General features: G+C 46.1%; 3 protein-coding genes across 4 annotated transcripts; 1 reads left to right on the top strand and 2 right to left on the bottom strand.

The window, feature by feature from the left end:
• Nucleotides 1-418: 418 nt before the first annotated feature.
• Nucleotides 419-1,053, bottom strand: LOC123115679 (uncharacterized). Its single transcript, XM_044536788.1, has one exon. The coding sequence runs from the start codon at nt 951-953 to the stop codon at nt 705-707; it is 249 nt and encodes an 82-aa protein (XP_044392723.1). The 5' UTR covers nt 954-1,053; the 3' UTR covers nt 419-704.
• Nucleotides 1,054-27,994: 26,941 nt separating this feature from the next.
• Nucleotides 27,995-36,795, top strand: LOC123114638 (vacuolar-sorting receptor 1-like). The gene is made up of 9 exons (XM_044536104.1): nt 27,995-28,139; nt 32,916-33,611; nt 33,705-33,793; nt 33,882-33,951; nt 34,047-34,114; nt 35,151-35,232; nt 35,830-35,948; nt 36,643-36,682; nt 36,764-36,795. Exons 1-9 carry the CDS (start codon nt 27,995-27,997, stop codon nt 36,793-36,795), a joined length of 1,341 nt encoding a protein of 446 aa, XP_044392039.1.
• Nucleotides 30,005-39,533, bottom strand: LOC123110422 (C-factor). 2 transcript variants are annotated; one of them, XR_006453379.1, is made up of 7 exons: nt 39,241-39,533; nt 38,954-39,106; nt 38,768-38,861; nt 38,581-38,663; nt 38,324-38,477; nt 37,718-38,047; nt 30,005-30,334 (listed from the first exon to the last, which is right to left on the bottom strand). XR_006453379.1 is itself a non-coding variant. In XM_044530925.1 (6 exons), exons 1-6 carry the CDS (start codon nt 39,388-39,390, stop codon nt 37,815-37,817), a joined length of 867 nt encoding a protein of 288 aa, XP_044386860.1. In that variant the 5' UTR covers nt 39,391-39,533; the 3' UTR covers nt 37,588-37,814. The 2 variants fall into 2 exon arrangements, 1 of the variants encoding a protein (XP_044386860.1); XM_044530925.1 differs by lacking the exon at nt 30,005-30,334 and having other exon boundaries at nt 37,588-38,047.
• Nucleotides 39,534-72,089: the final 32,556 nt, after the last annotated feature.

Here is a 72,089-nt window from a genome sequence, read left to right as displayed (position 1 = left end):
GCCGCCTCCGCCCGTGGCGGCAGGGGCCACGTGTCGGCTGGCGCGCCTGCCGCCACAGCACAGCTGGTCCTTTCTGTCAATTATTTTTAGAGATGGTCTTTTTCGTCAATTCGACTCGGCAGATGGTTCTTTTGGACAAAAATTCTGGTTGGCTTACTGCCACAGGTTAGATTTGGTACTAGTTGTATACGCCTAGGGTATTTCTTTAATCTTTTTTGTGCATAGGGTCTTTTATGCAAGAAACGAATAAGGTGCTCAGCCCCAAATCCTCCATTACTTACCAGCTTTTTTTTTAACACAAGGAAGGCGCCATCAAGCGCCACTATTTCATTCAACTCATAGACAACATGAATTACATAGTCCTGAACCTGAAAATTGAAAAGGGGCTGCAGAAAAGGGCAAGGTACATTGTTCAACACACATATACTCAACATACTCAACACACATATACATTTACCAGCTGTTAAGCACACGGTGAGAACAACTGCTCTGTTAAATCTCCGTGATCAAACGAGTACAATAATTCACTACTGGTTGAGCGACCGAGGAAGGGGATCAACGGGTGGAGATTTACACATTCACAGTTATATATCTGGACACAGTACACAGTAATTACTAGTAGCACAGGGATAATTGAGAAAACAATTACTTAAGCTAGCGATCGTTTCCACGATCGAGATCACCAGTGGGTATGGTAATCAACATCAAAGTGAGGGGGCGCAGACGACGCAGGCGAGCAGCAGCATGGCGGACGACGCGGCGTCCTCCTCCTCGCTGAAGCAGCTGCGCTTGAACCGGCACGCGCCCCTGCCCTTGTTGCTGTGCAGCCCCAGCAGCAGCTCCTGCTGGTAATGCCGCCTTCCCCCGCCCCCTGACCTCGCCGCCGTCGGGTGGTCGTGCTGCTGCCGGCCCTGGCCCCGCCGCGCGCCCTGGCCGGCCGACCGTTGAACCATCCTGTATGTCCTCCTGGTCTATGTGTTCTGCTCTGTGAGTTTCGCTGGAGGAGAGGAGAGCAGAGTATTCAAACGGCGAGTGGGCGAGGAGACATGGACGTGTGGTGCGGCGTTATTTATAGAGGACAGTGGGTGTTGCTTGCCCCTGTGGTCTGGCGATATTGCAAGAATGCCATATTGGCATCACATCAGAGCGAGAGCGAGCTTTATTTCGAATGCATTTGGAGGCTACCGCCGGGCCGGAGGATTTGAAACCACAAGGGGGGCAGCCGGCAGGCAGAGTGAGCTGAACGGCGCGCATGAACGTGGTGGGGTACACAGCAACCACTGTTCATTCAACGGATCCGGCTACCTGCTATGGGCCGCCGCTAGGACTTGTCATGACGTTCATGCACATCACAAGTGATTAATCAAAGAGATTATATGTACGCGGGTGTATTTTGTTTACCACAATATTACTTTTCTGGCTTGCACTAGCGGAGCTTAGAGATTCTTTGTGAAGGTTTTTCATTTTGGGTAGTTTAGATTAAGAGAAAAAGTCTTCATCCCCTCAAGAAATTGCTCCCTCTGGTGAAAAAAAGTGACATGGCTTTAGTTCAAATTTGATCTAAAGCCACAGCACTTTTTTTGGATGAGAGGGAGTAGTATTTCGTCATTTGTCACTCAATTAATCCTTCTCTACCTCCACTATTTATTTGGTTTCTTTTTCTTAGGGGGAGATTGCACATGCACTAGGATTTTTTCAATCCAGTAAAATCAACCAACACCATTTGACCCAAGATCTGACGCCCGAGAGTCTTTCTTCCCCGCGAATCGCCCATACTCCCTCTAAACCCCAAACGATCCAATCACCGGCGACCTCCCCGAACACCGGAACTCGTCAAACCTTTGACCCCCCTCCAACTAGGATGTCATTGTCGCGTCGTCCCCTGATCCACACCGTTTCTGTTTGAAGCCTTGCCGCAGCGCCCCCGTCTCCACCTCGGAGTCGCGCATCCTCTTCTCTCCAAATTCGATTGACGTGGCGAAAAAATTAGGCTCCTACTCAATAGCAAACACGTTTTTCATAATATTGCGTGTTCTTGCTTGGCTTCTTAAAATTTTAAATCATGTGTTCATCTCTTTCAATATATATAAAAGAATCCGTTCAGGCAGAGTAGAGACAGTAAGAGCATAGTATATGCTGGCGTTGGCGTAGATTTTCTACTAACCATAGCATAGAGATCGAAGCAGCAAACTATAACCAGGTGACTACCTGCCGGCCCCAGAATTCACATTCACAAATTCTTGGCAAATTCAGCACAAGATCATAGTATCAATAGCTGACAAAAACCAAATTATGGGAGGCACATGATTGGCACGTTACATGCATGGGGAGGACCACCCATGTGGCTCATCTGATTAGGACAACCAATTTTTTGTGCTAGCATGATACTAGATGCCTTTGCTTTCATCATGAGCCAATTTCATCGATATCATCGGGGCAAGTAATTAATTATTGACCCTAAAAAAGTAATTAATTATTGCACTGAGTTTACCTAGGAAGATCATTGCGCTTAAGTTTATTGGAAGTCAGAGTAGCACAATCAAGCTATTAAACCGCTATGTAGTTAGACGATATGCTCATCTCATCACAATCAGTTTTCATAGGGATAGGTTGCTCCTCCAAGAGCTGAATATTCCGGAGAGGTAAGGATCAAAAAGTTCAGACATTTGTACTGAGAATGAAAATCTTGTCATTCCCAGCTCGGCGATGTTAGTCGGCAAAAAAGATTTTTAAAAGCGGCAACCAAGCTATAATTTTGATAATCAGAAATTATATAACCTTCAATATGTTCAGTAAACGGTTACAATTCAAAATGCAAAGTGCCAATGAAAACCTTTTTTTGCCTTGTACAGACCCATGACTATTTTTCCGTGAAATTCATTTTCGCAAGCTAAACTAATTAAGTGCATGTCGGATGCATTAATAATTTGTGTGTCCGATCGTTGCAAAGTGGATAAAATGTGTATGTCACAAGGGGCCACGTTGTAGTGAACTGCCACATGGCTTGTTGCCCAAAGCAAAGACCCTTCAACAGACGCGAATGATGTGGGGAGAATCATAATTATGCAAGTCCATTTAGAAAACAAAAATCATGGAATGTCTTCCCTAAGGCCGGGCATCGCCGGCCGCAGGTTTGCAGACGGTATACCACACGTTGTGGGTACGTAGTAGAAGCTGTCATTTGTTGACAAGTCAGTTACAAAGTTCAGTTTCTTTTTTCTCGAATATGCATGAGTGTGCATATCATATATTAAAGAAGATACGGCAAAGAATGCCTCCATTATAGTTTACAGGGTTATCAGTACAAGCTAATCCTCACCACTCACTGACCTCTCTACAAGCGTGGATCGAACAATGTGAGTAAGAAGGACCTGCGCACCATCTTTGCACTCACGTGGTGGGAGTTGTGAAAACATAGAAATGCAATAGACTTTGAGGATGCGCAACCGTCGGTCTTCCAGTTGCTAAAAAATATTTGTAATGAGGGTTTGGTTTGGTCCTCTGCTGGGTTAGTAAAAGGGAAAGTTCAGTTTCTCGGGATGACAACGAGATACTACTCCCTCCTATCCAAAATAACACAAGAGAAAACATTTCAAATGAAGTTGATTGTAGACTTAGAAACCGATGGGACACACGCATGCAACCTCAGGCCTTGTTCGGAGTACTTCTTGAAGTTACGGTTGAAAATCGTGGAGCATCTGTTTCCTGGCTCCACAGCTCTCAGGATTTCGCGAGCTGGTGGAATCGAACAGGGTCATAATCTGCCTTGTCAACCGCAAAAAAAAAAAAAAAAAAAAAAAATCTGCCTTGTCAATAGCCATCATTTTTTTTCATGCAAGTGTGTCAGTACGATCGTTTCGGAGCAAGTCCGTGCACTTGAATGCTGTACGCGGGTTGCCGGTCACATCAGTTCTCGTTAGTTGCATGCACGCATAGGTGCATATGTACGTACGTTACATCCATCCTCCATCCACCATTGAACCTAAGCTAGCCAACAAGAGACAGCGGTCCCGCCCAGCCGTTCGGATGAAAGGGACCTATTCATAAGTTCCAGTCTTCCAGACAAATAAGGGTACAGCATCACGAGCATGTACATGCAATGCAATGGCGCTCATTTGATCATGAGATCGTATAGCCCCATTCCTGAAGAAGATGGGGTGTTTTTGGAAGCCAGGCCGGCAGAGGCACGATGCAGAGTAATGGGAAGAACGACGCTGACCCTACATCCATGTATGCGTGGACTCTTTTGTGTTCGGCCCATGCATTGCACAAACGATAGAAGCTCCCGACAGCCGAATTGGATTTCTACAAGTTTACACAAGAGTTATCTATATCTATATCTATATCTATATCTATACTACTTTATACTACATAGTGTACCAGTAGTGCAACATATAAGCCGTTGGATGTCTACAATCGGAGGGCTCTCATTGATTGTCTCAAACTCAATGAAACGTGGCACCATACATGCCATTGGATCTTTCAATCCTGCGGCCAATAGTTCAAGGATTCGCAGGGGGACTCCCCATGCCCAGACATCGTACCCACAGTCTAGAATCCACCGTGCGTTGCCGTCCTACCATACCCACAATCCAGAACCCACCATGTCCTACCATTGGACCCACACTCTAGAACTTTCTTACGATTGTAGCTGGTGGACTCAGAGTACATGCATGGGGCTGTGTTAAGAAATGGTATAACATGGTTGTTGCCCGGACAGTGAGGGAGAGAGAATTTTAAAATTAGTAAAAGTGTTTCGGCAAGCCTGCATGTCTATCTAGGCTACCACACAGTATGTATCAGGCCTTTCCTTTTTCTTGCCCATGACAATAGCGAGTGCAACCCCGCCAAAAAAGAGACAATAGCGAGTGCAATCAGAATAGACACAAATATATGAACAGCGTATGGAGAATTACTACTCTGTATTGTGTTGAACTGAATATTTTAAGTCGATCTACATAAATATATGAACAACGTTTTAACTTTTTTTGAAGCGCAATGTGTAACTTTTTGTGTGGGAACACTCCTTTTTATTTGTTGAACTGGATGTTTGAAGTCAGATCTAGATGCCCTTGTGGCGGAGTATTCAAAAAAGTAATAAGGAAAATTATGAGAATGTTCTGACATGGCAGAAGGAAACTATAAAAATTAGAACGTGGAAATTTATTATTACTTCAAACTTCTTATTTCCCTTTCATTTATTGATAAACTATTTTGAATTTAAAATTTGAGATATTGTAGGATTTCAAAGTACATCTGGAACATCTTTTTCAAAATGATTTTTTGCATAATATGGGGTGTTTCTAGAGATCGTATGACCCCATTCTGGAGAAGATGGGGTGTTTCTAGAAGGCTGGCTGGCAGAGGCACGATGCAGAGTAACGGGAAGAACGACGTTGACCCTACATCCATGTATGCGGGGACTCTTTTGTGTTCGGCCCATGCATTGCACAAACGATAGAAGCTCCCAACAGCCGAATTGGATTTCTACAAGTTTACACGAGAGTTGTATCAAAAGTTTATGAGAGTTAGATAGAAGCTCCCCTACACTGGACTCAACTACCGCTTCAGGTGGAAACGGATTGCTCCGAAATCATCAACCTGCTTAACTCTAGTCCTAGAGATCGCTCTAGTAACATATATCAGGTGACTGAGATCGCTGAGATGGCGAAGGAACGACGTGTACATATCCGGAAAGTTGTAGATCACAAAATAATGTTGCTCATGCTATGGCAGCTCTAGGTCGTAGTCACCAACGCACTGCTTGTTGGTTAGCAAACTCCTCAAAGGAGATTAGTATTATTATTTCAAACGATTGTAAGGCCCTGGTTGATTAAATGATATGCTTTCCCCCGCAAAAAAAAAGATAGAAGCTCCCCTCACCCGAAAAAAAAAGATAGAAGCTCCCCTCGCCTAAAGGGTTTCGTGTAGCTACGGTTCGGGCCGGCTCATATTGGGTTTACTGTACCCACATAGAGCTTGAGCACAGGGGTCGCCAACTTTATCACTCACAATAAAAATGTCTTGTATAACCATAAAAATTAGTTAGTTTATCACTCTAACCCAATACTACACGTAGGATTAGAGTAACTACTACTTCCTTCGTCCCATAATATAAGAGCGCTTTTTACACTACGGTTTTGACACTACGCTAGTGTAAGAAACACTCTTATATTGGGACAGAGGGAGTACTAAATAAAAAAAGTTTGCCAATTTTGGAGGGGGTGCCCAGGCACCTAGGGCATCCCCACTGGATCCGCCACTGTATAGTGGGTTTTTTAGTGTGGTTTTTTATTCCTTTTCTGCGTAGTTTTTTTTTTGCGCTGCTTTTTCTCTGATTTTTTCCTTCCTTTTTTTTCTTTTTTTTCTTTTGTTTCTTCCTTGGGTTTTCTTTCTCTCTTCATTGTACTTTTGTTTTCTTATGTGTTTTCTTGGGTTTCCTTTTTTTCCTTTTCGGTTTTCTTTGTTTCTTCTGTTTTTCTTTGTTTTCACCCTTTTGTTCATTTCTCTCATGTTTTTTTACTACTTTTTGATGTCTATTATTTTTCACACACACTGTGCATTTTTTATATATACCTTTAACATTTTGAAAAATACATGATTAATATTTTGTAATGCATGTATTTTTTTATGTCTACTTTTTTATAAACATTGTACATTTTTTGTATACATCAGAAACATTTTATATATACATGTTTAACAAATAAGGGTACATTATCACGAGTATGTACATGCACTAGCGCTCTTTTGATCATGAGACCATATGACCCCATTCCTAGAGAAGATTTGGTGTTTTAGGAAGCCACACTAGCAAAGGTACGATGCGGTGTAATGGGAAGAACGACGCTAACCCTTGACCCATGCATGGAGTCATTTGTGTTCGACCCATACACTACACGAACAATATACATGCATTATTCATGCAAAAAAAATACATGCATTGGTGTGAAAAGGAGTAGGCGTTTTTACATAATTTTTTCCTTTTTGTTTTTTTTTTTGCACTACTTTGTATCTGATTTTTAGTTTTCTTCCTTTTCTTTTGTTTTTTCCTCGGCTTTTATTTTTTTATTCATTATACTTTTTTTCTTAGGTTTTTTCTTGGGTTTTATTTTTTTCATTTTTATCTTGTTTCCTTTTCCTTTTTTGTTTTCTTTGTTTCTTCTGGTTTTGTTTATGTTTTTCTTTTTATTCACCCTTTTGTTCCTTTGCCTCATGGTTTTTACTAGTTTTTTCTTTCTTTTTCTTTGTTTCTTTTTGGGGTTTTGATGTTTTTCTATTTCTTTCTTTCTTCAGTTTTCTTTGTTTCTTTTTTTTCTTAGTTTCATCGGTACCTTTTTTGTATGCATCATGAATATTTTTTATACACACGCATAACATTTTTCAAATATATGATTTTTTATTGTTTTGATGTCTATTCTTTTCCATACACATTGTATATGTTTTGTATACAACAGGAACATTTTTATATACATCTTTAAAATTTTGATATACTTGATTAATATTTTGTAATACATGCTTTTTATGTGATTTTTTGATAAAATTGTCTATTTTTTTATACATTAGGAACATTTTAATACATGTTTAAAAAAACTAGAACAATGCCCGTGCGTTGCAATGTGATATAAATATCTAGTACATTAACTTGTGATTTACCTGTCAATAATAATGCAATTGTGTAAATAAATGTTCATCAAATTCTGATCATGAATGACCTTATATTTTGATTAGAAGTTTGGTAAGTAAATTAAACTGAAATTGGTTCAAAAGGTAAGTAATTAAGATGCTTGATTATCATATACATGGAAGGTTGGACGAAGGGGTGGTGAAAAGAAAGGTGAAATGAGAACCTTACGTTCTTTTTAAGTAGTAGAGATAGAGATAGAGATAAGGGTACATTATCACGAGCATGTGCATGCACTAGCGCTCTTTTGATCATGAGATCGTATGACTCCATTCCTAGAGAAGATGGGGTGTTTTGGAAGCCAGGCTGCCAGATGCATGACGTAGAGTAACGGGAAGAACGAGACCCATGAATCATGCATGGATTTTTTTGTGTTTGGTGCACCCATTACACGAACGACATACATGCATTGCGTTTTAGCCTCTAGTAAAGAGGATTAGGCGTTTTTACATCGTTCTTTACTAGAGGCTAAAGCGTGCTTTGCCATACCGTTCTTCATTCGTGAGAATAACTCTTTTTATCTAAGCAGGTTATTGCAGTCGGTTATTTTGTTTTGGTTCTATCTATGTTGTCTTGGGTTTCAATTATGTTATGGTAATGTTTTTTTATTCGTATATCATGTCTGGCTGTGTTTGAGACGATAATTGTTATGAGAGGAGTGGAGTTGTTAGATGCATACACATTTCAGTCTGGGCGTCAGCTGGTGCTTCATGTTAGCCCATCACAAGCTCTTATTCCACGTTGAGACCGTGGAACTGTTGCTATAACACTCACAACACTCGGCCCATGCAGCTCTCGCTCCGTTCAGCTCTTTGCTCTGCTCACCTGTTTAACTTTTTTCTCAGTTGCTATGCTACTAGCTTAGGAAAAAATGGCTACCATATTTTTTATTTGAAAAATATCACTAAATTAAAATAAGTTCATAATTTTAAAAATTTAGAGCTTTTAAAATTATTGTGAATTAGAAAACATGATTTCTTTAAATGCTCTTGGATCTAAAAAATATTCATGGATTTCAAAAAATGTTTGTGAATTTAAAAATGGTTCACACATTTAAAAATGTTCACAGACTTTGAAAAAGTTTGTCAACTTAAAATATTCATGAATTTTTAAAAAAAATCCGTGCATTCAAAAAATGTCCATGAATTCTAAAAAATATTTATTGTTTTAAAAAGGTTTATGAATTCTATTAAATATTCATAAATTAAAAATTGAAAAGGAAAAAAGAGAAGAAAAAAATAAAAATAAAAACTACTAAAACCACTAAAAAAGAAACGGACACCAAACAATACCTTCTCAAAATCCAAAAATCGGCCAACCCAGCGACACACACCCTTATAGTCTGGGCCGATAACGCTCCCACAGTCAACGATAGTCCAGGAGGCTTCAAATCTAGGGAGTTTAGTATCTTGGTAGATTCGTTTGGTCAACCTCCCCCGCTCCCATTCTCTTCTTGATAAGGTAAACAATTACCCGCAAATGGCATCCCAACCTCACCTGAAACATTTATGTCCAATTCATGTGCAGTTTTCTCTTCTCTATTCCATGATCTCACTCATCCCACCTCATATGAGCTGACGCCACTGCCTCCTCCCTTCTTGCCACTTCATCTGTAGCACCGCTTCGTATCTTCATTCGTGACCATGTCATCTCCCTTCCCTTTTTGGGTTGAGATAGGAAACTTTTATTCGAAATGATGTCTTTATCTTCTTTACTACTATATTACTATTAACCGAAATCTTAAATGGCGAACGTTCTTTTTTTGTATTAGAGTCGAACGAGCACGGCCGCCAACCTTGGATATGGACTAAACTGTGTGACGATGTTTTGAACCCAACTCATGTATCGCATTAATGGGCGAGCCCCATGAAGAAAGATGTCATTTCCCAAAAGACAACCTGCATGTCGTGTTTCGGTAGAACCGCCACCTTGCTTATCACGCACCCTAATGCAACCGCCTTCTGATTGAACAACCCTTGCATATCATGCGTCCCGATCCAGCCGACGAGAGAAAAATATAGTGTTTGGGGTGAGAATCGAACCCAAGACATCGCCAATACACCAAACCGTAGTTGTTGTCAAATAAATGGAAAATAATATATTTGGACCTTCCTATATTTAAGCATTCTCACTAATTTTTCCTTATTTTTGATTTTTTTTTTTGCTTTTACTAGTTTGTTTTCTTCCTTTTTCTGCTTTTCCCATGTTCAAAGTAGTTTTCTCAAGGAATGTTACGGAATCAATCACGCAAACCATCTATTTAGTATCTTTTATGTAAACAACACCATGGCAACTTTGATTTGGCAGAAATAAAAGTTGTTAAAAACATATCCGGTAACTTTTGTGTGAATAAATGGTAAACTACGCAGACTTGATAACTTATGTAGGGAGGAAATTTTTATTGAAAATATACTGAGGTAACTTATGCGTGAGTAACATGTTAATTTATGCACCGCAAACCTAATGACTTGCGGATGAACACCATGTTAACTTTGACCCAGGAAAAAAGTTGTTAAAAACGTACCTCCAATAACTTCTGTGTGAATAGAATATTATCCAGCACAGATGTGATAACTTACGTACGACCACCATGGTAAATTTTGACGAGAAAAAAAGTTATTGAAACTTACCCTCAATAACTTGCATGAATAGCATGGTAAATTATGCACCACAAATAACTTAATACCCCAGGCCTCGTAACTTGGACCCTCAGAAAAGATGTTGAAACATGTGTAAAAACATGGCAACCTATGTACAGTAGGGCCGGTAACTTACATATCCGGGCATGGTAAGTTTGGACGTAAAAAAAGATTGGTGAAACATACCAACATGAGATCTAGTTTTAAAAATCTCGTCATGGCCGCTTTAATGATGAAAATGGATTTTGAATCACCCCCACGGTTTGAGTTAGAAAACGTTTTGAACTTTTGAAATAGGCAGAATGTAGGATGACATCAACCTTTTGACCTCTAGCGCATATATGTGTATGCATGCTGGGAGAAGGTTGGGGGACAGACTTTTATGTCCTGGTAATTTCAATGTAAACAACATGATAATTTGCGTATCGCAAGTGTGATAATTTATGTAGCTTAGGCGTTGTAACTTTGGACCCAAAAAAAGTCGTCAGAACATACCAACATGGGATTTAGTTTTGAAGAACTCATCACGACAAATTTAATAGCGAAAAGGATTTTGAATTGGAAATGATGGTTTGAGATACAAAATATTTTAAAAAATTTAAGTGTGGGAGAGTCTAGTATGACATCAACTTTTGTCATCTAGGGCATGCATGCATGTGCATGCATGGAGGAGGAGAGGAGGTGTTCCTATCTATCCCTCAAAACACAATGTCGTGGAATTGTCACGGCAGATGTCCTTAGTGTCAGGACTTAGTCACGAGGCCAATGCATCTATGTGGTAGCTTGAGAGGGGTTGATCGGGACGAGAGACGCAACACGCAAGACAAGGATTTAGACAGCTTCGGGCCCCGGGAAGCATCATCCGGTAATAACCCTACATGCTGTTTGTGGCTAGGTCTCATTATGATCATGAGAGAGTCGCCGGTAGCCGGCTCTTTCTGTCTAGCCCTAGAGATTGTTCTTGTTCCCCCCTTTGGGGTGCCCTGTCCCTCCTTATATATGTTGAAGGGGCGGTTTACATGACTAGTCCTAGTTGGATTATGATTACTTTATTACAAGTGGAGTCCTAGTCTTGCTTCCTTTGTAGGAGAATATTCCTTATGTCTTCCTCTTAAACTGGCCCACCATTAACATGAACCGGCCTTCTGGGCCTTGGGCCTTGTCATCCGTCTGACCCGCTCGCCGGGTCACCAGTGAGTCATAATGACTAGGCGGGTTGCTTGTAAACCGCCAGGTCAGGGCGGGTCGCCAGTGAATCGCCAAGTGTAAGCGGGGTCTCAAGTAAACCGCCAAGTCCGGCCGGGTTATACTTTCGGCCGGTTTACGTCGCGGGGTATATCCCCGACATTAGCCCCCAGTTTAATTTGGATTTATCCATGTTAAACTGATCCTGTAAAACAAACACAAGAACAAATTTGACAGATTATGCTCCGGGTTAAGAATTCTTGTAAACCGGCACCTGATCATCCTTAACTCCATGTCATTTCCTTCTTCTAGAAAATCCAGGTCAATAAACCAGCTTCATACTCAATTTGCTGACATTGGTTTCTCACAGAGAAATATTGTGAAGAATAATCCACTTGAGTCGGCTTCCAAAGCGTCGGCTTAAAAATATTGGTCTTCAAATATTCATCTGATATTCAGCCGGGTTGAAAATGTAAAACTTGCCGGTTTATCATTACCAAAATTGCCGAGTTATATAACAGACGATGCCGGGTCATAATTGTTGTTGACACCGGGTCATGTAATTGATCTTCCTGATTTGCTCAAAACTAATAATTTGAAGATGTTCCTCCTTATATATGCATAATACCTGTAGCCTCCAAGTCTTAAGAGGAGAACATAGTGGTAGCTTAAGACTTGCTCCAATATAAGTGTTGCAACCTTTGAAGAAATCCGGTTTGTTCGTCAAAACTTCAACCAGTGTAGCCCCCAAGGGCCGGGTCATTATGCAATAATGAGCAGGGACTTTGTAGATATAACCATGTAAGCTTGAACAGCAACGTGTAGCCCCCAAGGGCTGGCTTAGCAAGATAATACTGAGCTGGAACTTTGTATATAATTTATTGATAATAACATCATATAATATAATCTCCACCATGGGGCTTGAACCCACGTCCACAAGGTTAAGAGCTTTGTGCTTTATCAACTGAGCAGTAGACCCTTGAATATAATGGATTAAGACTTGTGTACCTTGAATTATTGACATGAGCAATCGGTAGCCCCCAAGGGCCAGATCATTACAATGTGACGCGTCGGGCCTCCAATAAGTTGAGCAAAAAATGACTTTGCATTAGCCCCCAAGTGCCATGGTGCATGCTGGCAGTGACATGGGACTTGTGAAGGAAATATGCCCTAGAGGCAATAATAAAGTTATTATTTATTTCCTTATATCATGATAAATGTTTATTATTCATGCTAGAATTGTATTAACCGGAAACATAATACATGTGTGAATATATAGACAAACAGAGTGTCACTAGTATGCCTCTACTTGACTAGCTTGTTAATCAAAGATGGTTATGTTTCCTAACCATGGACAAAGAGTTGTTATTTGATTAACGGGATCACATCATTAGTTGAATGATCTGATTGACATGACCCATTCCGTTAGCTTAGCACCCGATCGTTTAGTATGTTGCTATTGCTTTCTTCATGACTTATACATGTTCCTATGACTATGAGATTATGCAACTCCCGTTTATCGGAGGAACACTTTGTGTGCTACCAAACGTCACAACGTAACTGGGTGATTATAAAGGTGCTCTACAGGTGTCTCCAAAGGTACTTGTTGGGTTGGCGTATTTCGAGAATAGGATTTGTCACTCCGAATGTCGGAGAGGTATCTCTGGGCCCTCTCGGTAATACACATCACTTAAGCCTTGCAAGCATTTCAACTAATGAGTTAGTTGCGAGATGATGTATTACGGAACGAGTAAAGAGACTTGCCGGTAACGAGATTGAACTAGGTATTGGATACCGACGATCGAATCTCGGACAAGTAACATACCGATGACAAAGGGAACAACATATGTTGTTGTGCGGTTTGACCGATAAAGATCTTCGTAGAATATGTAGGAACCAATATGGGCATCCAGGTCCCACTATTGGTTATTGACCGGAGACGTGTCTCGGTCATGTCTACATTGTTCTCGAACCGTAGGGTCCGCACGCTTAAGGTTTCGATGACAGTTATATTATTAGTTTATTGAAGGAAATATGCCCTAGAGGCAATAATAAAGTTATTATTTATTTCCTCATATCATGATAAATGTTTATTATTCATGCTAGAATTGTATTAACCGGAAACATGATACATGTGTGAATACATAGACAAACATATAGTCACTAGTATGCCTCTACTTGACTAGCTCATTAATCAAAGATGGTTATGTTTCCTAACCATAGACATATGTTGTCATTTGATTAATGGGATCACATCATTAGGAGAATGATGTGATTGACATGACCCATCCCGTTAGCTTAGCACTTGATCGTTTAGTATTCTGCTATTGCTTCCTTCATGACTTATACATGTTCCTGTAACTATGAGAATTGTGTAACTCCCGTTTACCGGAGGAACACTTTGGGTACTACCAAACGTCACAACGTAACTGGGTGATTATAAAGGAGTACTACAGGTGTCTCCGAAGGTACATGTTGAGTTAGCATAATTCGAGATTAGGTTTTGTCACTCCAATTGTCGGAGAGGTATCTCTGGGCCCTCTCGGTAATGCTCATCACCTAAGCCTTGCAAGCATGTAACTAATGAGTTAGTTATGAGATGAAGTATTACAGAACGAGTAAAGAGACTTGTCGGTAACGAGATTGAACTAGGTATTGGATACCGACGATCGAATCTCGGACAAGTAACATACCGATGACAAAGGGAACAACGTATGCTGTTATGCGGTTTGACCGATAAAGATCTTCATAGAATATGTAGGAACCAATATGGGCATCCAGGTCCCGCTATTGGTTATTGACCAGAGACGTGTCTCGGTCATGTCTACATTGTTCTCGAACCGTAGGGTCCGCACGCTTAAGGTTTCGATGACAGTTATATTATGAGTTTATGTATTTTGATGTACCGAAGGTTGTTCGGAGTCCCGGATGTGATCACGGACATGACGAGGAGTCTCGAAATGGTCGAGACATAAAGATTTATATATTGGACGAATATATTTGGACACCGGAAAGGTTCCGAAAGAGTTTGGGAATATACCGGAGCTCCGGGAGGTTACCGGAACCCCCTGGGAAGTATATGGGCCTTATTGGGCCCATGTAGGAGGAAGGGAGAAGGAGCAAGGGAGGGGGGCGCGCCCCCCCAAGCCCAATCCGAATTGGGGAAGGCCCCCCCCCTTTCCTTTCTCCTTCCCCCTCTTCCTTTCTTACTACTAGTACTCCTTCCTACTACTAGTACTCCTTCCTTCCCCCTCCAAATAAGATTAGGAAAAGGAGGGGAAACCTACTTGGAGTAGGTTTCCTCCTCCCTATGGCGCGCCCCCCCTTGGGCCGGCCACCTCCTCCCTCCCTCCTTTATATACGGGGGTAGGGGGGCACCCCAGAGCACACAAGTTGATCATTGATCGTTCCTTAGCCGTGTGCAGTGCCCCCTTCCACGATATTACACCTCGGTCATATTGTAGCGGTGCTTAGGCGAAGCCCTGCGACAGGAGAACATCAAGATCGTCACCATGCCGTCATGCTGACGGAACTCCCCCTCGGCGCCTCTACTGGATTGGAGATCGAGGGTGCGTCATCGAGCTGTACGTGTGTCAAGAACTCGGAGGTGCCGGAGTAACGGTGCCTGGATCGGTTGAACCGGGAAGACGTACGACTACTTCCACTACGTTGTGTCAACGCTTCCACTTCGGTCTACGAGGGTACGTAGACAACACTCTCCCCTCGTTGCTATATCATCACCATGATCTTGCGTGTGCGTAGGAAAATTTTGAAATTACTACGTTCCCCAACATTTATGAGTTTTGATGTACCGAAGGTTGTTCGAAGTCCCGGATGTGATCATGGACATGACGAGGAGTCTCGAAATGGTCGAGACGTAAAGATCGATATATTGGACGACTATATTCGGAGTTCGGAAAGGTTCCGAGTGATTCGGGTATTTATAGGAGTACCGGAGAGTTACGGGAATTCGCCGGGGAGAAGTATTGGGCCTTATTGGGCCCTGCGGGAAAGAGAGAGGGGCTGCCTAGGGTAGGCCGCGCGCCCCCCCATGGCCTAGTCCGAATTGGACTAGGGGGAGGGGCCGCACCCCCTCCTTCCTTCCCTTCTCTCTTCCCTTTCCTTCTCTCCTACTCCTACTACATGGAAGGGTTCCTAGTTGGACTAGGAAAGGGGGAATCCTACTCCCGGTGGGAGTAGGACTCCCCTAGGGCGCGCCATAGAGAGGGCCGGCCCTCCCCCTCCTCCACTCCTTTATATACGGGGGCAGGGGGCACCCCATAGACACACAAGTTGATCATCGTGATCGTTCCTTAGCCGTGTGTGGTGCCCCCCTCCACGATATTACACCTCGGTCATATTGTAGCGGTGCTTAGGCGAAGCCCTGCGACAGTTGAACATCAAGATCGTCACCACGCCGTCGTGCTGACGGAACTCCTCCCTGAAGCTCTGCTGGATCGGAGCCCGGGGTGCGTCATCGAGCTATGCGTGTGTCAAGAACTCGGAGGTGCCGGAGTAACGGTGCTTGGATCGGTTGGACCGGGAAGACGTACGACTATTTCCTCTATGTTGCGTCAACGCTTCCGCTTCGGTCTACGAGGGTACGTAGACAACACTCTTCCCTCTCGTTGCTATGCATCACCATGATCTTGCATGTGCGTAGGAAATTTTTGAAATTACTACGTTCCCCATCAACTTGCATATTTGATGTAATTTCAACTTGAATAATGTAGCCCCCAAGCGTCAGGTCGTAAGCCTGCAGCGACTCGGGACTATTCCCTCCATTGTAAAAATAGATCATGTCCATTAATAAAATAATAACCATTGCACTGAAGCGACTTTGAAGACCTCCATCATAATATTGGCTATTGATAACCATAATAAGAATCCAGCCATGTTGGCTATTAAAGATTTGACTAATATAATCCGGTATGAAAACCTCAATCATTCAATATCATCATGAAAATCCAGCCAGTTTTGGCTATTAAAGATTTGAATACCTCATCGGTTGACAAGTAAATCCAGAGTTTAAATATATGGCGGCTCTTGACCGATGACGACTTAATGTGCATTCATTGTAAGCCAGAATTTTCGTAACCCGACGGCTTGTAGCCTTTGAGAAAATCAAGAATTGATAACCCTTTTGAGACACCAATTTCAATGTTTGATGATGGGCTTGAACTTAATCATTTATGTAAGTCATAGCTCCGTAAATCCTGCAGAGAGTTTAAAGAACATATACCCTGGCGATTTAATATCAAAAGCCGGGGCGGGTAACCACCCGAATGTAGTCTTTATCCTGCACACAAGTAGATCACAAGATCCCTATGATCCTTTGAATGGTACCGCCTATTTATGTGACCCGGACAGTGAAGTTGATAACTCAACTCTGTAAGAGTCGGCACATATGATATTTGTTATGTGCTGACAACTTCATTGATCAAGGTTAAGCCGGTGGAATCGAAGCCACTCCCTAGATGCTTTCAAATATGATCAAAAAAGTGACAAAGTCAAATAAACTGTGATTGCCAAAAATACTGTACAAGAAACAGACAAAATTTTGAGGCTTATGATTCGAATACGATAAGTAAACCGTTCCAAAGGGGTTAAGCTAAGATTCGAATACGATCATATAGCCCCCAGTGGCTTTGGCGATGCCGATCAAGAGGGTATCGACAGCTATGTTCTCTTTGGTTCGAATACGACCTATGTTTGAACAGGAAGCCCCCAAATGACCTTAAGAGTTGTTTAGCGACGCTGATTCGAATACGATCCACGTCGATTCCCAAAGGGGTTGAGCTATGATTCGGATACGATCAAGAAGCCCCCAAGTGGGTTCGGCAGTTTGCCAATCAAAAGGGTATCGACAACTATGTTCTCTTTGGTTCGAATACGACCTATGTTTGAACAGGAAGCCCCCAAGTGACCATAATAAGATAAGCCGTAAGGCAGGATACCTATGTTTGAACCGCGCATCATGGCAGCAAGTTCTTTTTGGCACCCTTTAATCTTTCTGAGAACTCGAACTTGCGAGAGATTAATTCTTTTTGAACCGGAAGTTTAAACCGGATTTGAAAGCTTCAAAACTTTGTGAGAGATAAATTTACCTTGAGCCGGATTTGAGAGCTTCAAAGCCTTGTGGTAAATAAATTTCCCTTGAACCGGTTTTTAAACCAGATATTAAGAGTGTCAGTGCTTTGTGGGAGAGAGATGTCTCTTGAACCGGATTTAAACCGGAGTCCTTCTTTTTAAGCCGGAAATTTTCTGACGGCCTTTAAACTTTTCACCAATATAGCGGTAGCCTCTGGAACCGGGTTACCTTCCCTCCAATGACGTGGAGTTCTTGAATCCATTGAAATCGGCTAATTTTGCCGAGCCATACCATTGTAGCCCCCGAGTCTCAAGATGACTCGAAGAGTTGGCTTGAGATTCTCCATATTTGATCATAGCAGAAGGTGTATATCGTTGGCGTTGATAACGCGATGTGAATCCACAGAAGGTTGAGGTGACTGCTGCGGGTTATAAATGATCCCGTATGAACCGTGTCAGCAACTCGGCCAATGGTCCCTTCCAACTGGTTGTTTGAAGTTAACCAAACCGTAGTGGCGGCGACTTGTGCGCCTGCCCATTGAGCCATCTAGTGCATACAGCGGTTGATAATACATGATAATTTTCCTCCGATTTGTTGGAAGAAAAACCGGGCTTCCCAAGTAGTGACTTGCTCATACTCAATAAACAACTCATGCAGACAGGTGCGACCCGATGTGTTGATGTAGACCAGGCCACGAGAGACGGACGGTAAAGACGACCGCAACATCTGAGGCGGCCCAGACAGATAAATCGGCCATGGCGTTTGTAAGCCGGTGCGGACGGGCAAGTTGTCCTCCTTGTTGTAAGCCGGCGTGGTCGCGAGAGACGGCAATGGCGTTGTAAGCCGGTGCGGGAGTCCGTTGAGTAACGACGGCCACCTATGCCCAAAGATGTTGGCATGCCTCCATCTCCGCGGTATAATATGTCATAAATAATTTCCCTGCATAAACAATATTGCATACCAAGGCAAAGACAAACTTGTTATTTGGCAAAAACAACACATGCGAATAAAACAAACTCGGATGGATATCACCTGATTTGTTTGGACGACGGAAGATCCGTTTATCGCGACAGAGGTAGCCCAGACAGACCAGTGACTCAATACATTTCCGGCGGCTCAGGCAGACCGGCGACTTAGTATAACCCCGGCGGCTGAAAGCAGCAAGGGCGGCTCAACGCGGCTCCGGCGGGTTGATGTAGATTAAGCTGCACGGGTGGCGACTTACGCACACCTGTTTTCATCAGTAAGCGGGCGCAGACGCCGGCACGTGATGGTGCTGACGTACACTTCAGAGGCACAACGCGGCACCACCTTTGCTGCACATAAAAATATATAGACCAAAGTAATTGTTCTTTGATAAAAAATAAATATATGCCAAAAAATATACTTAGAAGGATGTCATCGGATATTTTTTTTTTTTATGAAAGGTTCGTGTCTGTGAATAACCTCTGGTAACTTCAACGGTGTTCTAGCCACTCTCTTCGTTAGAGGCAAGGCGGCATTGACGCGACCGTAACGAAGGTGGAGGCCTTAAAGCGCTGGAACCGGGCGGTTTATCCTTCGAGTCATGTTGACTTTGTCTTTGCTTAAACCCCACAGATAATTGAAGCAATATGTGCGACGCCCTTGTGATTGAAGTGGCACCTAGGCTGCGCGTGCACGCATTGTTCCCTGGTGACGTGGAACCCTCGGTCTCCCAACCGATAGATCTTGTTGTCAGGATATTTGCTGAATTATCTCCAAACACTAGCACCCAGAGAGGCTGGTTTTTGTCTTCACTGAAGCCAAATAAATAATTAATCTTGTACCCGTGCTTTTGCATGTAGTACTAGTAAATATACGTCGCTGTCCAGGAACTTGTTGCATATACAGTGGCCTTGTTTTTCTTAACAAACAAGTACGCGGCGGCTGACAGAGCGAGGCCTGCTTGGCGCGGCCAGCAGTGACGATCTTGTAGAAGAAGCGAGGCGTCTTGAGGTGGAGACGGCGCCGCGAGACCCGGGCGACGGCGACTTGAGGCGTGAGCGACGGAACAGAGACCACAACCGCAGCCAGGGGAGCAGTAGCGGTAATAGAAGCCGTGGCGACGGCAGGTTAAAGGCAGACGTCGGCGGGCTGGAGACGTAGGCGGCTGACTTGGAGCAAGACCGGCGAGGCCAGCGAGGCGCACTTCCATCAAGCTAAGTACATCGGACTCCTCCACAGAGGTCAGCCCAGATTTCGCCGAGAGTTGGCGAGATGACTGACGGTACATGAACCAGTCAGCTTAAGCTACAGCAGCAGTCAACCCCGCACGGTGTAACCGCGGAGTTGCAGGAGTCGCCAGCTTTAGCACTGAATAAGTTGTTGATGACGCAGTTCCTCAGCACGCTTATGGGCAAGTATGGGTCAGCAAACCACGGCGGCGGCAGAATTGAGGGTGCTCGGGGCGTTCAGTGACCCGGAGCAGAGGAGGAGTTGTGGCCACGCGGCGGAGGCGGAGACGGCTCAGCGGCACGGTCGGAGTGGCGAGGTAGGTCTGCGAGGGTGACTTGGCGATGGTGACTCGAGCAGAGACCGGAGTGGCTGGTGCAGGTAGCAGGTGAACAACCCACTCAGCCACGGACGACCAACGCGGCCTCGCCCTTGCAGACTTTCTTGAAAGAGACTATGCATGCTCGATGTAGTCGGGCTGAGTAGAACTGCATGGAGTTCCTTGCTGCTTTCAATATTCAGCTTTCTTCTTTTTGAGATGACTGCGATGGTCTCTGTGGCTTCTTCCTTGCTTTGCAGGATAAACAATCATAAAATTGCAGGAGACCACATGCGACTTGAATCACGATTGAATCCGGTGACTTGGAGATCGGCAACCTGGATGCAGGCTTGACGTGCAGCAGCGTGAGGCCTGCCCTAGCGAGGTCGTCTTGCAATGAGGCGAGTTCGAGGCGGATCATAAGCTGGCGACTCGCAGATGAGCAGGCGTGGCGGATCGACCCAGGCGGGTTTGGCACGACGGTGAACTGGCCGGGTGACTCGCGGCGAGGGCCTATAGTGCGTGCGGAGGCGTATCACGGATGAGGTGAACGATGAGGTCATGAAGGTGACGACTCTTGGCATCAGCTTGAGGTGCCCGCGTGAGTCGAGGCGGAACCGCGGTCGTTGCGGCCAAGCAGTGCGGGAGGAGCGACGGCTCGACGCGACGCCTCCAAGCAAGGCAGAGGTGGTCGCTGGCTCTGGCTGCAGCTTAGGGATGGCTCTGCTGGAGAACGACGACTCGGAACGGAGGCGCGACGGCCTCCAAGTCAGATGGTGTATCGGTGAGGTGGGAAACGGAGACCGGGGCTGCAGAGCGCGCCGGCGGGTCAGAGACAGCACAGCTAAGGTGGAGCGAAGCAGCTCATGGCGGCTCGGCGACTTGGAGGTGAAGGTGGGTCGCGGTGAATGCGGCCGCTCTCAACACGACGCGAGGCGGTGACGGCTCGGCGGGCCATGGCGACAGCGAGGCCACGGGCGCGGTGACCCGGCAGAAGGCTTAAGGCGGAGGCGAGGTGAATCGATGAAACAGGTTGACGGAGGAGTCCGAGCCCGTGGATTTCCTTTACTTTGACTCTTTTCATTGACCCAGCTCGTACTAGTAATCCGCTCGCTGATCGATAGAAAACAGCGGATCAACATCGGGAACTTTTTGTCCATATCGATGGAAACTGTAATTTGACAGCTTGCAGGACCCGATGAAACCAATCTTCCGTCGGTTTTGACATATCGCCTCGCGTTGGCGGCGTACAGAACGCCAAACCCCAATTTTTCTGAAACTTGAATCGGCAGTGGTGATGGCTTAATTCCAGATCGAGTAGAGATGGACAAGGCGCAGCTATAAAGCCAAGGCGGAAACACTGCTTGGGGATGAACCGCCGCGGCAGAATCGCCCTGGCGAGACAAGGCGGTGGCGTAACTCTAATTCTTCTGTGACCGATTACGCCGATGCAGATCCTTCTGAACTGAGACTTCTTTCATCCGGAAAAATTGCAAACCTCTCGATCCCTAGTTGAGATCCCTCCAAGAACTCATCACCATCGTGCGCCAACTGTCGTGGAATTGTCACGGCAGATGTCCTTAGTGTCAGGACTTAGTCACGAGGCCAGTGCATCTATGTGGTAGCTTGAGAGGGGTTGATTGGGACGAGAGACGCAACACGCAAGACAAGGATTTAGACAGCTTCGGGCCCCGGGAAACATCATCCGGTAATAACCCTACATGCTGTTTGTGGCTAGGTCTCATTATGATCATGAGAGAGTCGCCGGTAGCCGGCTCTTTCTGTCTAGCCCTAGAGATTGTTCTTGTCCCCCCCCCCTTTGGGGTGCCCTGTCCCTCCTTATATATGTTGAAGGGGCGGTTTACATGACTAGTCCTAGTTGGATTAGGATTACTTTATTATAAGTGGAGTCCTAGTCTTGCTTTCTTTGTAGGAGAATATTCCTTATGTCTTCCTCTTAAACCGGCCCACCATTAACATGAACCGGCCTTCTGGGCCTTGGGCCTTGTCATCCGTCTGACCCGCTCGCCGGGTCACCAGTGAGTCATAATGACTAGGCGAGTTGCTTGTAAACCGCCAGGTCAGGGCGGGTTGCCAGTGAATCGCCAAGTGTAAGCGGGGTCTCAAGTAAACCGCCAAGTCCGACCGGGTTATACTTCCGGCCGGTTTACACCGCGGGGTATATCCCCGACACACAAGGTTCTTCCATTAGTCCACTCCTATTATTAAATGAGAGTCTATCGTTGTAATGATTCCACCACCTCTTCGCATTACAAAAATTCTCACTTCCACCTGAAAAAGAAAACAACCAACACGTTTGTCCTATGTCCCAACCACCGCTCAACTAGAAAAGCATACAAACGGACGGGCATTCAGGTAGTAATCATTAAAGGTACAATGCTTTTGATCAAAGATTTTAAAAACTACCACGTAACTCCTATAAAACTAAAAATTACACTAAAATCTTTCAGATATACCTGCTCCAAGGTAATAATTTTTGACAAAGGTGCAGTGACACCACCACTCATACATCTGCACGAACCAGATTATCAATTGAGGTTTCAAAGAGCCCCTTGAGTTGCCCATCTAAAACGATGGGAAACCGTGAGCGATGAACGAACTTGGGACGGGATTATCCCTTGAAGTGCAAATTGTCGAATCACCAGATCTTTGTCATATTCCTCCAACTTCACAAATATCCGAACTAACAAAAGCACAAGGACACATCGATAAAAACTCAACAAATTTGTAGGATCGGTCCTGCAATGACACAAACTCAAGATATCTACCAACATACTTAACATTTAAGCCGACGTATGTGGATGCCGTTCTTCTCCTTGGAGACGTCGTTTTATCTACCCCTCCTTGTTCAAATTTCGGTTTTACTTTACCGCCTGGCCCGTCACTAGGTGCGCCCCTTGGTACGGTGCCCCACTTGGCGAGATGGGTTGCAGCACTCCTTGAAGACTTGTGCTTATCGTGAGGATCAAGCGACTTCTGATAGATTTTGTGCTTAGCTTAGCTATGCTTGTTCCCATGTGTCTTTGGTCTCCTGTTTGGCCTTTTTGTGCTTTCATTATATAGCTGGTATGCTCAACTACGTTGGTGTGTGTGAACTATCTTTGGGGCGTGGGGTATCTGGTCCCGAGCTCAAATGCACCCTGATGAACAGTAAAATAAAAAAAATAGTAAAAAGGAATTAAAAAATTATGAATATTTTTGTGGTAAACTTTGACAAGTATTCTGTATGCTTGCCAAGTTTCAGCACAAAATGACATTCGTGAAAGTTGTGGGAAAAAACAAAATCGATGATCTAGAAATGCTAGTTTTGAAGACATTTTGGGGTAGTATTTTTTTTGCCACAATTTCCATGAATGTCATTTCATGCTCAAATTTTGCAGGCATAGAAACCATTTGTCAAAGTTTACCACAAAAAGATTCAGAATTTTTTGAATTTGTTTACTTTTTTTTGGATTTACTGTTCATAAGGGTGCATTTGAGCTTGGGATCAGAATAGGACTTTCGCTATCTTTGTGCTGTGTTGGTTGGTTGGTGGCGGGGCGAAGAGCCTTTTTGGGCACTTAACATTTAGGAGGTACAAGGGTTTACGACACCCAGTTGCAGGGTTTATGACTGCTCAGTTGCAGAAGTGTTTACTAACTAGTTAAAGTAAGCTGTAGGGAGCATTCTAGATTCAACCCTGATGAGAGCCAACGAACATAATGCGGAAGCCCTGAAGTCAACACTAGATTTATATTTTGCGGCGTCGGGACAGCTGGTAAGTGTCGAAAAATCCAGCATTTTCTTTTGCCCTAACACAAAGGTAGAGATCAGAGAACAGTTGTGTACAAGGCTAAATATAATGACGGAAGCTCTGAATGACAAATACCTGGGCTTACCAGCAAATGTGGGTGTTGACAAAACAGACTGCTTTAAATTCCTGATTGAACGCATTGTTAAGAAAATTAGTGGTTGGAAGGAAAAGTTACTATCTGCCGGGGGGGAAGGAGATCCTATTAAAGGTGGTGATCCAAGCCATACCTACCTATGTAATGTCGGTCTTTAAAATTCCTAAAAAAAATTGTAAAGGAATTATTGACGCGAAAGCGTATTTTTGGTGGGGAGATGAGGAGAACTAAAGGAGGATGCACTGGATGGCCTGGTGGAAAATGTGTATACCAAAGAACCACAGAGGAATGGGGTGCCATGACATCCACTGTTTCAACCTGGCTCTGCTTGCTAAACGGGCATGGCGTCTCATTGATAATCCTGACTCCTTGTGTGCTACTATTCTAAAGGCCAAGTATTTATCCTGATGGTGATTTGCTGAACTCCAAGCCAAAGCATGGTGCTTCTTTCACCTGACAAAGCATTATGGAAGGCATTACTACTCTCAAGCGTGGCAATATTTGACGAGTGGGGGATGGACACAACATCAATATTTGGGAAGATGCATGGATCTCAAATTGTGCCACTAGGAAGATTGTGACCCCTAAGGGGGGACATTTGTTATCGAAAGTGGTTGATTTGATTGACCCGGCCTCCAATAACTGGGATGAGGACTTGATTAGACAAACTATGTGGCCCATTGACGCACAACACATTCTTTCAATCCTAATTTCGCAACATAATATGACATATTTTATTGCCTGGAGCTATACGAAAAATGGTATGTTCTCGGTACGATCTGCTTACTATGTGGAGTGGAATTATCAGTATGGAAGTAAGCTAAAACATTCCAATGGGATGGGGCGAACCACACCTAACCCTATATGGTGTCAGATATGGAAGTTATCATGTCGGGCAAAAGTCAAAATTTTCTTATGGCGGACACTACATGGCACTCTTCCATGTCGGGCAACCCTCACCAATAGACATATGAAGGTCTCGCCTATTTGCCCTACCTGTTCTCGGGGTGTAGAAGATACGAAGCACTTGCTTTTGCTATGTACAAAAGCAAAGGAAGTATGGAAAATGTTAGGAATGGATGCGATTATTGATAAAGCTTGTGAGATTGATCGTGCTGGAGAGGCGATACTCCTTCCAGATCAAGATATGCATATTATGGGGTACCAAAATGTACGAGAAATGATAGCTATCTTAGCGTGGTATCTTTGATGGGAAAGACGGAAATTAGTGCACAAGAAATTAACTCAGAATGCGACTCCGATATCAATGGGGATCATAGCTCTTACATACAATTTTGTAAATGCGTCGTCTTCAAAGGCGTCCATGAAAAGGGGCGGTTGGCACTGTCCTCCTAGGGGCTTCGTGAAACTAAATGTTGACGCTTCTTTTGACCATGACATGTTGAAGGGTACAATGGGGGGGGGGGGGGGGGAGGGTCTTGAGAGATGACAAGGGTAGGTTTATTGCAGGAGGAAATGGAAAGATCGACTACTGCGCGGATGTCCTGATGGCAGAAGCTCTAACTCTTAAATTTGGCGTAATTTTAGCGCAAAGGGCAGGATGTAACCGCCTAATCATCAACTCAGACAATCTGGGGGTGAAGGACAGTCAGCGGGGGCGGCGGCAGCGATTTTCAATGACTGCTATCACTATGCATGTGATTTTATTATGACTAGATTCAAACATTGTAATAGAGAGACAAATAAAGTAGCACATGAATTTGCTAGATTAGTTAGATTTTTTTCAACTTCGAATTGGTTTGAGGAATCTCTTAGTGAAATTGTAATGATCCTCACAAACGATACGATGTACTTGTTATTTCTAATGAATAAAGTTTTGTTTTTAATTCAAAAAAAGTAGTCAGAGTAAGCTGTAGGGAGCATTCTAGATTGGTCCTCTTGCTACCTTGATCATTCACCACTTGCATAATTTAATCGCACAAACACTCTCCTTCCTCGAAATTCTTCTTATGCTAATGAACACACCCCGCAAGAAGAAACGCCCGGAAATTCCCAAGACGTCCGTCGCTGTCATCCCCAACATTTCGCCGCCGGCCGGCCGCTCTCTTGCTCTTTTCCCCCCGCCATGTCTCTTGTCCTCTTCTCCGTCCATCCCCTGAACCTAGTTACAAGAGCAGGCGGCTGGCATCACTAGCTCCGCAATCCGATCCGATCGACACAGCCGACATGCTGAGGTTACTGATCATTTGGGCAGCGATCTTGGGCTGCTGCCATGGGCAGTCCGAAGTGTCCCGGAGGAACAGCCTCCTGAGGGTGATGTCACCGCCGGAGCTCGAGGGCACATACGGCTGTGCCAGTGCCGACTTTGGTTTCCCGCAGCACGCTGGCTCCATGACCGGCGTGGTCGTCTACCCAAGGCGCAACAAGATGGCTTGCATGAACTTCGATGACTTTGGCATCTCTTTCCGTTTGCGTCGAGCTGGCGGACCTCCTGTTTTCTTGCTGGTAGACAGGGGAGGTAAGACACAGTAAATTTGTCCATTCTCTTTTGGCCTTCATTTTCTCTTTGATAGTTTTCTCATTTTCCACTGCTGAAATTCTTAATCTCGTACTCCCGTCCTATGATGAAAGGCGTTTTATGACAGTCATAAAACGTCTTACATTATGGGACGGAGGGAGTAGTACTCACTTCAATCCATTACGTTTTATGTTTCTGTTATAGGGTTTACTAGGTTGCGACGGGAGAAAAGAATTGTTGGTGTGTCTGTCGTTGCCATGGGAGAACACTCACATATGAGATGCTATCAAGATTCGTCATAACTGAAAACTTAATTATTCATTTGTTAAAGTATCATACATGCATTTGTCTACATAAAGAGATCTGGTTAAATGCCCATGCATTTCTATGGAGAAAAAAAAACCGATTGTAACTTTCTCGTTTGCCAATTAAACCTAGGCACCTTGACCACCTTTAACCTAAATCTACTTTAGTCACGATCAACGTAGGAGAAAAGTCTCTGATTAAAAAAACTATAAATCGAACGTAGTTTGGGAAGAGGGTATGTATTATCGTCATTACCATCTAAATTTGTTCGTAGCCTCCTAGATATTTTTAGAAACATCATACATCAATATCACGCTTGGCAATCTCAACCGTGGTATTGGCTGAATCTCGATGCAAAAATTCAGAAAATGCATCCTGTCTACTACTTCTCAGCTTCAGTAAACAACAGAGCATTGTTGCCATAGTTAGAAATTAAATCAGGTGAAATTAGCAATGCAATGTACAACAGACCAACCAAAATCTGAGTTTACGCATGCACTACAATCCATTGTGATCTATATGCTGGAGTTACCTAAACAAATACTACTATTGATAAGAGTAGGTGTGATCCCCCGCAAAAAAGAGAGATAAGAGTAGGTGTGACAAACAAACAAACTACCATAGCACCGCACGTCTCCACATGCACATAAAATTGCAGCTCAGAAAAGCTTATGCTGGTTTTACCCCTTTTTTCCTTTTTCTTTCGAGGTGAACTCTCTTTTTTTCGTGAACTCAGTTTGAGGCAAATAACCCCGTCGTCGCTGGGCCTGCCGGCCGTCGGGCACCTCCACCTACTCGGGAGCCTGCAGCACCGGAGCCTCCGGTCGCTGGCCGCATCCCATGGCCAGGTCATGCACCTGCGTCTCGGCCGCGTGCCCACCGTGGTGGCCAGCTCCGCGCCCGCGGCGGAGGAGGCCATGAAGACCCGCGACCTGGACTTCGCCGGCTGCCCCACGCTCCTCATGGTCGACCGCTTCTTCTACGGCACCGAAGGCATCGTCTTCGCGCCCTACGGTGACCACTGGCGCCAGGCGCGCAGCATCTGCGCCACCCACATGCTCAGCGCATGCCGGGTCGCGTCCCTGGGCGGCGTCCGGGCGGAGGAGGCCGCCGCGCTCGCCGGCCGGGTCCGCCGCGCCGGCATCTCTGGCGGCGTCATGAACCTGAGTGACAGCCTCATCGTGTAATCCAACATGGTCATCTCCCGCTGCACGCTCGGCGACGCGGAGTGTGGGGTGGAAGGCGGCGGCGCGAGGCTGAGGAAGGCGTTCGGCGAGATGGAGGAGCTCCTCGACACGGTGCCCATGGGCAGTGCCGTGGCTGCGGTGGGTAGACACGGTGACGGGGCTGGTGCGGAGGGCGAGGCGCGTCTTCAAGGAGATGTACGTGCTGCTGGAGCGGGTCATCGCCGACCACCGCCAGCGCCGTCGTGTCGCCACCCGGGACGACGAGGGAGACTTCGTGGACGTGATGCTAGACGACGACGAGCTGGACACGGACGTTCGATGCACGCAACGTGGTTCCCCGAATTAGTACCACATGTTTTTAATTTAAAATGAAAGCGTAAATTCAGAGGTAGAAAGCGTGTTGTGATGGTGAACCCGGAGACCCAATCCGTGCTTTATTATTAAAAAAAAATTAGGGAGAGATTATCTCCGCGTTCCCTCGACCAACACGGATTCGAAAAAAGTTTATGAATTTGAAAAAACATTCATGCATTTGACAAAAGTTAACGGATTTGAAAAACAATTGCGGATTTAAAAAATTACGGATTACAAAAAATGTTCATGAATATGAAAAAGTTTATGAATTTGTAAAAAGGTCACACTTTTAAAAGTACTAAAAAAGAAAAAGGGAAAATAATGATAAAGAAAATACGAAAAAAGCCGAACAAAACCCAACCTAGAGAAACCAGAGGGAAACCGCCCCTGAAAAAACCGTCAGAGCCTTCTAGAAGGTTCTGAAAACCGGTGAGAAAATAATCTACATGGACCGGCCCATATAGGAACTACACCTACTAGATGTGTGAGCGTGTTTGTCGGAGTAATGGGCCACGGGTAGGCCGACCCGGGACCCAGGATCTTTCAAGACATCGGGGCAAGCCGCGCCCCTCTGACCGCATCCCAGCTGGCGACCTTCGGGGAGGCCGAGTCCCAGCTGGCGACCTTCGGAGAAGCCGAGTCCCAGACGGCGACTCTGGAGCAGGCCGGCTCTGGGCTTGCGACCTTCGGGGGGCCGACTATGAGAGTCGGCCCGCGACCCTTCAGGAGGACCCATGCAGGGCACGGCCCCGACGTGGCCGTCCCCTCCAGCTCACGAGGGGCGGGCATGGCTACAGTGAGCCATATCACCGAGAGATCTCCGGTGAGGCGCCGCACTGTTGCCATGCCTCCCCTGACCTCAGCCACAGTGCGCGACGCACTGTGGCCACGACGCCGGCCTGTACGGCCCGAAGATCGCCGGGCCACCTGTCAGCGAGAGGATCGAAGACGGCCAGAGTGCCCGAGGACGGCCGTGAGGGAGTCGGCCTCCTCGGAGTCGGCCGCCTCCCAGTCAGGGCCCCACAAGCCATAAACCAGATTGAACGGGGAATGGCGACAATGATCGCCTGACAGACGGCGGCACTGTTCCCACGACCCCATGACCGAGCCTGCGTCATCAGGAGCGCCGCACAGTGTCGACCTGTCCGCGGGACCCACCAGTCGGCGGGCCCCAGAAGCCGGCATAAAGGACGGCGGCGTGAGAGACAGACGGCTGGGGGCCACGCCCAGTCAGATTACTATTGTACCCCCGGGGGGTAGGCCTATATAAACCCCCCGGGACACCCATGCAAAGGGTTCGGCCTTGGATAGATTTAGACACATAGCAAGCAGGGGAGAGAGCCAGCCTTGCTCCCTCCTGCCTCCCGAAACAGCTCAAGGAGCACCTTTGTATTATCACACCATAGTGATCATGCGGAGACCCCGCAGAGCAGCAGTAGGGGTGTTATCTCCCCGGAGAGCCCCGAAGCTGGGTAAGATTCGCCGGTGTGCATGTTTGCGCCTCATCCCGTTTCCAGGCACCGGCGACGTTCTACTCGCCCCCACCATGATAAGCCACCCGTTGGCATATGTCGCATCCAACCCTCGACAGCGTTCTAAGACTAACGAGTTAACCAGCCCGTTAAGCGCCGAAGATAATTTGCCTGCTTGAAGAGACCACTATTTACCGAAAAAGGCTTTCGCCCCGCTTTATATTATAAAGCCAACCGCACAATAAGCATCCAAGAAGATCCAGCACACAACAGACACACACACATGGAGGTCCACAGGAGCCAAAATAGTACAACATAGGGTCATAGCTGAGGGCACAGCACAACAAGCCCAAAACCCAAAAAAAGCACGCTACAGTCCACATAGTCGCCAAGCGGACTAGTCAGGCTCAGGAGGAGGAGGCGGCAGCGGGGGAGCCACGCGGAGCGCCATCGAGCGGAGATCGGAGAGGAGGGCGGTGATGACGTCCCGGTCCTGGGGGCGGCTAAGCGGTCGCCAAAGCTGCAGGTAGCCACAATTTGAAGATTGCGTCAGTCGCACGACGAAGGGGCACCTTCTGAATAACAAGCTTATTACGAATGTTCCAAAGCGTCCAGGCGAGAACCCCCACGCACAGCCATCTAATATGGCGGTAGCGGGCAGGGCAAGCGTTAAGCTCGGCAAGCAGGTCGGGGAAGTTGGTATTACACCACTGTCCACCAACCGTTTCGCGGAAGCAGGCCCAAAGGAACTGGGCAGAGTGGCACGAGAAAAAGATGTGGTCAGCATCCTCAATGGTGCCACAGATGGGGCACCTCCCATCACCCGGGCCATTCCGCTTGAGGACTTCAACACCAGAGGGGAGCCGGCCACGGATCCATTGCCATAGGAAGATCCTGATCTTCAGCGGGAGACGGATATCCCAGATCAGGCTAAATGGTTCCGGGGCCGACGAGGGAGCAATGGCACCGTATAAGGACTTCGTGGAGAAACGTCCAGAAGGCTCGAGGTGCCAGGACAGAACATCCCGGTCCTCCGCCACCTCCATCGGCAGAAGAGCAATGTCCTGGAGGAGGGAGTCCCAGGCGGCCACCTCAAGGGGGCCAAACGGGCGCCGGAAGGCGAGACGCCCTAAGTCAATAAGGGTCGTCTCGACCGAGACCCGAGGGTCAACCGCAATGGCAAATAGCTCAGGGAAACGCACCGCCAGGGGGGCGTCCCCTAGCCAACGGTCGAACCAAAACAGGGTCGAGGCTCTGGAGCCAACAGATATAGAAGTGCCAATGCATAGTATGGGCGGGAGCTGGATCACGGACTGCCAGAACTGAGACCCGCCCGTACGTTGGCAAAAGGCAAGAGGTTGGCCACGAAGGTATTTATTGCGGATGATGGTGAGCGAGAGGCCTCCCTCCCCGTTGGCAATACGCCACAACCAGCGAGTCAGGAGGGCAATGTTCACGCGTCGGGAAGAGAGGATCCCAAGACCCCCCTGGTCTTTGGGCTTGCAAATGTCGGCCTAGCTCACCATATGATACTTCTGTTTGTCGTCCTCGCCAGCCCAGAAGAACCTCGACTGGTACGGGTAACTAGAGGTTTAGGTCCAGCGGCTAAACAATGATGTGGGGAGCTCGAAGTTGAAGATACGTGTGCCCACTGCCCAAGAAGGATTTGAGTACTTCCCTCGAAACAAAATCTTTCTTTCCTCAAAAAGGATCCGAGTAACTGCACCAACCGATCAAACACCTGCTAAGATCTAGTATGTTTATTCCTAATTCAGGAGTGCATTATGTTTATTCCTAATTCAGGAGTGCCTTTACACTCTCCTTATCAATCATGCATGCTTTGTGTTTTCGACGGTTTCTCTACTACAAGTGTGCATTATGAAGTATGAAGAGCTAGTATGTTTATTCCTAATTCAGGAGTGGAAATTAAAATATGCTGCGAGGTATAACATGGACAAAGATGAAGGGTAGGACTAAGATCTGATTTTGAATTTTCGTCGACTCAATCTACATATGTACATAGACACCTACTTTGAATTCTCAAAGATGATGGGTTGCATTAATTAAGAGGCAATTCCTTTACGTGCAGCTGAATATTATGGAAATTCCTCATCTTCTATCAAAAAATTGTCTTCCTTCTATGCCACCATCTTAACTTTTTCTGTTTTCGTTTGTCACCTCTATTCGTTTGGTCACTTCCCCCCTTGTAATATGTACTTTGCTTGTACTGTCGTTTCTTGTTTTGTGCTGGCGAGACTTGTTAGCTGGAACCTTTGCATTTGTTTTCACTTTGCATCGGGATGCTTTTGCTTTGTTTTTGTTCCATTATCATTTGATAGTGGAACCATATCCATTTTTTCAATACAATTAGAGCACTAAAACTTAACAATGACATATACTGCAGTTATAGTTGGTTGTTTGACGAGATACATCTCACAAGTAGAGTATTGTAACTACGGCGGACCATTAGGTCAGCCTGAACATATATTATCAACACATTCAGTACAAGCTTTAGGCAACAATTACATGATTTTTAGAGCACAGTGATGGCAAAAGAAGGCAGGAAAATGGACAGAGTTGTTTATTTCAAGTTATCTAGTTTGAACAATAGCAATATGCATAGATTTGTCTTGAGTAGTAGTTTCATAATAGCACAACTGCATTTCTATTTATAGATATGTTTAAACAGAACGTATGGAAGGAGCAGTTTACTTACCATGTCATTTTCCAAAATGCCAAATATTTACACTCCCAACTGGAAGGAGTAGTTACCTGGTTAGTCTTTCCATACATGTATCTACTTTCTCCTAGTCAAATTTTTTATTTTGCACAACTGGTCTGATGATCTGTACATCTCTCTAACAAGTTGTTGGTGATAATCCTAACTACACTTAATGTGCCAATTCGTTGTGGCGTTCCAATAGATTATACTATTACTAATGTACACTTTGAGGTTCACTTTATGCAAAGCGAAGTATTTTAAGTGTATACGCATACTCGACCTCTAAATTTTTAACTACACCTATTTACAATACCACATGTACTTATTATGACCGAGTAGAGTAATATACTGTATGATACAATATGGTTGCCTTGAACAGATTGTTTCTTCACAACCAAGGTGCGGAATGGGCAGAAAGCAGGAGCAGCAGCAGTCCTTATTGTTAATGACAGAAATGAACCTTTATTTGCAATAGACGAACCAGAAAGTGGCGAGACAACACTCAATTTACACTTACAGGATATTACCATTCCTTCAGCACTTATAACCAAAAGCCTTGGGGAGAGTCTAAGGAAAGCAAGTAACAATGGCGACTTGGTTGATGTAAACTTGGACTGGGAGGAGTCCCGACCGTACCCTCATGAGCGTGCCGAGTATGAATTTTGGACAAACGGTAACGATGAATGTGGTCCAAAATGTGATGAGCAAGTTGATTTCCTGAAGAGATTCAAAGGTGTAGCCCAGATACTCGAGAAGAAGGGCTACACACAGTTCACTCCTCATTACACTACTTGGTATTGCCCAGAGAGCTTCATGTTCAGCAAGCAGTGCAGGTCCCAGTGTATCAACTATGGGAGGTATTGTGCACCAAATCCGGAACAAGATTTCGGCAAAGGGTACGATGGGAGCGATGTGGTGGTTCAGAATTTATATCAAATTTGTGTGTTCAAAGTTGCAAAGGAGACCGGGAAGCCTTGGTTATGGTGGGACTATGTGACTCATTTTGCTATTAGGTGCTCAATGAAGGAAAAGAACTACAATGAAAAATGTGCTCACAGAGTAATCAAATCACTTGGTATGCTAATACAGTAATGTTGCACCAGCCATTCTATGATTGAAAATGAGGTGCAGTTAAAAAAATGGTGGTGAATGTGTATGTGTTTTGCAGGCCTTAATCAAAAAGCGGTTGACATGTGTGTTGGTGATCCTAACGCAGACGAGGAAAATCCTGTGCTAAAAGCTGAACAAGATGCACAGGTTACTAGCTTAGCAATGAGCACTATGTTATTTTTCACGTTTACCAAGCTAGTCCTCTGAATGCAGCAGCAACTTCTATTTTGCACAGATTGGCAAGGACTCTGGCAATCATGTTACTATCTTGCCAACACTAGTAATCAACAATAGGCAATACAGAGGTCAGTGTTCGGCCCTCCAATTTCAATAATGGAATAGCTACATGAGGTGTGGTGACTGGTGAGCCTTAACTGCTTAATGAATCTTTATTTCCTAGGGAAACTTGAAAAGGCAGCAGTTCTTAAAGCTCTCTGCGCCAGCTTCCGAGAAAATAATGAACCGTCTGTTTGCTTAAATGAAGGTTTGATTTGTTGGTTCACATGAATTTTTAGTTGTCTAGTTTATAATGAATAATGGAGAAACAAAGATATTGCATTAATATGTAAGCAGGGCTAAGATGGTCGTCACACGAATACCTTAAGGTGTGCGGCACCACTATTGGAAGCCGCATAACGCCCCTCTCATGGATCAGCCTTGCTGATAGTTTTCCTTGAGATTAGATTGCTTAGGAGTGTCTTGAATAATGTATTAAGGAGTCAAGGCTATAAATATGAGCCCAGGCTCCCCCCACCCCCTCTTTTCCTGAGGTGTGCCTGTCATGGCCATAAACCACTCCCCTCATGTCTTGACCTAAGGTCTCTTTTCCGCAAAGTTCCCAAAAATGCAGCCCACTAACTCCACCATACAATACGGCAAGTATAGTGGTAGAGACCATGGTTGGCAAAAAAACTCCTACAATGAATTGTCTACAATGGACTAGTATAATGTTATAGACATTAGACAAATATATGTACAATGGTGTAGACGACAACAAGCTTATAGACATAGAATAGTAGATAATATATTCTCTACACCATATCACCCAAAATCCAATATGTCACCTCTTATAAACTACTCCCTCCATCCCAAAATATAAGAACGTTTTTCATACTACACTTGTATGAAAAACGTTCTTATATTTTGGGACAGAGGAAGTACTGATGTAAGCTTATTGTAAACTGCCTCATGAAGAAGACATACAAACCAATCAGTGCTTGAACAACAATGGCGGTTGTTGGCAAGATATGGCTGCTAACGTGACTGCATGCAAGGTACATGTTCTGCTCTTCTATTTTCTCTAAATTGCATTCCTTCATGCTATGTTTTTAAAGCGTCCCTAAGGCGACACCTAGGCGACGCCTAGGCGTCGAAGCGCTCCCCCTCCGCTTTGGAAAATCGGCCGCTTTGGGCGCCTAAGGCGGTAAGGCGTCGCCTTAAAAACATAGACTTCATGTGCTAAATATTTGTTCTGTTTAGCTTCACATATGATGTGCACATGTAGGACACCTCCGTTGGAACGGTTTGTGAATGTCCTGTTCTACAAGGTGTGAAATACATTGGTGATGGTTACAACCACTGCGAAGGTACACTAGTAATGATTTTTATATTTATCTTTTGGTAGCTTTTGTCTATTTACTCGTCTCTCTGTAGCAAACATAGGTAACTAGACAATCTGTCTAGCTTCATGCCCATAGTTTCATTTAAAGAGAAAATCAGGGAAAGCACACACGTAAGTTAATGAGGTATACCCTTTTGCATCAAACGGTAGTACTAGGGGTACTATACTGATGGAGTTGACACATTATAACACCAACAAGCTTGGTAGAACAAAATTGATTGGTCACAACATAGGAAATCCTGATATTAAATATTGGGTTTTGCTTCGGTACACCCCCCTTAAAAGTTTGCACAAATCTTAAGTTACTTAAAAAGCCTATTGCCATATTAGCCTGCAGATCAAACGTATTAAATAAATTGATTTGGATACGAAAGACTATATTATCCTTTTTGATTGAAGGGGTACCTCCTAATCTCCACCTTAATCTGCATTGAAATGCGTAAACTTCTCTAGGAGGGGTGTACCGAAGCAAAGTTCATATTACAAAGCTTCAGCTTTCATATATCTTTAGTCATCTTTTCACTACTCTGCTCAACCATTTCTACTCTTCTTTAATGTGCAGCTCCCATGGATGTCCAACGAGAGACCAGCAATCGAAACTGGCCCCAACAGATCAAGAATGATGAAACCATGTCGAATGCTTGGGATCCTTCTGTGGGTCCCACTGTCAAAGAAACAAAGGTGAGAGCAAGTCTCTCTGGCCTTCCCTCCGTGATTTTGTCACAAGGGCCCACCACCATATGCCAACTTCTTGGTTCGATCCTATAAATTTATTACTGACGTCTCTCGTGTATGGAGTCGATTTGATTGCCCCTTTGAATCGCTTTTCACCCACACTAGAGATGGTCTAATACGGTAATACCAATACATATTATTCATATTTACCAAGTATTTTTCAAAAGCTTTCTTACTATACCATGTTTCTCAAATAGATGAATCCTAATAGCCATTTCAATTGGACCAAGAGGGGTATATCAAAATCGTTCCTATCTAGTTAACTGATCTAATGACACTCAGTTATCAGTTTGTAATATATTTCAAGTATCAAAAGCACAGCCTTACATCTTTCCTTGGTTATAAGTGGAAATGATAGTTGCTCATACCTAAGAAACTAGTTTGTCGAGGAGCCCTATCCTTTATACCAACGTGATGCACAATATTAAATAAGATTACCTTGTTAGCTTGGTAACCGGAAAAATAGGCTTTAACTTGTTACCCAAAACTAATGCATGCAAATACTAAATAAGGCATATTGAAGGGTTTTTTTCCTGGTATTTTTTTAATTTAATATTCATATTGGGGGGTGGAGCACCCAGGAACTCCTGTGTATTATCCATATTGAAGGTTATTGACTTGTATTTATTTGTGGATCCAGACAGAGGTTGCCTGCGAGGCCATTTACAAGCTCTTTTCAGGTACATGCATGGACACTCGACAACAACGTTTGGTATACTTTTAATATCAACTGATTAATCATATTAATGTTCTTTTGTCAGGCATACAGAAGTTGGCACACAATGTGTTCTAGGATCTGCACGGTACTGCAGTGATGTGTGATCTTTGTTAGATTGATATACCACATACATATGACATTTATGTGAAAGAACATGGCACGAAGGTGGTTTCTGGCATAAGTTTGGTGCTTGCTCTTAGTGTTGTTTAATGTCATAATCTACATAGCCTTGTAAGTTTGTCATTTAATGCTACACCCTCTTTCTCCCTTGAGCATGGAAAGACATACTATTTGGGATACATAATATTTTCATATTCCTATGGAGATATTTATGAGTTGCTGCTTTACCATGTTTCCCAACAAAGGCAAAACACAACGATCTCATGCCATAATAAATTGGCAAAATTGTCTCCTAGACCTCGTTAAAACTTGACTTTTGCCACAGGACACTGAAAAAACGTGGATTTGCCAAAAGCCATTACAGCTTGATCGATCTTTGCCACAGGAAGCTCCAGCATTTACAATATTCAGATTGATCAAACATACAAGGATTTGTCAAAATTGCCCCAGCGGCCACCAGGATTCGTACTGAATCGACCGAGTACCAAACAAACTCGCTCACAGGGATAGCACAAATTGGGACGATTTGAAGGTTGATGTTGGTGCAAAGATATTAAGCTGGGATCTAACCACAAGTTGCGTATGACTTATTGGGACAAAGAAATCGCAGCTATGAAGAGGTTACTTATGACCAGAACCAGAATTTGCTTAGTGCAATTGACATGTACTGGGAGACAAGAAAGCTCCCACTGCAAGTGTGTGTGTACTTTATTTAGTAGACTGTAGGCCCCAGTGCTTATAGATATATACCAGGGAACAAGCTTGACTTCTAAAGTTGTACTCAGGGCCAAACATCAGATATGCATAATTTGAAGTAGTTGAAAATGAAGAGGAAAGGGGGGATAACTTTGCATGCTTTTCATATCAGAGATCTTACTAGAGCTGGGTTCATGGATTTGAATTCAAGGCGCAAATGCAGCTGGTTCTGAAGAAGAAGATTGGGGCAAGAATTATCACTGACTGGAAAACAGTGGTCACCAAGGAATTTCTTGGCCATCCCAAGCGAAGAACTTCCCATTGTCAGTCTTCTTGGCATTGTCAATGATGGACAGGAGCTTCTGCACAGAGAACTCCCTCGTGAAGAGTTTATCCTTGGCCACATTTCTTTGGAATGGCCGTGAGAGATCGGTGTCGACAGTTCCTGGATGCAGCAAAATGCAGGCGATATTGTCCTTCTTGCCCAACTCGACTGACGCAGTCTTAGTCACTGCAAAAACATGACCAATGCATGCATTTCAGAAATCTAAGACAAAGAAAGGTACTCCCTCTGTAAAGAAATATAAGAGTGTTTAGATCACTAAAGTAGTGATCTAAACGCTCTTATATTTCTTTACGGAGGGAGTACATAATTGTGTGACGATTAGTTTGCGCTGGATCAAACAGACAAAACAATGAATGAGGGGAAACTATCCCGATAACAAGAAGGGTATGAATAACAAGTTAGCGAAATCTGAACGGAGCATGCATCTTGCTGTTAACATACATTGATTCAGTGCTGTTTTAGAAGCTCTGTACGAATGCCAGCCTCCCAGAGCATTGTCTCCAATCGAGCCAACCCTAGCGCTCATATTTGCAACCAACGAAAAACCTTTCCCTGTTTCCAAGCTCGCACCAATCTTCAGGAACGGACGCATATGCTGACAAGAACAAAGATAAGTCCAGATACCGGGGTAAGCACAACGCAGTGATTAGCAGAATGCTGACACAATTCGGAGCAGAAAGAAAGGCGGTAATCGCTACCTTGATGACTAGAATAGGACCGACAGCATTGACTTCATATGCCAGTAGCAGGGATGACTTCTGAACTTTGCTCAACGAGGTCTCTGCAACATGAGATCAGAGCAGCCTGGTTTCAGATAAGCCATTATAATCCCATAACGCACCGAATGCAAACTGGAAAGCAGTTGCTCCAATGTGAGGAACAGACCTGGCTGTATCACATTTTGGATCGAAAGGATGCCGGCGGCATTGATCAGTAGGTCGAGGGATCCGTGGGTCTCCCCAACTGCGGCTGCGGCGGCCTGCCATGGAAAGGTTCGATCCACTCGTGTTGTCACTGTATCACCTTGGGAATCTGTGAGGGGGAAGAGAGCGGGAGAGGTTACCCCGTTACCTCTATGGTGCTCTCGTCGGTGACGTCCAGCGGCAGCACGGTGAGGCGCCCCGCGTGCTCCCGCCTCAGCTCCTGGAGCTCGGCGGCGGAGTCGGGGGCGCGGCACGTCGCGACGACGCGGCCCTGGTCGCTCCTCCGCAGCAGCTGCCTCACCTGCCGCACGCGGGCAATGCGGGTACGCGGTGAGCGAATCGGAAATACGGAGGAGCGCGAGGGCTGATGCGCAAACGGAATGGGGAAAGGACTGATGATGGGGAAGGAGCGAGCTGGGATTCGGGGGCACTCACGAACTCCAGCCCGATGCCGCGCGACGCGCCCTGCACCATGGCCACGCCGGAGGCGGGAGGGTGCGCGGCCGCGGACGAGAGCGCTCTTGCCGGCGACGACAGCGCCATCCTGGCCGTCGCCATTGCTGCTCTCAGCGTATTCGCGCGCATCGTCCCTGGGAAGAGAGGGCGTGGTGGTGGCTTAATGGCGCCTCCTCCGCAGCATCACATGGTTGGGTTGCAGTAATGGCGGGGTGGTTCGGGCCGGCGAAGGCGACGGGATATGCGCGGCTGGACGAAGGCACACGTCCACTCTTTTCCATTCTCTTTTCCTCCATTTTTTTTTCTTTTCTTTTGCCTTTTCTCGGGGCGCTACTAGCTAGGCGCGGCAGAAATCACATATTTGACCTGTAGGCCAAATCAAATCACAAATTGACCTGCATTCAAAAAAATTTCACTCTGCTGACCCTTTAGTGTGGCGCCCGACACCTAGGCGCCGCACACTACTATGCATCGCCCTTCCTTTAGGCGTCGCACATCCTGCCAGCGTGGCGGCCCTGGTCCAGTTGCGGCCCCACAGACAGACAACAGTGCAGCGCCCAAGCGATAGGCGCCACACTGTGTAAAGTGCAGCGCCTATCGCTTGGGCGCTGCACTGTGACTTATAGCGCATCTGCCCAGCGACCAGGCAGTTGTTCCTCCTCTCCCCTTTCTGGACAGAGAGCAGCGGCGGCGCCCCCATCGAATCCCCCCCCCCCCCACATCCCTCTCAGATCTGAAGATTTGATCCGTGGATTCGATCTCCAATTCATCCTACTAGGTAAACTCCTCTGTTCCCTTTCTTTTCCTCCGTAAATTTGTTACATTTTAGAGATTTGTCCAAGATTTGATGGAACCCTTGATTTGGTTGATTTGCTTGATTTAGGATATGTAGTCATAGTGATAGTACCTTAGTGTTGTTGTTTAGTTCACAGTATATGGTTCTTGTTAGTGAAACCTAGAGTGTTTAGTTTTTTTAGATATACATGAGATGCCTATTTATATAGATAATATGAGATGTTATGTTTTGTAGACATATAAGAGATGTTTGTTTAGATATATATATTAGATGTTGAGTTTATTTGAAATATTAGATGTTGAGTTTATTAGAAGACATATGACATATTCATTGTGTGAGAAGGAGATGTTGAAATTCTTGTAATTGAACACATATTAGATGTTTAGTGTAAACCGATATTTGAGATGAAGATGAACTCATATATGTTTATTGTTTTAACTTACTAAGGATGGTTTGGCTTCTCGACGATGTCTACGACACGAAACATCGGGCCTACATGATGCGCGAGAAGGAGATGGTAATAACGAGTAATCTAAATATTTTGCAAATTTGCCTTAAGTTGAAATTTACATGCCCTAAGATTTGTCATTACTTGTTTTTTGCAGAAGCTTGAACCTTTGAAGATTCGGTATCACGGGGTCTCTGGTCCTGCCATGCCTTACGATGAGCGGTACACACCGTACATCAAGCAGGCAGGACTATTCCCGTGGATTCAGTTGGTCAGGCGGTCCACGCCGAATCTGAACGCTCCACTGGTGTCCGCTCTTGCTGATCGGTGGAGGACGGAGACGCATAGTTTCCATCTTCGGACTGGGGAGATGACCGTGACGCTCGAGGATGTCTCGTTGATCACCGGTCTTGCTATCGATGGGAGGCCTCTCTGTATGAGCACCAATTCTGATGGGTGGCGCGAGCAGATGATTGCTCTTATCGGTATTGCTCCTACCGAGGCTGAGGCTGATGTAGAGGAGGGAGAAGAGAAGAAGAAGAGGGAAAGGAAAGCTGCCGGAGTTGCTTTTACGTGGATTCAAAATCACTTTGCGACGTGCCCTCCGGATGCCACTGATGATGTGATCCAGACACATGCTCGTGTCTACATGTGGTATGTTGTGTCGAGGACTTTGTTTCCTGACTCCAGTGGCAAGAACGCTCCATGGATGTGGCTGAAGGCGTTGACCGTCTTCGATAGCAAATGGAGCTGGGGTACAGCTACTCTTGCCTACTTGTACAGACAGGTAGTTGGTCTGTTTTGTGATCAACTCATTCTTCATTAGCAATGCAAGCTTGCTGTTAAGTTAACATTGTTTTTCTTTCATATGCAGCTGGACGATGCGTGTCTGCGGATCACAGATAGTGCAGGCATTGGTGGTAATATGCTTCTACTTTCTGTATGGAGCTGGGAGCGTCTGCCTGTTGGACGCCCGAAGAGCGTCAGGTTTAATCCTTGGTATCAAGATGAAGATGACGAATTACAGCGCCCCACTTGGGCTTACAAGTGGGATGTGGTTTCCGAGATGACGAACGATGTCAATCTCATGTACCAGAAGTACGTTGCCGAGTTGGACACGATTACGCCTGAGCAGGTAACGAGGTCATTACTTCAGTCATTTCTCATGTTTGCCTGCAAACAAGTCACCAATTTTGCATTGTTGCCCTATTTCATAGGTGGAATGGCAGCCACATGGCGCCGATGATAGACTTGGGTACACCCTAGAGTTTACCATCAACCCGATGTGCTTGCGGGATAGGGATCTCTGGCTTATGCGGTGCCCACTGATATGCAACTGGGTTGTTGAGTTTCATTTGCCACATCGCGTGTTTCATCAGTTCGGTCTGTTCCAGCCTCACCCGCCAGAATGGGTGGATACGGACAAGGCACTTCATAGGTAAGAGAGGGTATTGACTAAGCATCGTCACTCCTCCTTGATTTTGCTAATGTTTGGTATTGTACCATGCAGGTTGGACAGGAGAAAGCAACGCAAGATAAAGGACTGGGACAAGCATCATGCTTCGTATGTCACCCGCTTTCAGCTTTGCGTGGAGCAAGCTCGTAGCACTGCACGTGCCCAGCTTCGTGAGCATAACCCAGTTGCGTTTGATAACTACATACGATGGCTTCTTGAAAATACTCGAGTTGAGATATGCCCGCCGGCATATAATGAGGATGTTCTTGAAGAACCCATAAACTTTGAGGATCTATCAAAGGGGAAGTACAACAGAGATGTCAAGTTAGGGCAAGGAGTCCCTACTGTTCCGGTGATTAACTATGTGGTAAAGTGTTCCTTCTTTACTTTCCCGTTGGCCGTATTACACATGTTTGAATGGCTAACGTGTTCATTATTTCTCATCCGCAGCGCACCGAGATCAAGAAAGCTGCTGATGAGAGCCAGAATATTTTGGAGAACACACCGGTTGCAAAAGGCAATGATGATGGTTCACTACGAGCATTCCTCAAGGTACAAATCGCATTCACTATGAGAGGTAGTCTATGTTGCGGTTTTTGATATCTTCCACACTTGTTCATGTTACAGCGTCAGGCCAGGAAGTTAAGGCGGTTATCGAATCTTCTCCGTTGCCGTGATCCCGAATATGATGAACCATCTGCCTCTAGGTCTGGTACACCATCAGACCCCTCATCTCACCATCAGGGGGACGATGTGAGTTCCTCATATGCTTATATGGATGATGAGGGTGCGGTCACCCAAGAGGTATGACTAATCCTTTAGATGTGATTCTCACTTGATTACAAAGTCGGTCTTCACAATATTGTTTGATTGTGTGATAGGGTGATGACCTTGATGATGACATGACTTTGGCGGACGCTCAACTTCGGTCCCCATATGTGTTCAAGCCTAGGCAGCCCAGACGCCGGTACACGCCCAACGACTTTGACAACAGAGGCAACCCAAAGGTGGTCGTAGGGCCCTCGCGGATGGCTAGCTTGGATCATGAGGCGGAGGCGGAGGCAGAGGCGGAGGAGGAAGTGCAGGAAGAGGAGGCTCGTCCACCCAGGAGGAAGAAGATTACCTGCAAGCGTGGCACCAAGAACACGCGCGGAAGGCATTAGTGTTTGCTACTATGGAAGTGCTCTCTTTGTAGCCGTTTCGTTAGGTTGATGAACTCTTACTATTGTGGTACTTATGTTTGCGACCTAGTAGTAACGTTGAATTGTCCTAAATGATGTGACGTTCAATTTATTACTTGTCTTTGTTCAGTATTTGTCCTGAATGATGTTGTCTTTGTTCAGTTGAATTGTGTAGTATTTGTATTTGCCAAAATGGAATCTGTTTCTGCAGTTTGGCAGTTAACAGCACTGCAGCGCCTGACAGTCAGGCGCTGCACTGTACCGTGCAGCGCCCCACGCCTAGGCGTTGCACATCACAGTGCAGCGCCCTTCTCATGGGCGCTGCTTAAGTGGCCATGGCTACCCATAGGACCACAGAAGGCTTTGACACTGACGATCCACGAAAATTACAAGTCACAGTGCAGCGCCCCAGAACAAGGCGCTGCACATTACAGTGTGACGCCCATCCTTTAGGCGCTGCATAGAACAGTGCAGCGCCTTTTCTCTAGGCGCTGCACTGCTGTTTACTGCAAAAACAGAATTGAGAGCACATTCATTTCACCGGAACATCATAATACGTACAATGACTTCATCATCACAGAAATTTGAACAAACAAAAATTTTATGCCGACGAGTTCATCACTTACGACAATTGAACAAGTTACTACGACATGGTTCACGACACATTCATTACAAATGACAAATGGCAGTTTGCCCTAGAAGATAGTTCACCAACATCTCACATGCCCTCACAAGTTCACGACACATCCATTTAAAAGATAGTTCACGCCGAGTGCACTGAAGCAAAGTCCCTACTGAGTAGAGCGAGGCCATTTCCCTTTCTTGTCACGGACCGAGTCCTCCTCTTGTGCCTCGCGAGCCTTTGCAAGCTTTCTTGCCCTCTCCTCCTCACGAGCAAGTTTCGCTTGGCGTGCCCTCTCCTCCTCTCTTTTCTTCCACTCCATCCTCTCCTTCTGACGACGCTCTTCCTCCAAGCCTCTTCGAAACGATTCTTCGAACCGCCGCTGCCGCCTAAGACAATCTTGGTATTGGTCCTTTTTGACATCTTCTGGCACTTCAAGATCTATCCATGTGAAGTACTTGCATAGAGGAGGCGGTGACTGCATACAAAATTTTTGTTAGTGTTGACACACATTTGATAGTAACATTTTACTTCTCGAGCTTACCGGTGGTTGGTCATAGGCGTTAGTTGGAATTGCACGATCATAAGCATAGTTTGGGCATACAAAATATCTCCGCCCTTCCGTCCATGATTTATTTTTGCAAACATCTCCACACCAACATGGCGGGATGTTCATATCTTTCTCCTTCACCTTGTCCAAAGATGCGTCCTCCCACTTGTTCAGCATGTCTTCTTGGTTAGCACACGGTGGCCTCGTCATGGAACCGGATGAAGCCATGCCTACAAAATCGATGGCACATAATCGATGGCCTGTTTTCAAATACAAAGTGCAATTTTTGTTTTGTGATTCACATAGATGGCACATAATCAGATCCAAATCACATGTAGTAGTTCAAAAACACATATAATAGCCCAAATCACATACTCGTACACATATAGCAATAGAGTTGTCCAATCACATAGTCATACACAAATATTTAGCCAAAAAGACATAGTCATTTACGTCTCATATCACATAGTAGCCCACATTTTGGTTCATAGAAAGGTCTGGTCCTTGTCCCTTCTTCTTCCTCTCTTCTTCTTCTTCTTCTTCTTCTTCTTCTTTTCCCTCCTCCGACCACCAAGGGAGCTCACCTTTCGCCTCCGTGTCCTCCACCCCCTTCATTGTTTCCATACCTATGAAAATGTCAATATAATAGTTAGTCACACAATGCAAAATGACAACACAAGCATTTAGCCAAAAGAACAAGATGATAGTAAGTCACATACGGCAATGGTCCATTGAACCAAGTGAACATTCCTCCACCACGGCCGCCGCCAAGGCCAAGATCACCACCACGGCCTCTACCACCACCACGGCCTAGACCACCACCACGGCCTCTACCGCCACCATGGCCTCTACCGCCACCACGGCCTCTACCACCACCACGGGTTGTACCACCACCATGGCCAAAGACCATCACCACGGCCTCTCCCACCACCACGGACAAGACCATCACCACGGCCTAGGCCTTCACCACGGCCAAGACCATCACCACGGCCTCTACCACCACCACGGCCTCTACCACCACCACGGCCTCTTTGTTGCCTAGTGCCTCGTTGGCTTGTTTGACTTGGCTGGCTACTCCTTGGTTGACTTGGTTGGCTATCATTTGCTTGGCTTGTGCTTGCATCATTTTTCTTTGATCTTTTTCTTGCTTTGGGACAAGTTCTTGTGTTGTGTCCCCCATGACTGCAGTCCCCACAATGGGATTGCTCACGAGGCTCTTGGAATTGGCCGGTGCCGTATTCTCCACCGCCACTACGGCCCCATCCGTCCATGTCACCTCTAAGACGCTTTGTCTTACGTCTTCCCCGTCTAACGACCTTCAATTCCGGGTCTGGCCAAAGTTGAACTCCATGATACTTCGGCCATTGTGATTGGTCCAAGTATAGCTGAAACCGGGGAGCCCAAGTTTTCTTTACTGTCATGATTGAGAACTCGGACTCCCTCACAGTAAGAGGGTGATTGACGTCCACATTCCTAACACGGGCTGCATTTAACAAGTGCGAGCATGGGAGATGAAGCAACGATGGCCTCATGCAGCTGCAATCACACCGTGTTAGGGAGACTTTGAAAGCGCGGCCTCCGTGTTGGTGGCCTTCGTTTGTGGTTCCTCCAGGCTCTTTCACCTCATACTTCCACTCGTTGTCGTCATATAGTACAGCTTCTTCTGAGTCTGCCTTTCGTGATTGAAAGTCCAACCATTCTTCAACCTTTGGTGGGAAATAGTACTTGTGCTTATCCTTGTTCTCACCAGCAATCTGCTTATCCGTCTCCATTGAATACTTCAAAAAGTATCCATTCATCTTGTCAAATGTGTATTGAACTATTGCCTTCACGGGTAATGCACGTACACCCTTGAGCACCTTATTGAAGCATTCTGCCATATTGCTTGTCATTTGACCGTACCTCCGGCCATCTTCATCGAAAGCACGTGCCCACATATTCCTTTCGACAATGTTCTTAGTGAGAAATTCATGACCACCGGGGTCAATTTTCTTGTGTCTGAGCAATGCATTGAACAATGTGGCAAACCGCTTGTTGGTGAAAGCGAGACAACAATCTTGAAGATCATCGGCCAACTCCTTGATACCACATGCCCTATAGAAGTTTGCACAAAAGTGCCTCATGCACCATCGATGGTGCAACTTTCTATGTCCGGGAATGTCAACAACCACCGCATTTAGAATTCCTGGATGGCGATCTGATATGACACAAATTTCCCTTTCAGCCGGTAATACCCTTGTTCTCAATTGACGCAACAACCACTCCCAGTTATCATTGTTCTCCACCTCAAACAAAGCGAAAGCCAAAGGCAACACCCGGTTATTGGCATCACTTGCTATTGCAACCAATAAAGTGCCCTTGTATTGTCCGGTCAAGAACGTGCCATCAATGGCGATAACGGGCCGACAATGCTCAAAAGCCCTCACGCATTGCTCAAAGGCCCAAAATGCATGGCCAAATACTCGGACGGTCCTCCCGTTGTGAATCAATGTTTGGTGCCCATGAGGCTCAACCACGTGAACCATGCCTGGGTTTGTGGTGGCCATAGCTAACAACAACCTAGGGAGTTGGTTGTATGCTTCCTCCCAATTGCCATACAACATCTTGAATGCGGCTTGCTTCGCCTTCCATGCCTTGCCGTACTTCACCTTGTAATGAAAGATGGCTTTCACAAGGTCAATGACACTCTTGATGCTCATTGTTGGAAGTGTGGATATTTGGTTCGAAAGCCTATAAGCGATGAACTCGGATGTGAGTTGTCTGTGTTGTTGGTGCACAAGCTTGCCTTCCGCATTCTTGTGCCGGCACATGTGATTTGGTAGACAACTCACTATGCGCCAAGTGGGACCTCCTTTCCATGGCCTTGCACACACAATCCATGCACAACTTGGCACTTCACATTTGACCATGTAACGCACATTGACGTCCGAGTTGGCCACTTTATGTGGACGATAATGCGTAACCGAGTAGTTGTCGAGCCACATCTTCAATTCCAAGAAGGATTGAAACTCACAACCGGGATATATCCCGTTCTTGCCGTCTTCCAAATCACGGTGAGAACTTGGCCTAGCTCCAAGAGATATGCATTTTCCACCATCCACGACGGCTTCATCTGCGAGACTAAGATGTCACATCCCTAGCTCTACCTTGGCCTTGTACTAGCTTGGTTGCTGCATCATGTTTAAATTCAAATGAAATTTGAACTGAGGAATTCAGAAGCCTCAAAACCCTAATTAAAAGAAGGGCAAGCAACCCTTAAATTGCATTCTGTGAATCCAAAATGCCCTAAAAATAGTTTTGTGAATTTTGGCAAGAGTTATATATCAAACCAAAATTCTGGAATATTTTTAAGGAATTATTTGGTCTCTGAATTTAAATCAATAATCTATTTGAATTTGGGGATATATTCATAATATATAATGAATATATTTTCAAATGCTTTGAAATATTTTATGTACTTTTGGAATAGTCCAGAAAGGTAACATAAAATATTTCAGAATGTTTTGGCACTGTATGAAATCATTTTGAATTTGAAAACAGTGGCAAAATAAAATAAATAGGGAAACAGAACAGAAAAAAAAAGAAAGCGAGATGAAGTACCTGGCCTCACCGTGCAGCCCAGCCGGCCCAGCTCCCCCCCACCAGCGCGGCCCAGCCCACCTTCCCCCCTTGTCCTCTTCTTCCTCTGCCAGAAGGCAGAGGCGAGGCGTGGCGCGCGCCCGAGCGCCCCGGCCACCTCCTGCTTCGCGCTGGAGGTCGCCCTTCGTTCTAATTCGCGCCACGACGACGCCCCGTGTCCCCTCTCTCCTTTCCCTCACTCGCTGCATTCCCTCTCCCTCCTCTGTTTCTCTCCCTCGCGACCACCGAGCGTGCTCGTCGCCGCCGACGTGCACGACCGCAGCCACCGCCTCCCCCTCGCCTCCCTGACTGGCTCAGAGGCTCTGGCTCGACCCCCTCTTTCTTCCACCCCAAGCCACGTCACCGCGGGAGCCCCACATCGCTGCCACGAATCGTCTTCCCCGAGCACGGCCGCCGGACTCCATCGACGAATTCGTCGCCTTCCGGTCGTCCCCGAGCCAGCTGAGCTCCGCTTCGACCTCGCCGTGAGCTCCTCTACCAAACCCCTCTCTCCCCGCCGTGTATTTCCTCCTCTAGCCTCACTAACCACCGTGGCCGAAGCTCGCTGCCGCCGTACCTCATCGCCGCCATGGCCACAGCTGCCGCCACCCACGCCCGAGCTTTGCCCCGTGCTTAGCACTCTCCCAGGAGCCGGGAGCGCCCACACGTTCGACCTGCTGTGCCCCCTAGCGCCAAACCCCGACCTCGCCCGAACTCCGGCCACCGCAAAAGTTGCCGCCGCCGTCGATTTAGTCAACCCCGGCGCGAGGTGTTGCCACCGCTGGATGCGCGAGTCTCCCAGCTCGTCGTGGCCGCAACCCACGAGCGAAACGTTGCTCTGTAGCTCCGTCCCGAGCATCTCCGGCGAGCCACCGCCGTGCTTCTGGTCGCCGGCGTCGACCGCTGACGTGGTCGCTTAATTAAGACTAATCACCACTAATCCCTCCCTAACAGACGCTGACAGACGGGCCCCACCCGTTAGTTAACCACAGGGTTATACCCTGTTTAATTTAAGCTAATGACCGTGGCCCCACCGGTCAGTTTGACCTGGCCACGTCACCGTTGACCTGGTCCCACACGTCAGCTTTGACCGTGCTGACGTGTCTGTTGACCCGGCCCCACCTGTCATTGGCACTATCCACCCCCAGTCACTGACCAGTGGACCCCACTGGTCAGGTTTGACCTGGACCCGCCTAGTTGACCTGCTGACATCAGCATGACCTAGTCCTGACGCAATAAATCATTTTCTAGATTTAATTTAATTCAGTAAATTCCAGAAAATGCCTAAAACTTCTAAAACTCATAGAAAATTAACCGTAACTCCAAATTAAATAATTTATATATGAAAAATTATCAGAAAAATTCAAAGAATCCATCTGTACCATTTTCATGCATGTTAGAACAACTTATAGCTGCTGTTTAGCACAAATTAAATAAAGGGCATTTAAATAATCACATATGAAGTTTGAATTTGAATCTTGGATTCAAACCAACTGCATTTAATCTGGTTTTAGTTGCATTAGCCCAAAACACATTCATTTTGCCATGTCATGATCATGCATCATATTGTGCATTGCATTGATTGTGTTCCTTTTCGTGTTGCCGGTATTTGTCCCCTCTCGATAGACGTGATACCGATGATGTGATCGTTGACACTGATGAAGACTCAATGTTATCTTCAGAAGTGCCAGGCAAGCAAAACCCCCTTGTTCATTCCGATACAATCCTACTCTCTCGCTCCTGCTCTCTTTTACTGCATTAGGACAACAACGACATATTTGTTACTTGCTGCGGTAGCTGAACCCTTTATCCTCTGCATGACCTGTCATTCCACAGTAATTAGATGAAACCCACTAGCATGAGTAGGAGTTGTTTGAGCCCTGATGTGCCTACTCATTCATGCTTGTTTGTCATGCCTGCTACTGCTTAGAGTTGAGTCAGGTCTGATTCATCGGGGATGAATCAGAGGTGTGTGAACATGTCCTACTGTGTGTGAGCTAAGTGTGTGAACACGATTTGGTAAAGGTAGCGGTGAGAGGCCATGTAGGAGTACATGGTGGGTTGTCTCATTGCAGCCGTCCTCAGGAACTGAGTTCTGTGTTTGTGATCCATGATTCAGCTACTACCACGCATTGGGCCCGAAACCAATGGACCCTCTCGGCTTCTTAATCACCCTTGTCCTCTGTCCAGGAGTTGCAAGTAGTTTCTGGTGTTTGTAGTATGCTGGAGGCCGTGCGCAGCGCTGACCGTAGGGGTGGGCTGTGATGCGGTAGGCACGTGGCACGGTGTACCGGGCGCCCGTTTGGTGTCTCGGGAACCCTGTTCACATCGTTTGGGGCTGTGAGCGAAACTCCGGCCGGATCTCCTCATGGATGGAACCCGAATAGGCGATAAACCTGGACTAGAGACTTGAGTGTTTAGGTAGGCCGTGGCCGACACCCACGTTGGGCTTCCGCTTGAAGGTTGCCGAGTACATGTCGTGTAAACGGCGGTAAGTGGTGAGAGCGTGTGTGAAGAAGTACACCCCTGCAGGGTTAACCTAATCTATTCGAATAGCCGTGTCCACGGAAAAGGACTTCTGGGTTGCTTATATCAGTTCATAGACAAGTGAAAGTGGATACCCTAAAATACGCAAGATAAGCGTGAGTGCTATGGATGGCGTTCTCGTAGGGAGACGGGAGCGGATCCATAGTGGTGTATTGATATGGTGAATATGTGGACTCGTGTGCGCCACCTCAAAAGTTACTCGCAGTCGTAGTTCAGGATAGCCACCGAGTCAAAGCTGGCTTGCTGCAGTTAAACCCCACCATCCCCTTTGTTGATAATGATGCATATGTAGATAGTTCTGATGTAAGTCTTGCTGGGTACATTTGTACTCACGTTTGCCTATTTTATGTTTTGCAGAGAGACTTCGGTCTCGCTAGTAGTTCCACGTGGACTTCGACGTTTAGCTTGTTACCTCAGCTACGATCTTGTGCCTCGGCAGGATTTGGTAGATAGTCAGGCTTCTCAGCCTTTTTCATTTATAGATGTCTGTACTCAGACATGATAGCTTCCGCTTGTGCTTTGACTTGTATGCTCTGAGTGTTGGGTCATGAGACCCATGTTTGTAATATCTCGCTCCTCGGAGCCTATTGAATAAATTACTTGAGTCGTAGAGTCATTTTGTGATGCCATGTTGTATTGCACATATCGAGCATATTGTGTGTATGTTATTGAAATGCTTGGTATGTGTGGGATCTGACCATCTAGTTGTTTATCTTTAGTAGCCTCTCTTACTGGGAAATGTCTCCTAGTGTTTCCACTGAGCCATGGTAGCTTGCTACTGCTCCGGAACACTTAGGCTGGCCGGCATGTGTCCTTCTTCGTTCCTGTGTCTGTCCCTTCGGGGAAATGTCACGCGGTGAATACCGGAGTCCTGTTAGCCCGCTACAGCCCGGTTCACCGGAGTCCTGCTAGCCCAGTGCTACAGCCTGGATTCACTCGCTGATGACCGACACGTTCGATGCTGGGTCATGGATGCCTGTCCCTGTAAGTCTGTGCCACTTTGGGTTTACGACTAGTCATGTCAGCCCGGGCTCCTTATCATATGGATGCTAGCGACACTATCATATACGTGAGCCAAAAGGCGCAAACGGTCCCGGGCAAAGGTAAGGCGACACCCGTGGGGATACCGTGCGTGAGGCCGCAAAGTAATATGAGGTGTTACCGGCTAGATCGATGTGACATCGAGTCGGGGTCCTGACAGCGTTGGTATCAGAGCTTGACTGCCTGTAGGATTACCAAGCCAAACTGGTCGAAGTTGAGTCTAGAAATTCTTTAGTTATATAAGGGAATTGATTGTGGGATGGAACGTAAGGCTCTTTTTACTCCTTATACATCATGGCCTTCTGATCTGAGTCATCATCTTCTCTTCTACGGGGATTAAGAACTAGGCTATCTCTTCTTTCTATTAGGATCACGTGTTACTAATCCGTAGACTTATAAGATTTTTGGACTTAAGCCTCTGTTCAGTTTTTACTGCTTCCGTATGTTAATTGTTGATCTCGAAACCGTGATATTGTGCTTCTGAGTGGTTATGCCACCATTTTTGTGAATGTCTCAAATCTTTTCTGAGCATTTACAGCCGTTATGCTGTCCGAGTCATCCCAGGTTTCTAAATAGTCCGATGCATTTGCAAATCCCTTCCTTCTGTTTCCGATGTTTCCATGGGCCAGATTAACCACACTAATCGGTGTGTTGAGGTAATTATTGCTTTGACATATATGTTGGAGCTATTATTATGACCCTAGGTGTTTTAGGGAGTCACCTAGTAATCTAGCAATGTTTTGTGTCCCAGTGTGATGATTCTGGCCGTCATTATCGAAAGCATCCCGTGATGCTACTTAGTAGTAGGTATTCTATTCCTTGGGCTTTGAACCCGAGATTCACTCTACTTACTTCATGTTGATAGTGTTTGCTAGTTCCTTCAGGATATTAGTAACTTTGCGATAGTCCTCGAGGTCCGTGGTATTTCCTTCTTCCAAATACTATGAACCGCTTATGGCAGATGTTTATTGGATCAAAAGATCACAATTAGAGTACTCTTGAGGAGTTCTCCATTCATAAATCGTGACTCTGCCAGTTCTACCTTTCTGCATGGGTTATCCGGAAGAAATATGTTGAACTTGGTTCGACATACTAATCTATGCATCCACAACTCAGAAAATTATATGTTCCTTTGAGTTGTTCTCCGTAGTTGCATTTTGACCCTCGTCTATCAATTGATAGTCAAGAGTATGCGTGCGTTCGTTTATCGATGCCTATTACTCTTGTGGTCCGTCAAGCCATTCTGTCCTGAATGACTTGGAGAAACAAACTCCAGTACCTCTTCCATATCCAGGATTGGGTCAAAGAAGTTGTGCTCCGCAGATCAAATTGCTAATCCAGCTTTTGTTCTGCTCTACCTTGGAGTATTACATATTTTATATCGAGATTGTTATAGGAATTGCACACCATCCCATGAACTCTTGGTACAGTGACACTTCGTGCCATCACTGTTCATTCCTCGGTCTTCGTGTTGATGCAACCGGAATACCGACAAATGAATTGTGATGTGTGAAATCAATACGCCTAGCAACCTCGTTGCTGGGTAGTTAAAGGACAATAATTTTATTCTTAGTGTGTTGGTTATTGAATCATCATTCTAAGATTGATCGTGCTACCTAGTCCATTCTCCTGGTTCACTCCTCGATCGATGAGTTAGGATTATTTCAAATTCTTACTCTATTGATCATATCGTCTTGCCCTGAAAAGCAAGATTGTTCTCGAGCTTAGTAACATACCGGTGGCTCGTGATTCTCTGAATATCTTCTTAGAAGTATTACCAGGTTGTCACCTGACCGCTATGTTGAGCTCGTGATCAAGTTGGTTTTTGTGAACCATCCTTCTCCAAGAATCTGTGTTGGATATCCCTGAGCTAGTTGGTTAAGTTAGACAACGACTTGGAGAGTTGGAAGATAAAAGCTTGCCTGACTTAGTTCGTTCCGAAGGGATATTCTTGTGTAGTGTGTGTTGAAGAAAGATGATATCTTCATCGATTGGTCCCTGTGATCAGTCGCTGGATCTATTGTCTTATCAATCCTTTGATTTGAGTGTGGGCTATCGTCAAATCAAATCAGAACCAACGATATTCGTAATGTTGTCTTACTCGTGGTTGATTCCTCGAGCATACACCGTTATATCTTTGGTCTGACCAATGCTATCACCGTGTTCACTTAACTATGGAATTCCTTTTAAAAGGAAACCTAGATGAATTGTTGTTGAGCCCATTGACAACATCCTTATCTCCTCCATAATTTTGTTGAACATTAAGCTAGTGTTGGAAATTTTTGAAAGCATTTGTTCATGCTAGCTCATGAAGCATATGTTTGGATGAAGGTAGTGACTTCCTTTAATTCATGTGCATCTGATGCAAGTTGCCGCCGTGGATTCGAGAAAGTCAATGTTGTTTTCTTGGAATCATTCCAAATCAGTCATGCACACGTGCGAAGTATTCTGTGGTCTGGAGACTTGCAACCTTCATTCCATATGTGTTCCGAGCACACCAAGCCACTGATTGATTTGTTCAAGGAGAAGAAGTTCCTTCTTAAGAGCATGCCTTATGCAAGGATTTTGATATCCTCGTTGATGGTTCCCCACCTGAACTCGGTAGTGTTTTATTATAAGACTACCACGTGGTCATGTTTGTCTGGGACAGCGTGTTCACATGTTTGTAGCAGAACCAGCTCGTGTTTTGGAGCTTGCTATCGTAGTTCATCTCCCGAGAATCCCGCAACGTCATCTCGTCGATTTGTGTTGCAAACTTTCATTTTTCTTCCTAGACTCGATGAGTCTGGAATATCCTGACACCAACCAGATCTGAATCTCAGACAGATATGATGGTTTGGAACATTTCCCAAGAACTATAATATTGGTCCCTCGATAACCGGTAAAGTGGATGTCGTGGCCAACACACCCAGCCGGAAGACCTGTTATTATAACATCTTGATTGAGGAAGTTGGCCACCTCCCCATAAGGATTTCGTAGGGTTTACTTCCTAGTTGTCCCTATGGATTTTTGTGTTTCCGAAGTCCGACCTCTTACTTGATGTTCTAGTTATCAAACCATATCTATGAATGGGATACACTAGCACGTCAAGGAGAACATTAGAAGCGGAGTGCTAAATGTCTCTCGGTCGATCATCCAGATTTTATTCCCTTGGCCCCGCCAAGGGTGGAATCTAAGAAAGTGTTATCTTCCTTTGCATCTGCATCATCCATCATCATTCATCAGGGTAGCAAGTTGTGTTGCCAGGATCCTTGACACGGAAATTGGTAGAATCTTGATGATTGTGGAAATGCTCAAGTTCTTGAGAGCACGCACAAGCGCTACGTGTTATCATCGGCACTAACTGGGTTTGCTCTCAGTTTCCTCGGCAATGCTATGACCTACTCAAACAGTGAATTCACTCTCTTTTGTTGGGTTCTTCCCCAGTTACCAGAATCATTCCCATCATTTGCATTTTGTTCCCAGCTTGCACCGCCAATGTGCCATTCTACCATGGGTCTCTTCCATTTCCGGTGATAAGTAAAATCATCCATTACGTTGTCTTCAACAAGGTAATCCACATCATCCAAGTCCGAGTATGCCATTCTACCGACCCCCTCCAAACGATCGCTCGAGAATTGTCTTAGGCTGGTTTAAAGAGTTTCAATGATCTCTGAATCAAAAGTAATTCTTTTTGCCACTTAAGGGAATATCTCTACGAGTCACGGTTCCGAAGGTGTCTCGTTGTGGTATCATGGCAACTCAACTCCTCGCTACGTTGACAATCGTTTACCACCTTCCTAGGTGTGGAATTGTTGTCTACCTAGTGAACCTTCGTCATCCGCTTCTTTCCACCCCTCTTGATGTGTATCTCGTGTCTCAACCCGAGAGTTGGTCCTATGTCTCTTTCCGTGAGTTGTTCGATCTTCGAGAAGATCGACCCTTCTAGAGTCTTCTTCTTCCCTCCATGTCATGTTGGCAGGATTTCTCAGAGCAAGACGACAAGGCAAAGATGGTGGATGAATCAACGTTCAATTGAAGTGCAACTGGGATCGTGAAGATTATACTAGCTTGCGTTACCCCTTCACCCTACCCTACGCTTGAATCTCGAGACGAGATTCTTGTTTAGTGGGGGTGAGTTGTCACATCCCTAGCTCTACCTTGGCCTTGTACTAGCTTGGTTGCTGCATCATGTTTAAATTCAAATGAAATTTGAACTGAGGAATTCAGAAGCCTCAAAACCCTAATTAAAAGAAGGGCAAGCAACCCTTAAATTGCATTCTGTGAATCCAAAATGCCCTAAAAATAGTTTTGTGAATTTTGGCAAGAGTTATATATCAAACCAAAATTCTGGAATATTTTTAAGGAATTATTTGGTCTCTGAATTTAAATCAATAATCTATTTGAATTTGGGGATATATTCATAATATATAATGAATATATTTTCAAATGCTTTGAAATATTTTATGTACTTTTGGAATAGTCCAGAAAGGTAACATAAAATATTTCAGAATGTTTTGGCACTGTATGAAATCATTTTGAATTTGAAAACAGTGGCAAAATAAAATAAATAGGGAAACAGAACAGAAAAAAAAAGAAAGAGAGATGAAGTACCTGGCCTCACCGTGCAGCCCAGCCGGCCCAGCTCCCCCCCACCAGCGCGGCCCAGCCCACCTTCCCCCCTTGTCCTCTTCTTCCTCTGCCAGAAGGCAGAGGCGAGGCGTGGCGCGCGCCCGAGCGCCCCGGCCACCTCCTACTTCGCGCTGGAGGCCGCCCTTCGTTCTAATTCGCGCCACGACGACGCCCCGTGTCCCCTCTCTCCTTTCCCTCACTCGCTGCATTCCCTCTCCCTCCTCTGTTTCTCTCCCTCGCGACCACCGAGCGTGCTCGTCGCCGCCGACGTGCACGACCGTAGCCACCGCCTCCCCCTCGCCTCCCTGACTGGCTCAGAGGCTCTGGCTCGACCCCCTCTTTCTTCCACCCCAAGCCACGTCACCGCGGGAGCCCCACATCGCTGCCACGAATCGTCTTCCCCGAGCACGGCCGCCGGACTCCATCGACGAATTCGTCGCCTTCCGGTCGTCCCCGAGCCAGCTGAGCTCCGCTTCGACCTCGCCGTGAGCTCCTCTACCAAACCCCTCTCTCCCCGCCGTGTATTTCCTCCTCTAGCCTCACTAACCACCGTGGCCGAAGCTCGCTGCCGCCGTACCTCATCGCCGCCATGGCCACAGCTGCCGCCACCCACGCCCGAGCTTTGCCCCGTGCTTAGCACTCTCCCAGGAGCCGGGAGCGCCCACACGTTCGACCTGCTGTGCCCCCTAGCGCCAAACCCCGACCTCGCCCGAACTCCGGCCACCGCAAAAGTTGCCGCCGCCATCGATTTAGTCAACCCCGGCGCGAGGTGTTGCCACCGCTGGATGCGCGAGTCTCCCAGCTCGTCGTGGCCGCAACCCACGAGCGAAACGTTGCTCTGTAGCTCCGTCCCGAGCATCTCCGGCGAGCCACTGCCGTGCTTCTGGTCGCCGGCGTCGACCGCTGACGTGGTCGCTTAATTAAGACTAATCACCACTAATCCCTCCCTAACAGACGCTGACAGACGGGCCCCACCCGTTAGTTAACCACAGGGTTATACCCTGTTTAATTTAAGCTAATGACCGTGGCCCCACCGGTCAGTTTGACCTGGCCACGTCACCGTTGACCTGGTCCCACACGTCAGCTTTGACCGTGCTGACGTGTCTGTTGACCCGGCCCCACCTGTCATTGGCACTATCCACCCCCAGTCACTGACCAGTGGACCCCACTGGTCAGGTTTGACCTGGACCCGCCTAGTTGACCTGCTGACATCAGCATGACCTAGTGCTGACGCAATAAATCATTTTCTAGATTTAATTTAATTCAGTAAATTCCAGAAAATGCCTAAAACTTCTAAAACTCATAGAAAATTAACCGTAACTCCAAATTAAATAATTTATATATGAAAAACTATCAGAAAAATTCAAAGAATCCATCTGTACCATTTTCATGCATGTTAGAACAACTTATAGCTGCTGTTTAGCACAAATTAAATAAAGGGCATTTAAATAATCACATATGAAGTTTGAATTTGAATCTTGGATTCAAACCAACTGCATTTAATCTGGTTTTAGTTGCATTAGCCCAAAACACATTCATTTTGCCATGTCATGATCATGCATCATATTGTGCATTGCATTGATTGTGTTCCTTTTCGTGTTGCCGGTATTTGTCCCCTCTCGATAGACGTGATACTGATGATGTGATCGTTGACACTGATGAAGACTCAATGTTATCTTCAGAAGTGCCAGGCAAGCAAAACCCCCTTGTTCATTCCGATACAATCCTACTCTCTCGCTCCTGCTCTCTTTTACTGCATTAGGACAACAACGACATATTTGTTACTTGCTGCGGTAGCTGAACCCTTTATCCTCTGCATGACCTGTCATTCCACAGTAATTAGATGAAACCCACTAGCATGAGTAGGAGTTGTTTGAGCCCTGATGTGCCTACTCATTCATGCTTGTTTGTCATGCCTGCTACTGCTTAGAGTTGAGTCAGGTCTGATTCATCGGGGATGAATCAGAGGTGTGTGAACATGTCCTACTGTGTGTGAGCTAAGTGTGTGAACACGATTTGGTAAAGGTAGCGGTGAGAGGCCATGTAGGAGTACATGGTGGGTTGTCTCATTGCAGCCGTCCTCAGGAACTGAGTTCTGTGTTTGTGATCCATGATTCAGCTACTACCACGCATTGGGCCCGAAACCAATGGACCCTCTCGGCTTCTTAATCACCCTTGTCCTCTGTCCAGGAGTTGCAAGTAGTTTCTGGTGTTTGTAGTATGCTGGAGGCCGTGCGCAGCGCTGACCGTAGGGGTGGGCTGTGATGCGGTAGGCACGTGGCACGGTGTACCGGGCGCCCGTTTGGTGTCTCGGGAACCCTGTTCACATCGTTTGGGGCTGTGAGCGAAACTCCGGCCGGATCTCCTCATGGATGGAACCCGAATAGGCGATAAACCTGGACTAGAGACTTGAGTGTTTAGGTAGGCCGTGGCCGACACCCACGTTGGGCTTCCGCTTGAAGGTTGCCGAGTACATGTCGTGTAAACGGCGGTAAGTGGTGAGAGCGTGTGTGAAGAAGTACACCCCTGCAGGGTTAACCTAATCTATTCGAATAGCCGTGTCCACGGAAAAGGACTTCTGGGTTGCTTATATCAGTTCATAGACAAGTGAAAGTGGATACCCTAAAATACGCAAGATAAGCGTGAGTGCTATGGATGGCGTTCTCGTAGGGAGACGGGAGCGGATCCTTAGTGGTGTATTGATATGGTGAATATGTGGACTCGTGTGCGCCACCTCAAAAGTTACTCGCAGTCGTAGTTCAGGATAGCCACCGAGTCAAAGCTGGCTTGCTGCAGTTAAACCCCACCATCCCCTTTGTTGATAATGATGCATATGTAGATAGTTCTGATGTAAGTCTTGCTGGGTACATTTGTACTCACGTTTGCCTATTTTATGTTTTGCAGAGAGACTTCGGTCTCGCTAGTAGTTCCACGTGGACTTCGACGTTTAGCTTGTTACCTCAGCTACGATCTTGTGCCTCGGCAGGATTTGGTAGATAGTCAGGCTTCTCAGCCTTTTTCATTTATAGATGTCTGTACTCAGACATGATAGCTTCCGCTTGTGCTTTGACTTGTATGCTCTGAGTGTTGGGTCATGAGACCCATGTTTGTAATATCTCGCTCCTCGGAGCCTATTGAATAAATTACTTGAGTCGTAGAGTCATTTTGTGATGCCATGTTGTATTGCACATATCGAGCATGTTGTGTGTATGTTATTGAAATGCTTGGTATGTGTGGGATCTGACCATCTAGTTGTTTATCTTTAGTAGCCTCTCTTACTGGGAAATGTCTCCTAGTGTTTCCACTGAGCCATGGTAGCTTGCTACTGCTCCGGAACACTTAGGCTGGCCGGCATGTGTCCTTCTTCGTTCCTGTGTCTGTCCCTTCGGGGAAATGTCACGCGGTGAATACCGGAGTCCTGTTAGCCCGCTACAGCCCGGTTCACCGGAGTCCTGCTAGCCCAGTGCTACAGCCTGGATTCACTCGTTGATGACCGACACGTTCGATGCTGGGTCATGGATGCCTGTCCCTGTAAGTCTGTGCCACTTTGGGTTTACGACTAGTCATGTCAGCCCGGGCTCCTTATCGTATGGATGCTAGCGACACTATCATATACGTGAGCCAAAAGGCGCAAACGGTCCCGGGCAAAGGTAAGGCGACACCCATGGGGATACCGTGCGTGAGGCCGCAAAGTAATATGAGGTGTTACCGGCTAGATCGATGTGACATCGAGTCGGGGTCCTGACATAAGATCCTTGAACAATGGTGTCTTGTGATCCCGCCCGAATACCTTCTTGAATGCTTGGGCCTCCTTCGGTGTGAACCCCTCCTCATCAACTTCTTCATTGGGACCATTGTCATCCGAGTCCGATGCATATGCACGGGAAAAAGGGATGGATTGGTCCATTGTCTCTTGCACATGATATTGGTCGAGATCACCCACATTGTTGTCATGGAGATCAACTTCGTTGTCATCCTCCTCGTACTCATCATTCTCCTCTTCAAAACCTTCATTTTGGTTGTTTGGAGACGGGCTCAATGTGGCCAATCTTGTTGCGTGAAATGAGGTTCACTCATTTGATCTTGGTTCATGGGTGGTGGAGTGCTAGCAACCAACGGGGAGGGGTTCCAGTTCAAGTACAAATTCAAAATAGACTCAACCTTCTTGGAGGCAAATAACTCAAGAGCCTTGTCTAGAGATTCGGCAACCGTCTCCTTGTATGCAACCCAACGTTGCTCGGAGTTCACACGCATTGTCTTCCAACGGATGTGATGTCCAAAACCAACATTATGCCTTCCCTCGAACTCAACAACGTCACTTGGGTCCATCCAATTCAAATCCTTCCTCACTTGGTCCAAGAGCTCCGCATAGCTTGGACTACTCTCAAACACCATGTCAAGCTCATCCGGGTCTGGCTCTGCATTGCCTTTCAAAAAGGCCTCTTTATCCACATGATGAACATAAACACATGTTCTCCCCATCCCTATAATAAAAAACACACATATATCAAGTAAGTACTTAACAAAAATATTTGCACAAAATACATATGCCATAACATATATATGAATTAATAACCCTAACCCCCACTTAACAATAACCATAACCCTAACCATAGCATAACCCTAACACCAACATCAAACACACATAACCCTAACCCTAGCATACTATGAAAGCCTAACCAACCCAAATTAGCAAAGAAACATAACATGATTCAATACAAATTTGCAAATCCAAGCCAAAACTAGGGTTTCCCAAAAGTAGCAAGATTTGAGCAAATGTGACAATTCCTATGGATGAAAACGAGGGGATCGAAGGAGATTACCTTAAGGGAGGGGTTGGCTTCGAAATCCACGGTCAAATACTTCGGATTTGAAAGATTTGAGATGGATTTGAGAGGGGGGAGGGGGGAAGAGAGGGGGGGAGAGGGGAAGAGAGGAGGGGCGCAAGGGTTTGTGTGTGTGTGGGGTGTGTGGGGTGGGGGTGGGATGGGAGAGACGCTGGGGCCAGCCTAAGTGGAACACAGCCTGTGTAGTGCCCAAGCGATAGGCGCTGCACTTTACACAGTGTGGCGCCTATCCCTTGGGCGCTGCACTGCTGTCTGTGGGGCCGCAACAGGACCAGGGCCGCCACGCTGGCAGGATGTGCGACGCCTAAGAGAGAGGCGCTGCATAGTAGTGTGTGGCGCCCAGCTGTCGGGCGTCACACAAAAGGGTCAGCAGAGTGAAATTTTTTCAGAACAAGGTCAATTTGTGATTTGATTTGGCCCACAGGTCAAATATGTGATTTCTGCCGCTAGGCGCCGGGCTACGGGCACGATTTCAGATTGGTCCATTCAGGAGCCGTTTGATCGTGCGTGCGTGTGGCCATTCAGGATCAGCTCGCTAGCTCGTGGGCAGAAAAGAAAACGAGTGGTTCGATGAAATGCAAGGGTCGATCTCCTCTACATGTTCACTAGAAGAACGTCCGTGCGTTGCAACGGGGCCACATTAACTTTAAGAGTTCAATATTACGACATTGGCGACCTTTTTTACCATCAAATCCTCACACAGACACAGACACACACTCTCCCTCCCTCTTCCTCACTCTCTATCCCCCTCTCACTCTCTCTCTAACACACACACATATCCATCTTATTGGGTACGGGACCATAATTCATCTATTTCACACATACACGCTAGTGCATAACAATATGGATTATGTGTATTATATTTGCCACCAGAACTGAGGGAATTAATTTCATGTAAATCGACCAGCCACAGCTCCAAGAATACGCGGACAAGGTGGCTCGGGTCGGCGTCGGCGCCGTCCAGCGCGGGCCACGGGCCCGCTTCCAAGTGCACGTGCAATGCACGTCTTCGCAAATATTATAACCAGATGTGAGAAATCACATGCATAGAAAAGACATTCTGATAGCAATCCAAATACCATACTCAATTGAATACCTAACCTGGACAATACTCTTATTTCTATGCGCCAGAAAAAATGGAATAGCAAAGCTAAGTATGCCTACATACGCTCAGATTATATATAAGAATCTTGGGTGAACAATTGCAACAAAGCACTAAGCAGCGATAAATTTAAATAAAAAATCCATTAACTATTTAGGCAGCAGGCTTGTTACAACATAGAGAGATAGGAAAATGTCACCTCCAGTAATGTAGCGCAAAGGAGTGGAACGAAGCATGAATGAGCGGTTGTCTGTTCTTCTCCATGTACATGGATCAGCAGTAGAGGCCAAGTATATAAGTACTTGACTGAACTCCACTCTTCGTGTACGGAGAGCCATGTCACCTTCTCACCGCTGCAGCATGGGAGGACGGCTGGTTCATGTGACCCTCCAGCTGGGGGATCCATGGTGGCTGACCGTCGAGCTCGAGGCAGAGAAGTTGAGGGCAGCAGTGGCGAGATCCATGCCGGCCAACCGGGCGAAGAGGAGGTCGTCGGGGAGGGACACATCGGCAAGATCCGGTCACCACGCGACCTGAAGAGCATTAGTGATCTCCACAAGCTGTAGGCCGACGGCGTGCTCCATCCCCTGTGATGGGGTGACCATGGCGGTGGCCACAGCTCCTCATGTTCGCCTCGATCTCGGCGACACACCCTGAGTGTAGGAGGCAGCAACGACCTCGACGAAATCATGGCCTCCATCCTGGAACGCATGAAGGATCTCGGCCCCATCGCTACTCCTCCCGCCGTAGCCGCACGCGGCAGCGGACCGTGGGTAGGAGGGCAGGCGGCGTTGCCTCGGCTGACGGCAGGGAGCAACGTTGATTTCGGGTAGGTGGCATCGCGAGGACGGCCGCGGCCGTGGGGAAGCACCCCGATCATGCTGCCAGGCCAATCCTTCTCCTCCGATCCCCTATCCCCGAAGATTGCGCCGCCGCCCCGGTCGTGTTGTTTCCATATGCCATTTTTTCCTGTACCTAAACAAACGCGGGCGAGCGGATGGCAGAGTTTGGTCCGCCCTCTAAAATTGCTAAACGCACTTTTGGTGAGGATTATTGTTAATAAATGAATTCAATCATGTCGCTCTAAATAAATGGATTCAATCATGTGACTCTAATTACTTCGGATTGTTATGTGCACACTAAGCGGGGTGCAGTTAGGAAAGAAAATGTTTTCTAATTAAAGTGATTAAGTGATTTAAGGTAAGGTTAATTAATTTAGATTTGTTTTTTAGTGACTGTTAGTAAAGTATGATGCGTCATTTGTTTCCTTAAAATCTATTATTTGTTTCCTAAAGAAATTTGCAATAATGGAAGGTATCGGTTGATTTGGATAAGTTAGTAAATTTAGATCCGTGATTGCGTGCACGTTTGGAAAGTGCTGATTTGCGAGGAAAGAGCTGAGGGGTAAATAAACCGGTGAATAAGAAACCAGCATCGAAAAAAATCTACGATGGTTAACCTACGAAAAAAACCGGACAAAAGTGATGGGACGAAAAAAAACCTGGAAGCGAGACTACCAACTGCTCCATTAGGAGTAGAGATAATGTAGGCCCATTCACCTCTTTGGAACAATTACTAAGAGTTCTCTATTTGATTTGGAGAACTGGGTATTTAATTGGATCTGTTCATAGGTTAGGTCTATGCTATGCATATTACAATTTTCTCTGCTTTTTTTGGGTGTCTTCGTGGTCCCATGTGAAAACTTTGCTCCAAGCATAGAATCTAGGCAGGAGTGTGATATGTGATGATGCATTTGCAAGTTGGGGTGCCAAGATGATTGGTGTCGCCAAGGTCGCACCTGATGGACCAGCTATAGTGATCGGCAAACCAGGATTGCCAAAGATGTGTAGGATCGTCATGGAGTCGAGAGTGGAACTTCGTCATCACACACAAGCTTCAGGGGTGAAGATCCCAAATGCCGAGCCCGCTGGTGATAGTAGTCTTTGCAAACCTCATACTAGGCGATCTTGCCTTGGGTGATGACGAAGTCGTTAGCCCATAGAAGGAGGGGATGCCATAAGTGGCGAGTCGAGAGCATCTTCTGCATATCATCACTTACATGTGTACAATAATTGCATTCATATCATTTGTTCACGAATATGCAAGAACCTGTGTATCCGTCGATGTCGTCTAGTGGGGGAGTGAGTGAATAGGTGCTTTAAAATAATTATGGTTTAGAGTTAAACAAATGCGGAACAAAACTAGCCTTTAATTTGTCAATCACAAAGCCTAAAACAACTAGGCTCACCTATGTGCACCAACAATTTATGTTAAGCAAGATAAACAACTAAGTGACAGTAAGATATATAATATAAAACACTATGGCTACCACAAAGTAAAGTGTATATAAAGGGCTCGTGTAAGAGATAACTGAGGCACGTGAAGACGGCGATGTATCCCGAAGTTCACACCCTTGCGGATGCTAATCTCCGTTTGAAGCGGTGTAGAGGCACAATGCTCCCCAAAATGCCACTAGGGGCACCGTAATCTCCTCACGCCCTCGCACAATGCAAGATGTCACGATTCCACTAAGGGGGGCATGAGGGCGGTCATCGAACCCGTACAATTGCCAACCCTTAGGGCAGTCACCGAACCCGTACAAATTGCTCAGGGCAATCGCCACAACCTAATTGGAGACCCCGACGCTTGCCCGGGGCTTTACACCATAATGATTAAGTTCCGCGACACCACCAAGCGCCTAGGGCGCCCAAGCACCCAAGAGGAACAAGCTCTACATTGCCCAAACACCCAAGAGTAAAAAAGCTACTCAACTTTTCACTTTCACGTATCACCATGGAGAATTCAAACTGATGAAACTAATGCAATGGTAAGAACACACAAAGTGTTTAAGTCCCTCGCCCTCAACACCAAAGCAACGGAATCTATGGAGGAATATGGGAGGAAAAACAAGGAGAACACAAAAGAACTCCAAGATCTAGATCCAAAGGGTTTCCCTCACTTACAGGAGAGATGGATTGGTGGAAATGTAGATCTAGATCTCCTCTCTCTTTTCCCTCGAAATGGAGCAAGAATCATTGGGAGGGTTTGAGAGATAGCAAGATCAAGGAGGGTCAACGACGATGGGGGAGGACACGAGCTCCAAGGATAAGAACCATTGGGGAAGAAGACCCCCTTTTATAGAGGGGGGCCATATCCAACCGTTATGCTCTGCCCGCAATAAAGCGGTAATATCGCTCCTAGGAGCAGTACTACTCCTTAAAGCGGTAGTTCTAGGAGTAGCGAAGTGAGCATGGGAAGTGCTGGAGCGGTACTACCGTCCATCCATCAGCAATAGTACTACTTAGGATCACATGGTTCAGAGGAGCAGCAGTACAGAGAAGCGCCAAAGAGGAAGTACCGCACAAAGCGGTATAACTGTCATAGTACCGCTCTAGTACCGTAAAAGCGGCAAAGGGCAACAGGAGCCCCAAAACAAGTGGTAGTGGGAGCACAGTAGAATGCGGAAGTACCGCACGAAGCGAGACTATCACTCTACTACTGTTAATTGTGGGAAGACCTGCAGAAGGCCTAAACCAAACGGTACTACCTCTTGAGTGCTTTGCAAATGAACTCTGATTTTGATGAACTCAAACATGATAGAAAATTGATGACAAGAGTTGTCAAATCACGACTGAAAATCTTCGGAAGTGGCAACAGAAATATGCCAATGATATAGAGGTGTGAAACCTCCATTAACGGGTTTTCTATTTTACTGGTTTCATTGTGTTAGTTGGTACACTTGAGTTAGATAATGACGATCTTGACTGTCTCAAGTGGAACACCTTTCTTGATTGCGCTGGCTAGAAGAAGACTAGTAGATTGCTCCCCATACTCCACTATGGGTGAGCCACTCTTTGGCATATCTTCTCATGCCCGCTATCACCAGAATGGGCGGCAAGCTTCAACCATGTGATCTCTTCATGATGCTCCTCTTGAACTTGCACAACAGAACCTTTATGACAATCACCACTCGATGTCATCCTTCATGGGTTATATGATATCTTCCTTTTGATGCACACCCATGGACACATTCCTAACCCCACAAAAAAACCTTACATAGACCATGGGTTAGCACACAAAGCGTAATGGACAATGATTACCATACCATGGAATCACTTGATCCCACTTGGTACATCTTATACGCTTTGTGTGTAGATCGACTTGAATCACTCTTTGTACTTAGTCTTGATCAACCTTTGTATCATATCTTCTCTCTTCATAAAGATGATGTCTTGAAGGTAAACATTAATGTTCACACAACCTTCTTCAAGACATGCTTGCAATAGGCTCAACTCTCACATGACCAATCTTTGGATATCTCCTTGAATAGCACCTTGGTCAACACATAATCTTCTTCTAAAAACCTTGAAACCAACAAATGGTCTTCAAGCAATGCCTATGGACAAACACTACAAATATAACTCAAGGCAACCATTACATGGGGATTGTCATCGATTACCAAAACCAAACATGGGGGCACCATGCTCTTTCAGTATCTTTCACTGATAGTAGGGAGAGAGTACAAGAACTCTAGCGCTAGCTCCAGACAAGGTGAGGGAGTCCTAGATTAGGGGGTGTTCGGGTAGCCGGACTATACCTTCAGACGGACTCCAGGACTATGAAGATACAAGATTGAAGACTTCGTCCCGTGTCCGGATGGGACTTTCCTTGGCGTGGAAGGCAAGCTTGGTGATGCGGATATTCAAGATCTCCTACCATTGTAACCGACTCTGTGTAACCCTAACCCTATCCAGTGTCTATATAAACCGGAGGGTTCTAGTCCGTAGGACAACTCCATCATACAACAATCATACCATAGGCTAGCTTCTAGGGTTTAGCCTCCTTGATCTCGTGGTAGATCTACTCTTGTACTACCCATATCATCAATATTAATCAAGCAGGAGTAGGGTTTTACCTCCATCGAGAGGGCCCGAACCTGGGTAAAAACATCGTGTCCCTTGTCTCCTGTTACCATCCAGCCTTGACGCACAGTCCGGGACCCCCTACCCGAGATCCACCGGTTTTGACACCGACATAAGGGGTAAGGGCATCTCCAACATGGACCCTCAAACTGCCTACATCCGTATGGACCATTCAGCCCAGACATGTTTTGCCATCCAGTAGTCATGTATCCATCCGCTAGCTACTTCGGGCATCTTTTTCCTGCAAACTGGAAGCAAGCTAGGGGGCTTTGCGGGAGTCCGAATACCAACCACGTAGGACTATGACACCCTCATCCCACTCAAATCTTCCTCCCGGTCCCCTTTCCTTCCACTCCGCCCCTACTCCCCCTTCCTTTTGTCCGCCAACACTACAAAAAAAGACACATCCGTGAAATTTTGGGCCGAACGAATTTTTTTCCTGTCGTGCTTATGACACTTCTATGACGATAATTGTGACAAAACCCGGTATCATCATAGATGTGGTGGGCTGCTACTTCTATGACAAAAAATCATGACAAAAAATGGGCATTTCGTCCTGGGCGGGCCGGAGATGCAGCAGCATGACATTCTTTGGGCCGTCCATGACGAAAAAAACCGTGGTCGAAGCGAGGGCGAGGAAAATTTCGGGGAGTTCCCGGTTACGGTGGGTGGTCGGGGCCGAGCGATGCACGGAGGGATTGCGTGTTTCTCTCGTATACGTATGCGCGTGGGTGCGAGGCGTTGGGCTCTAACTGAACCCGAATGAGGCATTCGCCTACTAAACCCGAGCGATCGATCCATGGCTGTTAACTGAACCCGATCGAGCGATTCCTTCGCTACTGCTGCTAACTGAAGCCGATCGAACCTGCTGCCTCTTGATGAACAGTGAGCGTTGTTGGGGTTGGATGAACAGTTCCCGGTGGGGGTTGGATGAATAGGACCCTGTGGTAGTAGGGGCCATTGCCGTTGGATGAACAGGACCCTGATCGAGCCGGTTGGGGGTGGATGAGCAGGACCCCGTGGAGGGCTGGTTGAATAGTAGACGGTGGAGGGCTGGATGAACAGTAGCCCGTGGAGGGTTGGTTGAACAGTAGCCGGTGGAGGCTAGATGAATAGGAGCCAGTGGAGGCTGGATGAACAGTAGCTGCTGGGGGCAGGAGGGAGACGTCGTGGATGAATAGTCGTAGGTGGAGGCTGGAGGAGGTAGACGGTGGATGAACAGTAGCCCGTGGAAGTTGGAGCGAGGCGGTAGACAGTGGATGAACAGTAGCCCGTGGAGTCTCGTTTTGCGGTACAGTACACCACACCCTTCCTAATGAGCATGACCCCCGTTTCGACCGTAGGAGGTCGAAGAGAAGTCTGTTTCCTCCGTTTTGCGGTACGCCACACCCCTCCCGATCAACAGGACCCCATCTCGATCGTAGGAGGTTGAAGAGAAGTCTATTTCCTCCGTTTTGTGATACGCCATACCCCTCCCGATGAACATGATCCCATTTCGACCGTAGGCGGTCGAACAGAAGGCAGTTTCCTCCATTCTGCGGTATGCCAGGCCTCGTTTTGGCTGTTCCGTCCAAGCCGGTTGGCTCCCGATGAACAGGACGCATTCTGTTGCCTCCCGATGAACACAACACAGTTTCTCCGTTCCGACCCAGCCGGTTGGCTACCGATGAACAGGATGTCGTCGTTGTACGCGTTCGAGACCCCGTCAATATGTACGTACGTAGCCGTATTTACTTTCTTCAGTGTGGCTGTATGTACATGTACATGATATAGAAGGGACTGCATGACATGCTACGTCCGTGCCTCTACTACGACACGTGCCGCTTCTTACTCGATCACGGTTCATCACTGTAGACAGACCGATCAACCAGTATGCACATACACGTTCTCGAACAGACAGACAACCCTACGTACGGTTCGACCAGGTGGGTCCCAGCTATCAGGGAGGATAAGGAGGCACTTCCTTGCGTGTGAAGATATAGCTGGTGGGTCCCAGCTGTCAGGGGGAAGAATCTTTTTTTTGTAATATGGACACGCTTCCTTGCGTGCGAAGATGTAGCTGGTGGGTCCCAACTGTCAATGGCAGGAATAAGGAGGCACTTCCTTCCGTGCGAAGATATACGTGGTGGGTCCCAGCTTTCAGGGTGAGCAATAATTTTATTTTCGCGTAATAAGAAGGCGGTTGCATGAGTGCGTCCATGGACCTAGTGCGTCCCCACTGTCAGCCTCTCCACGTACAGTCCTCTTCCGATGACTCTCGTTTGTTGGCTACGTTGACCACGGCGCGCCGAGCGCATCCAAGGTGGTGGACGACGGCGAGGTCGCGGACAGCAACGAGCCGAAGATGGGAAGACGCGGGAGTGGAGTTGCAGACGGAGAGGTGTATGAGGGTTAACTGGTTCTGGTGCAGCATGGTTTGGCAGTCAGTGGAGAAGAACAGGAGGTGTGGAGGGGTGGAGGGATGGCCTCGCCAGCGGTGGGGTAGCGCTTCGCAGTGAACCATGCTAAGCAGAGCTGCTAGCAGCAGGAGGCGGGAGCAGGTGGTCCCGGCGGCACTGGAGGAAGAAGACGAGAGATTGAACATGGGTGCCGGTCATTGGATGTAAATCCAACGACTATCGATGTCAGAATCATTTGTTGACTAAGTTGACAACGACTTGCGTTGGCTTCACCCTATTGGCCCACATTTCAGCCTCCAAAAATATGGCACATATTCAACCTATTTTTTCAGAATTTACAGTCCATTTGATCTTTTTTTAAGAATTATAGTCCATTTACTGGGCTGGGTGAACAAATAATATAGCATCCATGCGACCCATTTTTTTAAAAACTATAGCCCATTTTTACTTTCTCGAAATACATGAATTTGCTGGGCTGGCTAAACAAATAATGTAGCGTCCATGCGGCCCATTTAGTTTTTTCTAAAAAATTACAGCCCATTTGCACTTTCTCGAAATACACGATTTTACTGGGCTGGTTCTAATTACAATGTTGGGTTGGGCGCAACAATGTTATCAAAAAATCAACAGGGGCTAAGCATTTTGTTATAGAGATATTTGAATAATAAGTGCTTTATTATTACATTGGTCCTTAAATCTTACCAAGCTTTTGTACACAATCACCAGGATTTTCGTTGCCTTACTGTAAAATAATTCAGGATTTTATTGTTAAAAAATTATTTTTATAAGTTAATAAGACGTGGGATATTGTTTTCTTATATATGTAAGTATTTGTTAAATATATGATGACAATAACAGTAATATATAATAACATATAAAATAATATAAATATATATAATATAGTTAGAAGGGAAACATAAGTTGGATGTGGCGTTCCTATTCTTATATAGAAAAATAGAAAAGACCTATGCGTTTTCTTCAAAAAAATACATAAGTTGGGCTGCATATGTTTCAGAAAAAATAAAACCTAGGATGGGAGGTCCATAGGCCGGTCGATACATGACGACCCTTAAGAAAATACAAACCGACATGTCGTGGGCTGCGCATATTAAAAAAGAAAGCCTGGACGGGGCAGCCCACAACCTAGCTGATACTTGCTGGCCCACTGATAATAAATGATACCTGTTAGCTCCCGGGCTTCGTTCTAAATTTATCTCCTTTAGTAACTATGTTGAAGCTAACTATGTTGACTAACCCATGGGCCCCAACGTCAGTATAGCATTAGGAGGAAGTATTTTTTCAATGATGCACTTGCTTGCGTACGACCATAGACCTGGTGGGTCCCGACTATTCGCCTCTCCACATACAGTCCTCTCCAGATTTCTCTCGTTTGTCCAGCATGTTCACAACGGCACACAGCGACGCCGTGGCGAGGGCACAAAGGTGGAGGACGAGAACGAACCGGAGCCGGGGAAGGCATGTTATAGTAACGGTAGATGGTGTGCCTAATTTCTAGTGAAACTACTGAACTAGCCCAGTGGCCAACACTACCAGACCACTGTTCCTCCCGGGTTCGATTCCACCTAATGAAGTGAAAATATCTTCAATTTTTTTGCCTCTGCCATTATTGACATGTGGGTCCCCATTGTCATCTACACACACCACCTCCAACACTTGCAAAACATCGTCCCTCGTTTTCTTTGTTTTTCGCACACTCGACATTGTGTGGGCATTTTGAAAATAACATATCTTTTTGATTGCGCGTCATATGAAGATGTACTATGCATGAACGTTGATCAGCATGATGTTAACTGGCTGGTAGTTCCATTTTCAACCACGAATAAAACTTCCAACATGACGTTATCCCTGTTTGAAAAGGGCGTGTTAATATAAATGCTCTGCCTCTGAAACTTGCAGTTTCTTATCTGAAACTGAAACTTGTAGTTTCTTCTCTGAGAATCACATTGTCCGCACTTTTATATGAAACTACATTTTTAAGTGCTAAAAATAGATCTCTAGAATTCATAAAATACTTCATATGCTTAATACTGCAAATCTGAAATTCAAAAGACATTCATATATGAAAGTACTTTCAAAATACACAACACAAAACACAATTCACAACCTACAAATACTGATTAGATAGCAAACAGTGCTATCATACCTAACTCTGCAGGCTGACAGAGCGCATTAAATGCGTCGTCGAGTGTCACATCACAGCGTGCCCGGCACCCCTTGCCGAGCTGTTTCGCCAGCTTTGCGCCTGCTTGCTTGACACGTCTCAGGACGGGTGTCATATGGAGGTGTTTGCTGTAGGAATTGGCAGCCATGTGGCAAGAAGCAGCCACTTAGTCACCTCGGGGCTTGACACAACACTGATTGATGACTTGCGTCGCTTGTGAGGTGGAGCAGTGGAGTGGCTCGCCTCCGCAAACCCCGGCAGGCCTGCCGGGACGATCTGGAAGCTTGCTTCCGCGGCAAACCCAACCTTGCCAGGCTCGCCTGCCCGGCAAGGGAGGTTCTTTCCTTAGCGATATCTCGCTTCTCTAGCTCATCTTGGTCTTCTTGATCTATACTTGGATCATTCAAAGAATTGATCCCTCGTGCTTGGTTTGATCCTGGTGTTGTAATCTTGTCCTTGGGCATGTGCACACTCTGGGCAACAGACCCAGGGTTTTTTGCACCGAC

This window comes from Triticum aestivum, chromosome 5B (genome assembly GCF_018294505.1).
Source record: "Triticum aestivum cultivar Chinese Spring chromosome 5B, IWGSC CS RefSeq v2.1, whole genome shotgun sequence".
In the NCBI taxonomy this organism is placed as follows: Eukaryota; Viridiplantae; Streptophyta; class Magnoliopsida; order Poales; family Poaceae; genus Triticum; species Triticum aestivum.
The sequence above is the reverse complement of the archived record's forward strand: the minus strand, read 5'-3'. Positions and strand labels throughout refer to the sequence as shown.

Coding starts and splice junctions, on each gene's coding strand:
- LOC123115679 (XM_044536788.1), bottom strand. CDS start 953: ATGGTTCAACGGTCGGCCGGCCAGGGCGCGCGGCGGGGCCAGGGCCGG.
- LOC123114638 (XM_044536104.1), top strand. CDS start 27,995: ATGGTCATCTCCCGCTGCACGCTCGGCGACGCGGAGTGTGGGGTGGAA. Junction 34,115..35,150: donor GAGAAAATAATGAACCGTCT/GTTTGCTTAAAT, acceptor GTGCACATGTAG/GACACCTCCGTTGGAACGGT. Junction 35,949..36,642: donor CCACTGTCAAAGAAACAAAG/GTGAGAGCAAGT, acceptor TTGTGGATCCAG/ACAGAGGTTGCCTGCGAGGC.
- LOC123110422 (XM_044530925.1), bottom strand. CDS start 39,390: ATGCGCGCGAATACGCTGAGAGCAGCAATGGCGACGGCCAGGATGGCG. Junction 39,107..39,240: donor GCGGCATCGGGCTGGAGTTC/GTGAGTGCCCCC, acceptor CGCGTGCGGCAG/GTGAGGCAGCTGCTGCGGAG. Junction 38,862..38,953: donor CCGACGAGAGCACCATAGAG/GTAACGGGGTAA, acceptor TTTCCATGGCAG/GCCGCCGCAGCCGCAGTTGG.